The sequence below is a fragment of the Barbus barbus genome (assembly GCF_936440315.1).
Source record: "Barbus barbus genome assembly, chromosome: 20".
Classification (NCBI taxonomy): Eukaryota; Metazoa; Chordata; class Actinopteri; order Cypriniformes; family Cyprinidae; genus Barbus; species Barbus barbus.
The window spans coordinates 16005843-16066790 of record NC_136748.1 but is presented as its reverse complement, the minus strand read 5'-3'; the positions used below and the strand labels follow the sequence as shown (position 1 = coordinate 16066790).

Sequence of the window (60948 nt, the reverse complement as noted above, 5' to 3'; positions counted from 1 at the left end):
TGTCTGTATCACCCCAGTCTGTAAAGTTTTATGGAGTGGATTTTCTTTATGTTAATGGGTTTTTAAAGGCAGACTTGAGTTAATTCATTTGCAGTGGTATAACTTTCTCTCATTTGTTCAGTTCACTTATTTGATAGTAATGACTGAAATTAAAATATTTGATAATAGAATAAACAATTAAAAAATTGATAATAAGAAGAACCATTATTAATAACTGAGCACCAATAACAACTGAGCAGCAAATCAGCATAATTTAGAATTTCTGAAGAATCTATTTTGGGGGGGGTCTGGACTAAAACGTCCCATAAACTGACTGAGGGACTCAAGGTGAACGTGGGCAGGTAAAAACCAGCAACCCCCCAGCAAACAAACAGCAGCACTCTTTAAAAAAAAGAAAAGTAAATCGTACAAATCTATTAGTTTTAAGCCACAATCGAAACGTGGCATTAGCCACATCTGTTAAGCAAATCAAAAACGAAATATTCTAAAAGCTTCTTACAATGTTATGGTTTTGGCGGAAACTATGGTTACCATGGTGATTTTTTGTCACCGACTCCATTCCACATAACCTGTAAACAAAAACTGTGTTTATCTATGTTTCAGAGTGTCAAGAATGAATCCACAGCACAGAAACTTTGACATTCACATCCCCGTTCGCCATTGCAGCAGCATCTGAGCCTCCGTGATGAAGGAACCAGCCAGGAGGCGGTGTCTGATCAGAGCCCAACATTAAACATATCTGACGTCTATATCTCCATCATCATCATCGCCTCTCAATGTCCAAATAACTCTTTGCATTTCCGTGCCAGCCGGCGTTTTTGCTTGAAATTTGCCTTTTTCGTCTGTTTACCCTCTGAACGTCTTTAGGGATCTGAAGTTTGCGCAACCGGTGTGTGAACTCGATCAAACAGCCCGATCTGATCGCTGTCCAGACCCCAGGCGTGATTGTGTGTTGACACCAGGGGATTCATATGAGCGTGCCTCCGGTGATCCGACCGCCGAGCCCCCTCCCGGGGTCGCAAGGCATTTCCTTCCAAATCCAGATCGGCTTGAGCCGGGAACCCGTTCTGCTGGACTCCGCCGAGTTCAGTTTGGCGCAGGTCCGAGAGATGGCATGCTCCATCGTGGACCAGAAGGTAACACTTTCCATATGCCTCATGATTCATTCATTGCCGTTCACGTAAAAATACCCTAGATGTAATCATCCTAAATAATCAAAGAGTCCGGAGTTTGGAAATAACTTTGACTTTTTAGACTGCTTACACGTTTGGTGCTTATTTTCTTTCCAAACTCTGTATTTATATATTGATTGGGTTTTAAGGCAGCATCTGTTCAAATATCTGTCCGTGAATTTATTTAGGAGTGTGTCAAGCAGAACATACAGGCTTTAAACTTTCAAAAGATGAAAGAAAGATAAAGAAAATGTTGGTTAAAATGAATTCTTGTCGTACTGTGAGTTTTCTCCATAAACTAGCAACAGAAAGGCACTGGATGTGTAGCATCGTGAAGTGTTCTGTATTGCATTTTCCATTGACAGCGATAGAGTAGCCTGCTGCAGGCCTGTCTCTCCTAACTGCATTCTTGCAAAACTATTCCGTGGATTATGTCCAGAGGTTTTATGCTTGGTTTGATGATGTTTGGGATATCCTACAGTGCAAGTTTATGTTACAATGAATTAACATCAAGCCAAGATTTATTTTGGTTTAGGATGAAACCGCTGTATAAAGTGGCCTTGAACTTATTCAAACTGTGCACTTTCAAGAACAATATGAGAACTGTTAAATAATCAGACTAAATGGATTAAAATGACTAAACAAAAACATCATATCTGCATTGCTGTTATGGAGTTTTACCATGAGATGTTCTGTTTTGGCAAACTTACACTATTAAATTTATGAAAATGAGAAGTGACAGTGGCATTAAATTTAGCTATAGATTAAAACATATTCAGATATTTTAGAATATATCCTTAGAAATAAAAAAATAAACATTTGTTTAAATATTTATATGTAAGAAAATAATATTTATAGTTGTGTGCTCTTAATATTTTACAATTTTCTACTGGAAGAATCTAGTTGTGATCTACTGAAGCAAATTGAATTTTAACCTAAAATGATTACCTGCCCTCATATTTCTCCAAATACAGATGGAAATGGTTCTTTAGCAAACACTCTTTTCCATCTTTGCTATTTTCCATACTTTTCTTCACCCCTATAATTCAGAAATATTGGTCCAACATCATGATACACAAGAACTTAAAAGAAGTTTCTGTGCAGTTTATTGCCCTCCTCCTTCTTAAACGGTGTCTAGTTTGTTTCGCTGAAGTTAGTATTGGTTTGGAACGAAGGTTTTCAGTGAATAACATTATATATTTCAGTTTTTTCTCACACAAAACTACTGTGGTGGTTTAGAAGACTTGGAATATTGCAAACAAGTCAAATGGACTTTTTGAGGCTTAAAAGTCACTGCTTGTTGTACTACTCTTGTTGTATGGAAATGAGCGTTCAGATAAATAACTTTAATATTTTTAAATATAGTTAATGGCTATGGTTTTAACTTTTTTTGCGTAACTTTATTGTGTTTGGAATGACATAAAACTGAAAGCCACATCTGACAACCTTTATGCAGTAAAAGAGCATGTGAACTCACAAACACTTGTAATAATACCAGTGCTCGAATTGAATCAAGTCTTATGGGGGGTCCCCACCATCAGACTTTTTTTTTTTTTTTGGTGGGGGTGGGGGTTAGTCTCGCAATATACAATTTATACAAAATAAACAATATATTTGATCATAATATGCATAACTATATACTATTTAATGTTGCATAACAAAGAGAGATAAGCTACTATTCTTCTTTTAAATGGCTTACTCCAAGTAAAAATGTCTGAGGGACCCCCCTAAGTCTATTTTTTACTTCTTATGGGGGGTCCCTAATGCCTTATGGGGGGTCCCGGATCCCCCCAGCCCCCCTTCAATTCGAGCAGTGAATAATACTTCTGTGTAGATTCATAATCACAGAAATCGCATAACACAGCAGTCAAGAGTGTCAGCACCCCTTAAAAGGCGCATACATCTGCACAGTTATTAATATCTTTTAGCAAAATGCGTATTCTGTTTTGTAAGCACCTGTGCTGTGACATATAACCAAAATGATAGCTCCATAAATATTACTCATTGCGTGCGTCTTACAAAGTTTTTGACGAGACGCGAGGTGTTGACAACAACATAATTTCCCACTATTATCAAACATTGTTTTCTTCCCAAAATCTCATTCCCTCCCTTGAGGCTTCCTAGTTTATTCTGCGACACAAAGTGCAGAGGTTGCAGTCTGTAGTGTTTTAAGACATACAGGTGTTAAAATGCAGAGCAGTATTTTGATAAGCATAACAACAACAAGCGTCATGTGACACTTAACAAGAAACACCTTTTTTTTAGGCCTGACATTGTCAGTTTGTGTTTTGGAAAATAGAAGTACTTATTTAAATATATTTAGAAGAAGAAAATGCGAATGAGAACAACAGATCTGCAACCTGAGCTCCTTCAACGCCTTGTATACACGTTCTCAGATGGGGAGGCTCTCTTGGGCATAAGCACTCAGAGCATTTAACACTTTAAATAGTTCGATGTGAGATGTTGAATAAGTGTGTATGAGGTGAAGGTGGCATTGTTGTGCAGACAGTCTCAAACAATTCTGTGTATATATTGTTTAGTTGTACTGTATGTGTTGGAATGTGTTCGCAGGATGGAGGGAGTAAGTTTAGTTTCGTATGTCTACCCACAGTACTGTGTTGTCGTACAGGTATTCATATCGTAAATGTAATCAGGCAACCCAGAGCTGTCACTTTGAGTCACACTTCATTTCCTTCTCTTCTCTTTTATTGTTACATATAGGCCAAGTCTGATGTGTGACAACATATGTGTGACAACAGATGAATGTAATCCTAACAATAGAACTGTTCAATTTCTTCCTATGTTTAATTACCTGTCGTATACAGGCAGAATTTTTCTTTAAAGGAATAGTGAAAATAAAAACGCCATCATTTACTCATCTTCATGTTGTTTCAAACCTGCATGATTTTCTGTCCTCCATCGAACACAAACGGAGACATGTTAATAATGTACTCAAAGGCATTTTCCATGCAATTATAATTAATGAGGATTGGAGCTTTCAAATGTTTTAAAATGTTTAAAATATTCTAAAAGTAGTCAATGCAACTTGTGTGTTATATTCCATAGCTTCAGATGGCTTCAATGAAAACTTGATAAACAAATAGGTTAGATTTGTTTTGTGAACTGGATCAAACGATTCATCAAAAAGATTTGACTCAAAAGAACGATTCATTCACGCTCTCTGCTCTCTTTACAGTTATTGGCATCATTGGTTCCATGAAGAACCTCTAACATCAAAGGAAGCTTTCCACTGCACAAAAGGTTCTTTATAGTGGAAAAAGGTTCTGGAGATTATTTAATTTGCACACAAGCCGCGATTGTGTGACCGTTTATCGCTCTCTCACACACGCAAGCACACACACACACACACATTTATACAAATGTAAATGTGTATATGTGGCAGAGTCTTAACCTTGATAAAGAATATCTCTTTGGTTTTGAGACTTTAGTCTTTGCAACTTCAGGGATCTTATCTATGCACAATCAGCTTGTAACACTCCAAAGAGAAAGGAAAACTTGAAATCGCATCATATGACCCCTTTAAATAGTTCAGGCGAATATTAATATTTTCAGTGAATAGTGACTTAAATTCTGTCACTTTTAAGGTGTATGGCCCTTTTTGGTAACTTTCATAATACTTAATAGGGCAACAGGATATTTTTCAAAAATTCACCTTTTGTGTTCCACAGAAAAAAGCAATAATAACAGAAGCTTCATTTAGGTGAACTCTCCCTTTAAGGACAAGATGCTCTACACATAAGCCAGCCTTGGCAATCAACTTCAACTAGTTACAACTTCATTTGGCCTCTTTGCTTTGCTGCTTTGTTATGATACAACTTAAGGTCTGAGCAAGAGAGCAGTTTAAGTACAGCAGAGGATAACAAATGTCTCTTGAGGTGTAAGGATCAAGGACCACCCTCAGTCAAATCTCAACAAGTCATGAAAGGTGGAGCAAGACTGCTTGACCAAGAACCAACTTAAAGAGTGTGATAGAATTTCTGTCATAATAATACAGTGCAAAACTTTCCAAGCTAACATGATGGTTATAAGTTTGTCAGTGCTGAGATTTATATAAATACAAGTAGATTTATAGCTGAAGATGTGTTTATATTTTCATTTTAGAAACAGAACATGAAGATGTTTGCTGCAATGAAAACTTATTCACAGAAACTACAAGATTAAAGGTCAGATTGAGGAAAAAACTGTGAAAATGTGTTGCAGATTTGATTGAATTAAAGGAATAGTTCATCTCAAAAATGAAAATTCTGTCATCATTTACTCACCCTCATGCCATTCCAAACCTGTATGAGTTGCTTTCTTATTTCGAACATAAAAGATGTTTTGAAGAATGATGGTAGAACTACCAAATGTTTCTTAATCGCAATGTTTAATCGCAATATATAATCATTGCAGTTAGTGTTCACCGTTTGTTTGATTACGTGTAATTTGTAACTAACTGCATGATTCTTGGTGTACATTTCTGCCATAGTCACCACTAATAACCTACTCCTAAATGTAATGTAGTTTTCTGTAAAGCTGCTTGGTATCGTGAAAAGGGCTAAACAAATAAACTTGAATTGAACTGAATTTAATTAATCAAACAGTTGATGGTTCCCATTGACTTCCATAGTATTTCTTTCCCCACAATGGAAGTCAATGGGCACCAACAACTGCTTGGTTCTTCAAAATTCTTAGTAAATGATGAGTAAATGATGACAATTTTCATTTTTGAGGTGAATTATTCCTTTAAGGCATGTTGACACCAAGAATGACAACTAGGCCTATAAAGGTTACTATGATAGCGTTTTCACGTCCACACCAAAACACAATCGCATTCTTTTTATCAAGCACATGCTGCAGTTTTGTTGTATGCTGCTTTAAATGCACATGCTCTTGAAAGAATAATGGATTCTGATTGGCTGTCACTGTTCTTATTGTTCTTCACCTGGAAAAAAATTGGTTTGAAAGGGATTCCAACGATTTTGTTGCTCTGTGCTGTTTTTGTTACAGTTGTGGTGTGGACTTCACTAAAACTTTATTGTGATTGTTGTAGTTATCAGCCTTGGTGTGAATGGCCTTTACACGATGATTCAGTTGATTCAGAATCGCGTTCTGGGAGATTTTCTATGATTACTTAGAATCTTCTTTGTTGAAATGACCAAGCCATTCCAACTTAGAAGACAAGCACATGAAATTTCTAAAAGCGATTTGAAAGTAGACTTTATATGAAATATAGGTTTAAAAAAAACTATATTTCAACAGAATCACTCCATACATTTACCATAAGGAGCACATAAAACTAGCAACAAAGGGCAGCATTATGACCTGCGGTGAAAGAAATGAGAACTCTCTTTACCATTTCTCTTCTTTCTCACATTGACAAAAGTCCTTAGTGCTATCAAGGGGCTGCCTAATAGACTGTGAATCCATTAGTGCTCTAGATTATCAGGCTTAATTAAAGTGATAGCGCCTTTGTTTGAAGTTTGCACCTTTTTGCATTACCACTCCTCAAAGTGTTCTTATTAATCAGCGGGGCTGCCGCACTCTTCATGCTAAGCGCTAACCGATCCATTGCTCAGTCCATAGCATAGACACGGCTGGCAGATGAGCATAGCTGATGACGGCTGTGCGGAAGAGCTACTTGTGTTTGATGAGTGATTTCATGTCAGCCTAATGCATCCATCATGGGTCTAAAACAAGTAAAAAAATATCCTTGTTGTCGTGTAGCTAGGTTTATTGACGCACTTGGAGTCTCTCTGAACATGCGCATAAAAGACCAGTGTATTTTGCTATTCATAGTGTTGTGACGAAATAGGCTTTGAAAGCTGTAGATGTTAACGCAATTATACATTTACATTGCCTAAGACATTATATTTGAATTATCGATATTAGCTTATATGGTCATCTTCCCAGCACTGGTCTTTCTATGTGAATCTTTCTAGTTGCTTGGCAACTGATTATGATTGCCTGTGAAGTACTTATCTGAGTGCCATTATGATGACGAGAGCCATGTGTGGTGGGGTCACGCACTCACAGACACACACACACACTCCCACACTGGGGTGAGAGATGAGAGCTGCACATAGCCCATTGTTGAGCAGCTGTTCTGGAGAGTATTCAAAGAGCTTTCATTACCATGAGATACACAACGGTGTGTACGCGTGCGCTTACGTCTGTTTTTGAGAACCGTGGCTTCATAGCATCCCATTCATCTTGATTTTTCAACAATGTGTAGCGGCACTGCAAACGCTTTGGTCTGTCAGCCAATCAGGTGGCTGAATGGATTCTTGTTGTTGTATATAATACTGTGGCTCAGGCAAAATAGTCTTCAAATGTGTTTCTGAGGACCCATATGGAGCTCAGGGCTTCAGTTTTGCTTTTTCATTTAATAGCATTATTGAGATATGGATTCTCATGCGTGCCAACATGGAAATACGACAGAGAGTTAACAAAGAAACTTGTTAATTGCTTTCAGTAATGAAGTAAACACTGCATATTGCAGTAATTGAAATGATTAAAAATATGTAGTGTTTGTTTCAGTGTCACTGCAGTTTACTGGGAGGTTACATCATTTTCATGGGTGTTCAAGCAGAGTTTGGAAAACACAATTATCTTTTCAGGAGAGCCAAGCACAAACACAGTCATGTAGTGGTTTTATTTTAGTCTCTACATCCAGTTACTGAAAAAAAGCCCTATAACTAGGTACTTGAGTCACTTCGAGTTGAACCTTAAAGCATCACTATGAACTTTACAGATCAAGTGTCTGATTTATTTAAGCATTTAGCACTTTTTGTTTGTTTTACTGATATATGTATGTAAGGGGTTAAATATCCTTTGACATTTTTTGGGTCAGCGATGTGAAAAATTGATCAAAAATGGCAGTAAAGAGAAGTCACGTGACGTGCTCATGAACCTAGTCGCACTTGAGTAGAGCTCCGTACGTTTGGCCTCTTTTTGATGATTTTTTTTCGTTTTGTTTTAAGTTTTATTCATTGGTGGTGCTTTACCTGATGGCATGCAGTAAACAGTAGGAGTTGTCTCCGTGGCTTCTCTGATTAAGAAGAAATCCAAGTCACCGAACTCAAGCGATATGATGGACAAGATGGCGAACACTGTTACACACTTTGAGGACATTCTAAGAACCGAGTTGACGGCGATGCGGAACGAGTTCGCTTCTCACGTCAGTTGTTCAGTCGCTATGCTCTAAACTGGAGCTAGATGAGAGAACAAAAGAAAGCCGTCGCAGATCACGATAGGTGCGTTGCCGCGCTCGAGCAACAGGTTGTGGACTTACAGGATCTCAATAGGCGCAGCAATCTGCGTCTGGTTGGATTGCCTGAAGGTTCCGAAAAGGACGACCCTATGGGCTTTTTGAAAAGATCGCTACCAATGTGGCTCCCGTCTCTGGCGGGCAAAGAGTTTGAAGTGGAGCGAGCGCATCGTGTGTACACAAGGCTCTCCTCAGATCGCGCTAAACCACAGGTTTTCATCTTTAAACTGCTGCAGTACACGGACAGGGAGCTCATTCTGCAGGCCACCAGACTTCATGCCCCGGTGAAAACGTCCGACGGAGCAACGCTGTCTTTCTTTCCAGATTTTTCTCTGGTCACCGCAAAAAGAAGAAGTGCATTTATGCCAATTAGGAAGGAGAGGAGAGACGCTGGCATCCAGAATTTTCTCCTTTATCCTTCAACTCTGAAGTTAATTCCCAATCAAGGTGAACCTAAAATGCAACACTCCCCAGAAGAAGCAAGAGTTTTTCTCAGATCCCTTTCATCCACCAACTCAGTGAACTCCAGCTGGACATTTGCTGTCTAATCGGAGTCGAGATGCTCTAAATCATTGGTCTCAAACTCAAGTCCTGGAGGGCCACAGCTCTGCACAGTTTAGCTCCAACCAGCTCCAAATCACACCTGCTTGGAAGTTTCTAGTGATCCTGAAGAGCTTGATTAGCTAGATCAGGTGTGTTTGATTAGGGTTGGCGCTAAACTGTGCAGAGCTTTGGCCCTCCAGGAATTGAGTTTGAGACCAATGCTCTAAATGGTTAGGTGACTGTGTCTTTCACTGTATTTTGTCTTATTATGCAGTAATTCTGTTTGACACCGATGACTGACCTTAATATTCTGAGTTGTAATATTAATGGCCTAAATGGCCCTCACAAATGTACAGGTTTTCTGAGTTTTTTGCGAAGAAGAAAGATTAATATAGTGTTAGTTCAAGAATCCCATTTGAAAGAGGAGGATATACACAGGTGTAATAATAAGTTTTATGAAGTGGTATCTCACTCATCTTCGGATACTAAAACCAAGGGTGTTCTAATATTGGTCCGGAGGATTTTAAATATTACTATTTTTGAGAAAGGTTGTGATACAGACGGTAGAATAACACATATAAAAACAACAGTGGAGAATAGGAATATTGTATTTCTCTCAGTTTATGTCCTTTGTACTCCTGACCCTACTTTTTTCTCTGTTTTGTCAACCTACCTCTTGAAGTTTTCAGATTTTGAAATTGTATTGGTGCAGATACAAATTCAATAATGTCGCATTTCCTAGATCAGGTCCTCGAGGGCCACTGTCCTGCAAATTTTAGCTCCAACCCTAATCAAACACACCTGAACCAGCTAATTTAGCTGCTCAGGATTACTAGTAAGCTACAGGCAGGTGAGTTTTATCAAGGTTGGAGCAAAACTCTGCAGGACAGTGGCCCTCCAGGACCATGGTTGAGAACCCCTGTTCTAGATAGATCTGGACCAAAGGAATCACACTCTCAAGCTTTGTGTTCTGACAAACTTCAGCAATGTGTAACCTCATCCTCGTTGGTGGATAGTTGGCGTTTATTAAATCCTTCTGCTAAGTCTTTCACTTTATTTTCTGCTACTCATAAATCCTATTCGCGAATTGACTATATTTTTATTTCTACTTCTTTATCTTCAGCTGTTCATGATGCCGATATCTGTTCTTTATCTTTGTCGGATCATGATGGAAATTTGTGCAGATTATCTTTGATCCCTCGGCCATCTCGTGCCACTAGATTTTTGCAGTCAATAAATTTGCTGAGTTTATTGAAATTAACCAAGGTTCAGTGGATGATCCTCGAACACTTTGGAATGCAGTTAAAGGATTTATAAGGAATAACTCAATTTCAGTAGACCAAGCCACCTTTTTAGCCCTAAGATTACGCAACAGTGAAAAGTTTGCTAATATTTCAGCAGTGAAATCCCAATCTGGGCTCATTATGACAGACCCAAAAGACATTAATATTGTCTTTCACTCTTTTTACTCTAACCTCTATACTACTTCTGCTGATGGTGACCATGACTCTTTTGCATCTTTTCTGTCCAACCTTGATTTACCTAGGCTGTCAGATTCAGATTCGGAATACCTGGCTGAATGGAGCTGGAGTCACCAATTCGATCTATGAACAAGGGGAAATCCGCAGGCATAGATGGCATTCCAATCGAATTGTATACTACTTTTTGGTCGGATTTAGGCCCCCTCATGTTAGATATGAAATATTTTGCAGTTACTCAAGGCTCATTTCACCCATCCATTAATATAGCTGTTATTTCTCTCTTGTTAAAAAAATATAAAGATCCGACTTCCTGTTCTAGTTACCGGCCACTTTCTTTGATAGGGACTGATGTTAAATTATAAGCTAAAGTACTATCTCGTCATCTAGAGAAATGTATGAATAGACTAGTTCATCATGACCAAACAGGATTCATTAAATCTCGCTCAGCTTCGGATAACTTACGCAGGTTATATCATATTATTAATTCAAAGAATAGTTTGTCCTCCCCTTGCGCAGTTTTATCTCTAGATGCGATGAAAGTTTTCGACCAGCTAGAATGGAACTATTTATGGTCGGTTCTACAGCATCTGGGTCTGGGATCGAGTTTCATAAATATGATAAAAGTTCTGTATGCCAATCCAGCAGCCACTGTTCTCACAGGTGCTGTTCACTCTAACCCAATCTTTATACATTGAGGTACTCATCAGGGTTGCCCGCTTTCTCCTCTGATATTTGCCCTATCCTTGGAACCCTTAGCTCAAGCGGTCCGACAATCTGAAACTATTTCTCCCATAAATATACGGAATACTCATCATCATATTTCTTTGTTTGCTGATGATATCTTATTGTTTTTGGAGAAGCCGGCACATTCCTCATGTGTTGAATTTATTTGACATTTTGGATCTCTCTCTGGGTTTAAAATTAATTGGAGTCATGTTTACTTCCCCTCAATTCTAAAATTGATTCCATGTCCCTTTCTATATCTATTCCATTGGTTCAAAACTTTAAGTACTTGGGGATAGATGTTTCTCCTTCCCTGCAGGAAATCGTCTCAAAAAACTATAATGGTACTCTAGCCAAAGTATCCTCAGATTTGGAAAATTGATCTCGTCTTACTACTTCTTTTCAGGCCCGTATATCGGTGATTAAAATGAATGAAATGAATGGTATTAATTTATATTCTTCCATGATTCCTCTCGCTCCACCGATTGGGTACCGGAACAAACTAGATGCATGTGTTTCACGTTTTATATATGAAATGAGAAATGTCCTTGTATTAAACTGACTACCTTACAACGATGTAGATTACATGGAGGTCTTTCGTTCCCTAATTTTAGACTGTATGCTCAAGCCTTTTCCCTCCACCCTTTAGCAGTTTGTTTTGATCCTGACGCTTCTGTGTCTTGGAGAGCAATTGAGGAATCTATTGTTTATCCGTATAAATTGAAGCATCTTGTTTTTTTCGGGAGTTCCGCTTAGGCAGTGTAAATCTCAGTTTGGTCCCATTGTAACCCATCTCCTCTCCACATGGAGGGATGTTGAAAGACGTTCACAACTAGTTACAAAATGGCACAGGCTTTCGCCTATTTTCCACAATAATTACCTTTTGTCAGGCAGTACTCCATTTCATTGTCCACAATGGACTCATAATAAAGTAAACACTCTGGGAGATATCTATGATGATAGTGGTTTAAAATCCTTCCAGAATCCTTCCAGAAAACTCAATCTGCCAGGCACCTCCTTTTTTATGTATTTGTGTATTAGATCGGCCCTACGGGCATATGGGGTGCCTTGAACTCGCAACTGCCTGTTCACCTTTTGCACAAACTAATCCTTCCTTCTGAGGAATCTCCCTCCTCTGCTTCAGTCATCTATCTCTTTCTTCTTTAGCATTCATACAAACCTTTATCTATTTCTACTGTTTGGGCTAAGGATCTTAATGAGGATATGTTTTATTTTCCGATCAGATATGGAGTATGTTTAAATTGTCTTCTAAAAACCCTAATCACCAAATGATTCATTGGAAATTGCTGCATAGGGTTTACTTGACACCAATGAAACGTTTTTATATGAATCTGTCATCTTCTCCTAAGTGTAATCTCTGTTCCCAAGGAATTTTAGGCACGTTTTTGCATTTTTTTGGGGAGTGCCCCTCTCTCTCACCTTTTTGGACTCAGCTCTCATAGGACCTATCATATTTGTTGGGTACTGAGATATGTTTGACTTTGATCTGATTTTTTCAATTAACTTTTGGGACTTCACCTTGTCCGTCCTACAAAGATCTTTACTGTTAGCTGCTCTCACAGCAGCAAAAAAAATTGCTAGTCAACCGTTGGAATCCTCCTCACACAATGGACAGACGAACCTGGACGGTGTATTTGTTGGACATTATCTCGATGGAACTCTCTGCTTCTCGTATACATGGATCTAACGTGAAAACTGTAAATTTATGGCATTCAGCTTTTAATGTTGTGTCTTCTTTTCTAAAATCTTTGTAAAAATTATTTTATTGTTATTTATTTATCTATTAATATTAATTAATGTGTTTATTATCATTATTATTTATTTTATTTTATTTATTTATTTATTTTTTGAGTCTACCAAGGGGTGGGTTTTAAATTTGTGCAGCAGCTTTTTGTTTTGTACTACTGTTCCACACAATAAAACTTAATAAACAGTTGTTAACAAAAAAGTGGCAGCAAAGACATTTAGAATGTTGCAAAATAAACGCTGTTCTTTTTAACTTTCTATTCATTGTTGAACCCTGGAAAACTTGTATTAAAGTTTCGACAAAAATATTGAGCAGTTATTTTAAATTGTAATAATATTTCACAATATTACTGCTTTTACTGTATTTTTGATCACATAAATGAATACTTTTAATATACTTACCTTTTTTTGAACCTATATTTACCTGTACACTCATTCAGAATGTAAAATATGTTATTATTTGTAATTGATGGTTACACCACATTTTCTTTATTGTGTGGACATCCTTATTGACCCTTTTAATGAAACATGCTTTTGCAACAAGGCAAAAAAGTCACTCTTAATCTAATCGAGACTTTAAATGTTGTTAATTTCATATGAAAGCAGTAGAGTGATTGGAGAAGCACACAAAAGCTTGGCCTACATATATTGTTTCATGATTGTTGCACCTCATGCTGTGTGAGGTAGTCCAGTTCACCCTATCATAGGCAAAATATCGAAATTATGAAGTCAATTTAGAGGTGCACCACCCGCTAAGCCTGTCATGTTATTTTAATGATCTGCTGTAGCACCTCAAAGCCCAACAGAACTTGCGCTGTCTCCAGCCGAGTGCACTTTGCCAAGGGTTAGTTAGTGGGCATGTCGGCACTGAGGAAGAGAGCTGTAAAATACTCACTAATAAAGTGTGAACATACAGCTATTAAGGTGACAATGAGAATCTTAGCAGTCCTAAAAGAGAGCTGTAATTAGATACAGTGTGCAGTCTCATCTTATAGTGTCGCTCATCCAGATGATTCTCCACAGGATTAAGCACATGTAAATGTACAGTATGTAAGTGAGAACTTAATGTTGAGCTTTGAATTGAGACATAAAGCTCTTTACCATCTCAAGATTAGCTTGATTACATTTGTTTTAATTGGTGCTCCGCTCCTTTTTGGCCCATGCAAATTCTAGTCGTTAGAAATCATCAGTATAGATTTGATTAAAGAGCATGTTCACCCCAAAAAAGGAAGTTCTGTCATCATTTACTCATCCTCATGTTGTTCCAAACCTATATGATGTTCTTTCTTCCTTCTGTGGAACATAAGATATTTTGAAGGACATTTTGTCCATACAGTGAAGTCATGAGACTCTAAAAATGTAACTTTTATTGTGTGGACAAATGATGACAGAAATTTCAACTTTGGGTGAACTACCTCAAACTTGCGTTTATAGATATTGATATGAGGTGATAAGACATGAACCTTGTCCATAACATCTTGATGCAGGAGCAGTGTCTTCTGCAGAACACCCAGATGGTTGTTTCCTTGTGTGTGTGTATAGGGTGTATAAATAGAGGAGCAGTGTGCTCCAATAGTATTGATCAGTGGTTGTTACAGCACAGCCAGTAGCTACTAACCTGCAGACTACACATGGCTCGGGCAGACTGATTGACTGATGGTGGTTAGGGTTCATGCTGTCTAGGCTCATTGATTGGCTCTCTCTGAAGTCTAGTGTGTTTGGTTTTCTGGTAGATGTACAAAGCCATGTACTTTACAGCTCTCTATCTAATATGATAAATTTCCACTCTCAGATGTTTTGAAATGTGAAATGTTTTATACAGGAACTGCTCTTATGTTGAGTACATGGATTATTGGATTGATTCTGTTTGTGTATGTTAAATGCTTATTTTCCATGAGTCAATGGGAAACAAAGCCACTATTCATCCACTCTTTGGTGCTCAAGAAACATTTCTTTTTATTATAAATGCTGAAAACAGTTGGGCTGCTTAATATTTTGTGAAAACCACAATATTTTTTCCAAGATTCGCTGATGTTCAAAAGAACAGCATTCATTTGAAATAGTTTTTGGTTACAATTTATTTTAAGGTGTCCTTGTTACAGTGTAATTATACATTTAAATACTGAGTAATATTAATTAACTACATGTACTTACTGTATGGGTTAGGATTAGGGTTTGGTTTAGGGTTACCTGCATGTAATTATGCATAATTTACTGTTATTATAATAGTAAGTAAACGTAACAAGTGTGACAAGGACACCTTAAAATAAAGCGTTACCAACATTTTTTTTACCAAAAATAATTTTGTTACAATGTAGTAGTCTTTACTGTCACTGTTGATCAATTTAATGCATTACTTTATTGTCAATTTCATTATTAACTGATTTAACTGAAATGCGTGTTTCATGTAAAATATTCGTAATAATTTTTATTGCATGTTCACCTATTTACAGTGTACTGTATAGTGGCTAATGAAATGGAAGAAAGTAGCTTACTTTCTTTAGAATAGAATATTTGTCTTAGTATTTTTTAGTGATCACCAAAACTGGTTACCAGCATTTTTCAAAATATCTTCTTCTGTGTTGCACAGAACAAAGAAAGTCATACAGAGGAATGCCATGAGGGTGAGACAATTATGACAGAATTTTCATATTTGGGTGAACTATCTCTTTAAATTTAGCATGTATGATATGAGGAAGTATGACAGCAACTATAAGAGCTAACTGTGTCATTAAAGAATCTGTAGAATTTTGCATTTTTATTTTAAGAGAACGCAGTCATTCCCTTAAACAACACAAATGTTTGCACTGTCCTCTATTGGTGCTTCAGTGACAGCATTCTTAAATATTAAATACAAGACGTGAGCCACATTTTTAAAGCATGTTTTGGAAAGCATAATATTGCAAATTATATTTCTCAGTACAAAGCGTTCTCCCTTCTGGCACGTTCATACAGTTTCTCACAGCAAACTTCACTGCCAAAGTTACAACAGTGTTAAGTTCATTACACTTCACCCAACCACTCTCAATTTACTTATGGTGAAACTAATGAAATAAATCAAGTTGAAACTCCGAGAACTCCTCTGGAAGTGCCAGAAATTACTGTGACGAGTGGAATGGATGAAAACAATAATTATTAAATCATTTTTACAGTGAATAAGAAAATGTTTCATAGTATTGCATCTGCTTAACATGTATATATTTATGCCAAATTTGAGAGCATTTGAGCCAAAACAATGTGGTGCAACATTTGACTCACTCATGCTTTGCGCGCAATGGCTCATAGCACTCCAAGGAAACAAACCACACTGCTCTACTGACTTTGGTACAGTGTGAACAGCTATTTCTCCTCTGCTCATATCCTCTTGCTTATTTATCATCCTCAAAACTGATTACAAGACGATGGTCTGTGCATCACTGGTGTCTGTTCTTCTACTGGCATGGATTTCATAGCCTAATAAATTTAGACATCACTGCATATGCGCCGCTGTTGTCATTGTCATCTTTGTTGCTGATAGCTCACATCTTTAGTCTGCAATCCTCATGCGATTTAAACTTGTTTTGAAGTGAAGTGTCACATAAACCACCCTGATTTTACATCAAGTTGATATTTTTATGTTGTTTTCCATTCACTTCCTATATGAATGCCATGATGGAACATGTGTGACACACATGTCACAGGGCCGCCCTTATACAGTACATGACATTATTTGGTTTAGACTTACATATACACTGCATCCAAATATGCCTACATCTCTACTATATCCACCTTATTTTTAATGTAAGTGTGCAGCCATTTGTAACTTCGGGTGTCTTCCGTTTCTGGTTATTTTTAGCGGTACAAAACAGGTTGTAATACTGCTTGATATTGCACACTGGTATTTCTTATCATTTTATTGTAATGTATTGTTGTAATTCTAAACACACTGTTTGTAGTGCAAATAGTTTTACTCTTTAGTGCACTTTATTATTCTTCTAGTTATTTATTATACAGAGGTATAAAGCATATTTCAATTATGTATAATTTTTTCCCCCCTGAAATTACACAATATTAAATATGATAATATAAAATGTGACTGGCATTTAAAAATCCATTCGCGTAGCCGTCATGTTCTAGCTAGAGCGGGGAAAATAACTAACTAACGCACTCATAGAGAGGGATTTTCCGAGGGAATCAGTGTGCACCTAATCAAAGCTATTTAAATACAGCTACACCTACCAGAACTTCATTTAGACACGTATAAGAACATTCTGATCAAACCTACCAGATCCAAAAAAACATTCAAGGTTCAAGATGCACTGAATCTGGTAAAATTGCATTTAATATTTGCATGGTCTAATAAAGGAAAATAAAGTATTCGCTACTTAAGGAAATGTATTTTAGTATAAAATTATCTTTACTCTCTTCAGTGTCTTCTTTAGCAGGTAAAATGCATACTCTACAGGGTTTAAGTGTGGAGATTGGCTTGGCCAGTCTAAAACCTTCCACTTCTTGCCCCCGATGAACTCCTTTGTTGTTTTGGCACTATGTTTTGGGTCATTATCTTGCTGCATGATGAAGGATCTCCCAATCAGTTTGGTTGCATCTTTCTGTAAATTGTCAGACAAAATATTTCTGTAGACTTCTGAGTTCATTTTACTGCTGCCATCATGTGTTACATCATTAATGAATGATGTATGAGCCTGTCCCAGAAGAAGCGATGAAAGCCCAAGCCATTACATTACTTGTGTAATGTGTACTATAATGTACACCTGTGTACACTGTGTTTCAGATGAGCTTGTATGTTTGGGATCATGAGCAGATCCTTTCTTTCTCCAAACTTTAGCCTTTCCATCACTTTGGTCCATAAAATCAGTCCATAAAACCTTGTCCCAGAATTTTTGAGGCTCGTCTCCTATTCTTCTTGCTAATGAGTGGTTTGCATCTTCTGGTGTAGCCTCTGTACTTTTGTTCATGAAGTCTTGTGCGAACAGTAGATTGCGATACCTTCACTCCTGCCCTCTGGAGATTGTTGCTGATGTCACTAACAGTTGTTTTAGGGTCTTTCTTTACAGCTGTCACAATGTTTCTGTCATCAACTGCAGATGTTTTCCTTGATCTACCCGTTTGAGGTGTGTTAGTACACCAGTGGTTTCTTTCTTCCTCAGGAGATTCCAAATGGTTGTACTTGCTATTGCCAGTGTTTGTGCAATGGTTTGATTGATTTTTCATCTTCTCTCAGCTTCACAATTGCTCGTTTTATACCCATAGACACCTTTCTGGTTTTCATGTTGGTTACACGTCTAACTAACTATAAATGCAGTCTGCACGGATCTGAAACTGTGCGCAGACATTCAGTGCTATTTATTGTTTGAATAATCAATTAATAGGACACACCAAGGTAGGGCTGCACGATTAATCGAAAAAAATCTATGTTTTTTTTTTTTTTTGTACTTGAGTGCAATACATTTTGGTTGAAAAAATGAGAATCGTGTAAGGGAATTGTGATCTCAATTCCCATGGAGAAAAATCGTGATTCACATTTTAGCAAGAATAATGCAGCCCTACACCAGGGCCACAAAACACACCGGTCACATGTTCCAATACTTTTGCTAACATGAAAAATGGGTGGGTTCAAACAAAAGGTGCTATCTTCTAAGTTGTGTATCGGATCCAAATGATAATACCTGTAAATTTAAACTGAAATGTTAATCTCTCATCTCATATTCATCTTTTGATGTCAAACCCAAATGTTTACAGTCTACAGCAAAAATAAAGGAATTGGCCTTACTATTCCAATACTTTTGGAGGGCACTGTATACATGTAAATACATGTAAATATTTTCAAAATATATGCTGTATGTGTGTGTCTTTATATATACATAATAAATATACACAGTACACATGCATATATTATGCAAACAAAAACTTTTATTTTGGATGCGATTAATCGCGATTAATCGTTTGACAGCACTAGTTATTATCCATGTAAAAATACACTTCAGGAAAATAGGCTTCAAAATTTAAATAGTATAATATGTCGTACTGTACATAGTAGTAAATGTCCTGCATTCTGCAGTTGTACTCAAAATTGTTCAAAGAAGGCTGTGAAAATAAGTCTGGATTGTTTATCCATTTGATCTTTCATTCAAAAGTTTCCAAAAAATCTAACCTTTAACTAAGTAAAAACAAAAGTGAAAGTGGGGGGAAATCACATTATGAAATAAATATTTTTCTCTAATACACAAGTATGTCCATATTTCAATCATATAAAACATACTTTTGAGAGGTATTTAAATATAGTAGGCTACCTATGATTTCAAACGTAGCAATAATGTTTTTGCATGCATGCATGGCTAAAAGTATTTAATATCAATGCAAAGTTTAATTGATTGCAAACCATTCAACATATATGCGCACATCCACCTAGATGTATTTATACACGCTAAAGCTTAATTGTAATAGCAGTAATCCAAAATGTATTTTATATGTAATATAATGCATGTCTCCCAATATGGCAACAGGTTGATATCATTAGTTTGAGTAATTAAAGGGCTAAGGTTCTTTAGGATGTCAAAGCGGTGCTGGGAGGAAGGAACGGCGGTTTAGCGTTAAGAGCAGGGCATTGAGCCTGGTGCGGCGTAGGCGAGAGGGGGTTGACAGTTAGAACGGATGATTCACTCCTTACAAGCTTTCAGAGCGCTTGCTGGCTCGCTCTTTCTCTCTGCCCGTCCATCTTTTTTCTCTCTCTCAACATACCTGCCTTTTTCCACACACACAAGTGCTCGCTCCACCCTGACAACCAGCTTCAGAAACCAGTTGTTTAAAAGGAAGACAACATCCAAATTGATGTTCTTCTCGCCGCGCTAGCCTGTCATCTATAAAACACATACAGAGAGATGGCAGAAAATGACAGTCATGAAAGACCATCAAGCAAGGGGGTCTGGGTAGCTCTCTCAGAGGCAATAACATAGAGTTATTGTCAGAGGATTCCACCGATCAGAGCCAGACATCTCCCAAGGGGTTAATGACAAGGATCGGTGTGTCTTCGGCTTTGATGGCTCAGACATGCAGCAGATATATGTGCATCCATTTGTGCCAAACAAATGAATAGTGCTCAATCAGGAAAGAGCCTTGGGTGTCCGCTGCCATGACAACCCACACTGTTACAGTGAGGCTGCTGTCATGGTGACCTCAAAAGCACACTTGCCTCTGTGTATCTTCATTGTGTAGCACTCATTAGAGCTAGACAAGAGGGGAAGGAGTCTGCACAATTAAACCACCAAATGAAAATGCGAAAAACAGATACTTCGTCCTGCAAGTGGTGTCAAATTGAATCTAATACATGCCGTAATGTCGTGAGAATACTGGAGGAGAGTTTGTGTGTGAGGCTCGAATTGAATTTCCACGATTGGTTTGGAATGCGTGCTTGCGGTGGTATGCTTTTAAAAGGCGAGTCTACCGCCTCAGTGAATGATACGCTAACAACGCGTTTTGGTGCAGTGTACATCGTGTGTGGGCGTTCGGAGGTGAGCTCCTCTGCCGGGTTGCTAAACAATGATAGAGTCATCGCTGTTTTCTCCAAACCAGTGCTCTGGTTAGAAGCAAGCTTGAAACATTTGCACTGATCAGATGCTCTTTAGAGGCTCTGACTGTAAAATGGCACACTTGGAATTGTGAATAAATGTGACACAGCTATTCGCCTGGATTGGGAACAAGGCGAATGATTAGTGTTCAATCTGTTAACCTGTAACCTAATAATCATCATATGCTTTCACGGTCTGTTAGCATCCAGATATCTTGGTTGGATGGAGCCATTTTGTAATCCCGCAGTTTCTTTCTCAACGTTAGTCACTGTTGTTTGGTGTCTTTATTTAGAAATTGGATTTTCTCCACGTTCGTTCACTTCCTTTTAAGCTCCACGCCATACTTTGCGCTCTGTAGATGCCTCCTCAGAAATCTAATTCGAAGCGACTTCCTGAATCTTTGTAGGTTTATATGCATACAGGAATATCAAGCACATACGTGCTCTCAGCTGCATTTTTACAAAACCAGAAAAGTGTTTATGAAGTGTGAAGAGAATTTAATCAGGAAAAGGCTGAACAAAATTGAGCATTTGAGAGCTAGCTGACTTTAAATTCATGGAATTTGATTTGAATTGGACACACACAACACACAGGAAGTTGAATTGCAATGACAAGAATAAGAATGGATCAAAATTAAATAAAAAAATTATATTATATTATATTATGACATTTATATATATTTATAATATTATATTTAAGAAAATATTTTATTATTATATTATAAAAATAAAAAAGTTGAATTTTAATTCTACTTCCTTAAATTAATTTCATTTTAAGGAATTTTCAGTTTTAATAGCAATAATATATTTTACCCCAACTTAAAATCAAATATAAATATTATATATAACACATACAATATATTTGAAAAATATTCACATGTATTTACATGTATATATTTGTACTCATATAATTTATATTATATAATATATTTAATATATAAACATATCATTTTTCTTAAATATATGCATGTGTGTATTTATATATACTATTTATATATACATAATAAATATACACAGTACACACACACACACATATTATGTACCCAAAAACGTTTATTTTTGATGAATCGTTGCCCAGCACTATATTATATATATATATATATATATATATATATATATAGCACTTTACACTATTATATATCTACAATATATATATATATATATGCTATTTCAGTAACTGATACTCAACATTCTTACACACTCCTGTATGATCTTACAGATTGATGTCAATATAAATGCAAAGTCCAAATACAAGTTCATTGTGACAGCCAGAGTAGTTTTTATTTGTGATCTTTTTGTTTGTGATGTAATAAAAGCCAAATAGCTTAGATGTGAGTACCCATTGTGAATTGTGTAGGTTTGAATTGCCATTACATGCAGGCCTTCTCTGCAGTGTTGCTGCAACTCAACCCAGCAGGAATCAATAGGGAATGAGGCTAGTGAGCCATTTCCCCAGCGGTCTACACGGGTCAGTCAATATGTTGCTCGCTTCTTTTGGCATTGAATTGATTGTGAGGCTGCTGTTCATAAAACTGTTTAGGAGCAGTCAAAAAGAGAGAAAAATAAAAAAAGGAAAAGCATTTAATGCTATAAATCAGTTTTTGTCAGTCAGGTATGTTCCATGAGCATCATAATGTGGTTTCTGAGTACTTTTAGTAGCTGAATGAAAAGCTTCAGGTATGAGAAATGTTGTCTGTAATTGGAATATGTGGGCAGGGCTGTTAGACGCATTATATGTCTGGCAATTCATGTAAGCTAACCATCATAAACTACACACCACCCACTCAATATAGCCTTTACTCTGTAAAAACACCTGACAGACATCATTTTTCTTCCATCAGTTCCCAGAATGTGGCTTCTATGGGATGTATGACAAGATTCTTCTTTTCCGTCATGATCCAAACTCGGAGAACATCCTGCAGTTGGTGAGGTGCGCGGCTGAAATTATGGAAGGGGACCTGGTGGAAGTCATCCTGTCAGGTAAGTGGTGTGTTTAATAGTTCTTGCTCAGCATGTAGTCATGCCCCAGGCGCAGATGTACATCCATCGTCTTCTGATTTGTGGCATAACACATTGTTTTATAGATCAGTTAGACAAGAAACTGTGACTTTGCTGCAATACCCGCCAAAGTTTCTGCAGTCTGCAACACACCAGAGTGCGATTCCTGTGTCATTTCTGACTGTTTTTTGTCCCTCCATTTCCCACTCTGGAAAAGTTGATGCGCATCCAAGTTTTGATGCTGCACCCGGTGTGAAAACTGGAGTTGCTTTGCTGAGGAAGCGATGGAGGTATCGCATTTGACACTGCTAAAGTGTTTCTACAAACACTTGGCAGGCCTTCCCCTCCCTTCCTCCCCCTCTCCTCCCTGTGCTATGTCAGGTAATTGAGTGAAGTCTATTCTGACGAGATAAAGTGGGGACTGACACCTCCTCAACCCCCCAGCCTCTCTACCAGGTCTGGTGTGTTTCTTTGTACATGTGCGTGTCTGTGACAGGATGAATCAGGTGATTAACACACCCAGATGCACACATTCTCATAGACGAGCCTTTGGGAGCCTGGAGTAACACTTCTCAATGACACACTTGACAGCTGCTTTCACTGTAAAGTAACACAGAAGAGTTTTACAACTGTCACCAAAGTAAGGTCAACGGTTATTAATTATGACACCCCCTGAGGTCCCCCTGAGATTGTCACATCACTTTTCTCAAAGGGTATAATTTCACTGGCAACTGACGCAAAAGTAAATCAAAGGTCCAGCTAATAGTTTTCCTTTACTAATTAAGTAAACTTATTATTTTACAGCACTTTTAAAGCCTAAATTAATTCTTTGATAGCAATAAATCTGGTTTTGCTCACCATATGGTTTTCAAAGCAAAAGTTGTATGCTTTGTAATTGGCCTGAATCTGAAAAAAGGCCCAACGAGCGGGCCAATAAATACTGATCTCTCAGATTATCACTTTGACAGTATCTCCTGCAGCAATTAAAAAGAGCAGCATTTCATGAAAATATGACCTACGCTTTCTCTGCTGGGTCTCTACCCAGTCTGTTGCGGTCCTTAAAGTCAGCTTGAAGTCTATTTTCTGCTGGATAAATTTAGAGTAACCACGGGTTGGCTTCACTGAAGCGCGCTGACAGGATGTTTGGCTGTGCCTAGATCAACATAATTGCAACCGAGAAAATGCATGGAGATACAAGCGCCATACAGAACGTGTGGGATTAATAACCGTACGTGAATATTGATTCAGAAGTATGCAGAAAATTAAGTGATTTGCCTTTACTGTCTCAGAGAGGAATCGCAGGCCAGAATGTGTCGGGCCAGAAGATTTCCAATTTTCACCGGCAGCAAAGAAAAAAAATTACTGGAGAAACAAGTATCTGCATTAAGTCAACTCAGGATGCCTTTTCAGCATCATACTCATTTCCCTGAAGCATTTAATGACAGTTTACAGGTAGTTCAACTTGCAAACATATCTTGGCCTTTAAACAAAAGGCAAAACAATAATTTGAATGAATTGAGGTAATTTAGCTGCAGAATGGCTAATCAGAATGTATTCTACTTGAGCGTACTAGGGGAAGCCATGTTGGAGAGGAGGCAACATGCACGCGTTGAGGCAGACAGTTCTCCCGCTGCGCTCGCCACTCAGCCGCTATTGGTCCTGTCAACATGCAGCCAACAAGAGCCAATCAAAACACTCCAACCACCCCAAAAGCTTCCCTTTCATAGTACAATTTGCAAATATAAATAAAGCTGGGTTTGTTTGGAAGAGTTTGGATGGCAATTAAAATTCCTCATATCTCTGGATTTCGCTCTGTTCTGTAAGATTATGCTGTGCTGCATTGAGCATTATTTTTAGAAGTCGTGCTTCCAAGTGAAATATATGGTACAGAGATGTCATGCAGCTCTTAATCGGCTTCTTTGTTGTATTTTAAAGCTCTCAAGCACTCACAATGAGTTAATTAATTAGTGCTTGACCACAGGCCCCTCTAAAGGGACCACCATCTCTAGCCCATTAACCCTGACAGACACACGGTCTGCCCATCTGATTAGAATTAGGCAAGGCCAGAGAGCCTGCTGCCCAGGCCTTGCGGCAGTTCTGTGGAGACTGGAAAAGCGTGCCAGACTGCCCATTGATAGATTGGATTTGGCCCACCCTCTCATCCATCTGTACCCCAAAGATACACATGCCTTGTGGGAGCTCGAAAGAGGACGGTTCATAAAATAAAGATATAACTCCCTCTGCAACATTTGTTTGCCTTTTTAATCATGACATGTTTACTCCGTGCTGCTGGGATTAAGAGCGAAACAAATTCCCTCATGAAGTCGAAAGTCCAAATAATGCAAACAAAAAGTGTGGTTATTTATGTGAGTTGTTATGGGAAAACAACTTTAATTATGATTTTAAGTTGTAAATTGGAAATGAAGTGCTTGGGATGATCTATGACTTCACTTGAACAACCACAATTACGCACAAATAACAGATGTTTCAGAGTTTAATGTTGTCAAAACTTGACGTCTCTCATCAGGTACTGCATATCCTTTAATGAATTACCAAGGATTTACATTGATGTGTTTAGCAGATGCGGTTTTACCAAAGGGCCTTCAAATAAAAAGCACAGCTCATGTTAATTGCAAGTATAAGACAGTTAGCTGAGAATAAATGAAAAAGATCAAATCTGAGGTAATTTGATCAATTTTAATGTTGTCATTGTGAGGTATAATTGTGGTTGTTATAAAGTGAAGTGAGTCATGGATCATCAAATGTTGCAGATTTGCGCAGCTAATGAAAAACCCTGAAACGATCACATATTAAGAGACAAAAGACTCACGATTTTTAGTTTGGTTGAATGTCAAACAGTTATTCAGTAACTGTTAAAATAAGTGAAAAGATAGTATTTGGAGTAAAAGCCCACATGCTGTTGGGGGTAAAGTGACATGGTTATTTTGAACAAGTGTTACGTAAATGTGTCTCATACCTCTCTTTCAAGCTTCTTTAAGCATTTTTGTTTTTGCACAAATTATGTTTCTCTCCAAAAATAATTATAATACATTTTTTAATATAATATTTACACTACTATTATCGTGCTCTAGAGCACGACACAGGGGTCATTCCTTTTATTCAGTAAAAAGAATTCTAATGCTAGTTTTGTAATTTAAGGACATATTTCTATGAAAGTGTACAGCACAGAAATATGCTGTGGTCAAGCTCAGGCACTTTATTAATTATAGCGTGATTATTTGCTTATTAGCTGGGTGCCATACAGGGTGGAAATGGAGAGCCAAAATTAGAATTGAGAGTTAGCTTATATGAGGGTTCAAGTTCAAGTTCAAGTTCAAGTTATTGTCATTCCGCTACATGTGGGGACATGCAGTGGAACGAAATGTCGTGTCTCGCAGGACCACGGTGCTACATAAATACAGACATACAACAATGAAGTAAGAAAAAACACTATAAACCTATACACTACTAACAGATTTAACTATAAGTATACTATATATAAGTATTTACCCTATACAAACTAAAAGAATAAAGGATAAAAAATACAACTATACGAATGCTTCACATAAATATTATCCTATACAAACTAAAAAATAGAAGACGAAAAATACAAACTGTACATGTGCAAAGAGAGACATTTGAGTCAGCAGCTGGTTGGGGAACAGTGCAGGATGATTTGTAGTGCAAGAGCATGTAAACATAACATACATATATTGCTGAGTTTTTTGTGAGATTGTGCACACGCAGCAGTGTGTGTAAGTGTCCATAGTGCACCTAGTGTAGAGTGTGAGTGTCCATAGTGCACATAGTGTAAAGTGTGAGTGTCCATAGTGTAAAGTGTCCATAGTGCACATAGTGTAAAGTGTGAGTGTCCATAGTGTAAAGTGTCCATAGTGCACATAGAGGAGAGTGTCCATAGTGTAAAGAAAAATAAGAATAAAATAAATAAAAAAATATATATATATGTCAGGGTGTCAACCTAATTTAATCTTTGGTTAATTTTATACAGTTTATTTAACTATCTTTTGATTTTGTGTAAGTTTATTTAAAAAAGGATGGAATGTTTTAAAGTTCAGCAAACCAGCTAATACCACAAAACATCACACATTTCATCAAGCCCATTGTTACACTCTCAGAAAAAAGCTACAGAATTGTCACTGGGGCGTTAGACTATCAAAAGGTAAGAAATAAAGAACCAAGGGGTAAATAAGATGTACATAGATGTACTTTTTAGCTTTGTATTTGTAAACAACAGTATAATGTGCTGAAGTGCTGATTTCACTTTCTGGATGTCATTAAGGAACTGTATTTTTAAAGGTATATTAGAAAATGCTAACAGGGGGTGAGAGAAGTCAAATTGGGGACACAGGAAAACATGCAAAAAATGAATGCCAATGAAAACAAATTTCCCATAAATCATGAGTTGTTATAAACATTTTTAATATCTCTAAATAAATCATGGTTTTTCATGCTAAAACATGAAAAATAACAAAATCCATTACAAAAGCAGTGAATTATTTACAGTTACATAATTGTGATATATGAAAACTAGCTAATATGATTGTGTTGCTCTGAGGAGAAAGGCACTGGATTTGGTCTGCTGGAAGTTTCCTTATAAATTGACATTTCTCTTGTTTCAAACTTTCAGCCTCAGCTACCGTGGAGGATTTTCAGATCAGACCTCACGCCCTGTTCGTTCACTCATATCGAGCTCCAGCGTTCTGTGATCACTGTGGAGAGATGCTGTGGGGTTTAGTGAGGCAGGGGCTTAAGTGTGAAGGTAAATGTCTAAACATTCCACTTCTGTCAGCAGTAAAAACAAACCACCATGTGATGGTCTTTTGTCAATATCTTTGCGCTAGGCTGCGGGCTGAACTACCACAAACGGTGTGCCTTTAAAATCCCAAACAACTGCAGTGGCATCCGTAAACGACGACTATCTAACGTGTCCCTCACCGGCCTGACCAACACTCGCTCTGTGTCTGCTGAACCGTCTCCAAACACCTCTGATGAAGCTTTACTGGTGAGTTTGATGACAAAATTAGATCCACACCATACTGCATCACATGCTCCCTTCTTCTTCAGTTACAACATAGAATAAATGTTCAAATATAAAATACAAATCATATGAATCTTACAAATACAACAGTTACATTGCTATAACAATCTCTGATGTTATGACAGATCATAGATTTGGTCCCCGTTTGTTCATCCTATGCTAGTGCTGCATGCTTGTCCTGTTTATTAACACTACTCATTCTCTGTCTGTCTTTCTCTACCTCTCCCCACACATTCTTTCATTCCTGCCCAGTCTCCTGTCAGTCCAAGCATGGAGGTAGGCACTAACTACAGTAATTCAACTTTAACTAACTGCCTTGTGATATTTGATCTGTCATACACCCCCTGTTGTTTGCAATATTAAAAAATGTAAAATTAAATGTGTTTGATCTTTTGTTTTGAAGCTTAATTTCGTTAAGCCAGATATAGAGTTCTATTCTTCAAGAGGTTAAGACATTTTAACCTGACACTAGAAATGTTGTGGTACACATGTAGAGTTTGTTTGAAGAAAACTGTTAATCGGCTGTTGACGGCAGAATCAAACATCTGTTAACTGCTCTCTAATCTGTTCCCTACACCTAGACAGGTTACAGTAAATGAACTGCATCTGTACTTTAGCTGAACTGAGCTGTACGATGCCTTACTTTCCACGTGAATCTACTTAAGGCCTTTGGTGAAGTGTACAACATGGCAACAGGAAGCTATTGATTTTCTTTCTTTAGAGCACATTGAATAGTTGATTATGCACACCTGCGTGATGTCAGATCTATTCACAACAGGTGGTAAGACATCTGCATCTTTGCCAATCAGCAGCACATTAAAGATCAGCTTGATGAGAAAGTTGTTGTTCTGAGTTGATGCAGATTCATCAAAGCTCAGCATATACAACAATCTCCCTCAGCATGAACCTCATAGAGCCCTTGTGTTTTTTGTTCACCTAATCGAGGGCTGACTTGGCTCGGGTTAGTACCTGTGAGCTTGTGTGACAAATTAATACTTTTGATTTGCTTTTAATAATAGTTATTTAACAAAATTTTGCAAAATTTAATGACTGACAAAAAAGCTTTGGTTTCATCCAAAAACGATTCTAAAATTTGAATAGCTTAGTTGTCACACACTTTACTCCATTGAATAGTTCATTTCTGTATAAATACATAATCTAGTCTTGGCTAAAATCTATTGATCATTCAAACTTCTAAAAACTTAATCAAAAACTTAAAAAAAAAAAAAAAAAAAGTTGTTTTGTGACAACATGCCCCAGTTGTCACTCTATATAGGGGTAAGTTGTCACAATGGAACCTGCCATTAAACAACCAATTGTATATTAAGCTTTTCAGCAAAAAATACACACAATTATGAAACCTAAAACAATTCTTGAAACAGCAAATGTGTAAAAGGAAGTGCACAAAAATATAGAACAATTGTAATGAATTACATTATCTAAATTCATCACAGTGTGACAACTTGCCCCAATATAATACAACAGTTTACCCTAACCTGATGATTATTAAAAATACCAATGTACTTAGAACACAGTCATAGCCCTTGTATTGTTTGGATGTTCTTTGCGTCACGATACTCTACATTATTTGTTCACAGCAAAAAACACCATCAGACATCTTTCCTGGAAGAGGCCGCTCCAACTCTCAGTCCTATATAGGTCGGCCAATAGAGTTAGACAAGATCCTGCTGTCTAAAGTGAAGGTGCCACACACATTTGTCATTCATTCCTACACACGCCCCACCGTTTGCCAGCACTGCAAGAAACTCCTCAAGGGCCTGTTCCGTCAGGGATTACAGTGCAAAGGTACGAGCTTATCCTCAATATTTCAAGCTATGGTTATAGAATGATCCTCTTGAAAATATTACACTTTATTGTCATACAGTAATTGTTTTAGTATCTTATTGCTTCACATAATAATGTGCCTAATCTAAATCCCCTCTGATCCTGATGTTTCTGTGTAATTATGATTCTTGGTAATAAAACTGTATTAACTCATATGAGCCACCATTAGAGAATGATTACTAATTGCTGTGAATCATTACTTTGTCCAGAAACCATTGCAGTTTATTCACAATATCCATTTAAACTAATTACACAAATTACGATAAGTACACAAATGTGTTTAATATAATATTCACTATAATTTCTCCAGCAGATATGATGTTTTGTTATTATAAGAATGATGGACTGTGTTAGACAGATAATGAGGCTCAGTAGGGCTGTGTTCAAAATGGAATACTAGCGTACTGCATGCTGCACAGAATATTTTGTGTACTACTATATTGTTTTTACATATAAAAACATATATGAAATAGTTTGACTGTGCAAATATCGGCACACGTTCAGTGTTTAATTTAACACATGCTGGAAATAAATAGGTTACTTTCCATTAATTTTTAATCCAGCTTTGTGTAAAAAATTTCTTTGGCAATATGGCAAAATAATCAATTGCACTGGATATGTTAAAAATCTTGGTAGAAATAGACCCTTTTCACAGACTGATGACGCATTTCCACAGTTATTAACATTGTAAAGAGTTTTTTATATTTTAAAATATATTACCTTAGCATTAAATTACAGAAAACTAGTTAACGCTGCTGCACGAGTGTTTCTAATACAATCAATCTCTTTATATTTTTTCCTTTTTTGTAAGGTTATAAAAAGTTATAAGGGTTTTTTTCTTTTGCTATTGGAGCAAATGGGAATGCAAAACTGATATTTATTGTAGTTTCCATTAAACCCAACTATGATAATTTCTGTTTCTGAGAACCCTGGAAATTTGAAAAGGGTCCATAAATGCATAGCATTGTGGTAGAAATCACTCAGCACAGTGTGCTATGGTTTTGTAGCTCAAATGTAGTATTCCATGCATAAATGAAATCTACTGCACAGTAGTGCATAGTACATGCTATAAAAATAGTATGCATAGTATACTATTTTTTAAAAACGTTGTCTATTCTTAGTCCATAAGGTGTCAATATGTAATGTATTGATGCTTGCTTTACAGATCCTACATTCTGATAACACCACAACTATCAGTGTAACAGATCACAGAATTTGTTGATCCTTTTGTGCCATCTAGAACAGAGCACAAATATAAAGTGACGCAACAGCTGCTTTTTATATACGATGTGTTTGTGTAAGAGGAATATATGCCATGTGCCAAGCAGTAAAGAGTGCAGTTGGCTGGGCTGTTACAAACAGCTTTAATGTTCATGTGTTCAATGTGCGAGGTCTCAGCCTGTCAGCCACCAGCACAACAGGAACTCATATGTTTATGTGCCAGATTGGTAGTAAACTCTCTCCCTCATTCCCCCCTTTAACTCTTTCTCTCTCTCTCTGTCGCGCTGTCATTCTTCTCTGCTCTCTTTTCCCTCACACTGTCTCAGATTGCAAATTCAACTGCCATAAACGATGTGCACCCAAAGTGCCAAACAACTGCCTCGGAGAGGTGTCAAGAAACGGAGGCAAGTCTAACTTTAGCGTCTCCATGCGATTCAGTGATCAACACTGTAATTTGATGACAAAAACAACAATATTTATTCGACTGAACATTAAACGCCATGTGAACATCATCCTTCATTTGTAGCCGAATGTGCTCAGATGAAAAAACTGGGGTAATGTCGTACAACTAAATCAGTTTGTTTATATCACTTCTAATAGTTAAGCTAAAATTGATATTCTCAATCATTTATTATAAGACAAATAGCAATAAAAATTTAATTTCTTTCTGTACATTAACAGTAAGCATAAAATCTGATGCAAAGGCTTAAGAGCATAATAATATAACTGCAATGGGGACTCTGTTATAATATTCCCTATTTATATTATAATATGATATTATTAACAGTACTTTTCCGAATGGAAATTTGAAACTGCTCATTTTCATGTTCTGCTTTCTATGGCTGGTGGTGTTTAACTGACAGCTTTTTTTTACACATATTATACGTCAATTGACTTTGTCTTGGTTTGCTTTCCTGTTTGCTCCAATCCTTTTCTTATCATGGGTCTTAGATCTGTTGAGTCCCGGTGCTGAATCAGATGTGGTCATGGAGGAGGGTTGTGATGACCATGACGGGGACAGACATAGTCCACTTATCGATGACATGGAAGAGTCTCTGGCGGTAGACTCCGCTGCTCTTTTGGAAGCTGGACATGGTGAGCTTGGAGATTTCCAAGACCAAGATCCAGATGAATCCAACAGAATCATCAGGTAGCTCCTCATAACTTCTAGAAGCACTATAAACAAACCAACATCACAAATGGTTGACATTCATCCAAAAATACATCACCCACTTGTCTCAGTCAGGGATTGCATAGAAAAACTATTGAATGCAAAATAAAGAAATAAATCACTGCAAATAGTACTGTTTTACTACTAGTGTGCAAAAGTTTGGGGATTTTTAAAAAATATATATTTTTAAAAGTCTCTTATTCTCACCAAGGCCGCATTTATTTGATGAAAATACAGTAAAAACTGTAATATTGTAAAATATTATTACAATTTAAAATGTATGAAAATATGTGCTGGTTAATATTTCTGTGGAAACCTTTTTTTCCACGATTGTTTGATGAATGTAAATGTCAAAAGTATTTATTTGAAATAAAAAAATTTAAAATGTCTTTACTGTCAATTTTGATCAGTTTAATCAAATATCAACTTTTTATCAGTTTGATGCTTCCTTGCTAAGTAAAACTATTAATTTAAATAAAAACTATTTTCCGGATCCCAAACTTTAGAAAGAGAGTGTTACAATAGTATAGTGGACATTATATAAAGACAGGACAAATATAATAACAATAATTCAAAACTGAATTTACTATTAGTCTTGCTGTGTGCTAGGTAACAATTTGAGTTAAAACATGTTGTTGATGTTTGTCTGTTTGAGGTCAAGTACAAAATAAAAAAGGAACTAAACAGTATGAGTATTCTAATGCTATGAAATAGTATTTGACCTGCAATTGACATGCTCTAGAAGGTTTTGACATGTCACCATGTTTGTAAGCCCTTCCACCAGCAACAACATCCCACTTATGCGGGTGGTTCAGTCTGTCAGACACACCAAGAGGAAAAGCAGCAATGTTATGAAAGAAGGCTGGCTTGTGCATTTCACCAGCAAAGACACGTTGGTAAGTGCTCTGGGTTTCCATTATAAACCTTATGAATTAATAGGTGAATTACAAATTGATATTTTCTTAGTATACATGATCATTTCTCTTTTTTTCACACTAGCGTAAGAGACATTATTGGCGACTTGACAGCAAGTGTATTACCCTGTTCCAGAATGACACTGGGAGCAAATACTATAAGGTAACCTCAAGTCAAAAAATAAAAGTCTGACACTCGAAGAAATGCACATTAATAAATTAATCTTGGAAGTATATAGAGGGCTTTCATCATTTCCTTTGATAATGTTGATAGTTTGTCTTGATAGGTTTCATGGATCACCGCACACATCAGATCCACACGCATGTCTCTGCATTGAGGTTTCAGCTTTCAGATAAGACCTCTTAACCTTCTCCAACAGGAAATTCCTCTATCTGAGGTGCTGTTTCTGGAACCAGCGAAAACATTCAACCTTCTGCCTGAGGGTGCCAACCCACATTGCTTTGAGATTGCCACAGCATCTCTGGTGTACTATGTGGGAGAGAACCTGGCTCGAGCCGACGGGGGAACACCGGGCTACGGAAGCAGCGTGCTTGTTAGCGGTGTGGGACAGGACGTGGCCCGCATGTGGGAGATGGCCATCCAGCATGCACTTATGCCTGTCATCGCCAAGGGCATATCTCATGGCGGCCATCACAGCCACCACAGTATGAACTTCATGGTGAAACATTTAGAGGCTCATGCGAAGACCCTTAGAATGTTTCTGGGGGGGAACACAATAAATACAGAAATGCAGTGTGATTATAATATTACATTGTGTGCAAATATTTACTGCATTTGATTAATACATTGTTGATCATCATTCAAGCACATGCAATTTATGCATACTATTTCCAGCATGTTGCCATTGAGACATGCAGTTGAGCCATCAACTGCACCGCAATTATTAGAAAATATCTACTTTACTTTGGCCATTATACACCTACTGTTTCATGTTGCTTATTGAGATATACTATTTTTATGTACTGCTATAAAATCTATAAAATAGCTATTAAATCTCATCCAGACAATTTGGAGAATACAATATTAATGGCCGTTTATTATACTCAATAAGAAAAATTATGATCAACTTGAAAAAATAAAATAATTTATAGGTATTTGCAATGATGTATAGTATTCTAACAGTAAAAAGAGGTACTTGACAACCCCAGTGTTATTTATAAACTATTATTGTATTTAATCATATTTTGAATGAGATTTTATTTGAATATTTTCAGTTTTTTATTTTATTATTTTTTCTATATACTTTTGGCATTTTTATTAAATTAGTTATATATAATTTTAGTTAATTAACTTAAACATATTTGCAAAGGCAGCATTTTAAATTTTCTATATTCATATTTAAATTTGTTTGATGATCTGAAACATTAAAGTGTGACAAACATGCAAAAAAATTAAAAATCAGGAAGGGGGCCAACACTTTTTCACACCACTGTATATATATATATATTTATTTATTTTTTTCTAATTTATATATATATATATATATATTTATATATATATATATACAGTGGTGTGAAAAAGTGTTGGCCCCCTTCCTGATTTTTAATTTTTTTGCATGTTTGTCACACTTTAATGTTTCAGATCATCAAACAAATTTAAATATGAATCAAAGATAACACAAGTAAACACAACATGCAGTTTTTAAATGAAGGGAAAACAAAATCCAAACCCACATGGCCCTGTGTGAAAAGTTTTTGCCCTTTTAACATTAAAGTGTGACAATCATGCAAAAAAAGAAAAAATCAGGAAGGGGGCCAACACTTTTTCACACCACTGTATATATATATATATATATAAATAATGTAAAATGAGTTCATTTTTAATTCAATTTTGAATTTTCTTTGAGATGATTTTGAGAAATTCTTGTAATGTTATATGTATTATCATGTATTTCTTGTTCAGGTAGATTAAATTAGTAAAGGTGTAAATCTGAGGATATGATATTCAATACAAGAGAGACATAAAGAGCTTGTTTGTTTGTTTTTTTATATCAACAGAAGAGGTCTCTATTAGCATCTCTGTATCCAACTGCCAGATCCAGGAGAATGTGGTAAGCTTTCTCTTATATTTGAGGCACACATATATCTCATGTTCTTTCTGCATCGTGCTTTGTTTCCATGTGCAAGAGCTCAATGTTCCCGTTGGCTTGCCTATACCTGCAACCTTGAGTTCCAGTGTGATATAAATACACAATGCCTCTATTGGAGATTATTTTGATTACCTGCTCGGCCATGGGGTTGCCATGGTTACTCGAGTCTTTCTGACACAGTCCTAGTGAGATGTGGAAATAGCTCTTTAGGCTACTGGTCTGAATTCAGCCATTGTTACAGTACAAAATAAAAAAGAAATCTGATGTATAAAGCAGTGCTTCTGAGCTTTGGGAACAGCTCATTTTGGCACATACGCTTACATTTTGTTTCTGTTTTTCTTACAGGATATTAGCACAGTGTATCAGATTTTCCCTGATGAAGTACTTGGCTCTGGACAATTTGGCATTGTCTATGGAGGTAATGTACCAGTCTATTTACAGGGAGTTCTCTAACATGAGGACCCGGTGAGGAAATGTTCTGTAATCTGTATTAAAAGAAAATATGTGTCTTTTACTATATTTAAATATTTAAATTTACTATACGTAATATACTCAATAAAAAATTTATATATTTAATATTTAAATACAGCACAGAGATTTTTTTTCTTTTTTTTTTTTTTTTACAAATTGTATGTAGTAAAATGAGTATGTAATGAGGGTAAACATTGTAATATTTACAGTAAATACACATTTACATATAACCATTCTTTACATCCATTAAATGAATGAAAAAACACACACCACAATATAGATATAGATAATCCTTTCTGATATAATGCAGGAAAACACAGAAAAACAGGCAGAGATGTTGCCATTAAGATCATAGATAAGCTGCGATTTCCCACCAAGCAGGAAAGTCAACTGCGTAATGAAGTTGCCATTCTCCAGGTAAATACACAAATAACACACAATACAAATGTATATATATATATATATATATATATATATATATATATATATATATATATATATATATATATATATATATATGAATACAAATAGAACATTATATATATATTATTATTTGTATTTGTCCATATTTTTAAAAAAATTGAATGTCAATATTACAGTAATGACAATTAAATAGATGTTAATACAGATACCACATATGTCTTTTGTAGAACCTCCACCATCCCGGCATTGTAAACCTCGAGTGCATGTTTGAGACACCAGAGCGTGTCTTTGTTGTCATGGAAAAGCTCCATGGCGACATGTTGGAGATGATACTGTCAAGTGAGAAGGGAAGGCTGCCAGAACGCATCACTAAGTTTCTCGTTACGCAGGTACGTCTCACAGGCAGTGTTTCGCACACTCTTGATTCCAGCACAACAATGGCAGAATCAGTACACACAATCCTATATAAATATTTAAAGTGAAAATAAATGTTAAAGCTGGACCTTTGCTTTTGCATTTTTATTTATGATGTTTTATGCTTTATACCGCATTATAATAATAACAACGTTCCGCTCTTTTCCTAGATTCTCATCGCTCTCCGCCACCTTCACTTCAAAAACATTGTTCACTGTGACCTCAAACCTGAGAATGTTTTGTTAGCCTCCGCTGACTCTTTTCCACAAGTGAGTAAAATCCGAACAGAACAAGAAGCGACAACAAAAGAAAGGAAATATCTGAATGAAGTGAGGCCACACCGAAATTAACATAAATGGATCTGTTTTTGTAAATGTGCAAGAATGGTAATTATTGGTAAGAAAAATTAACAAGAAAAAGATGGTAATTATAGCGTTCTCATGGTGTGTTCAAGGCACAGGGTTGTGTGTGTCTCTACATTCTAATGAAAGATTTCTAAATTATCCTCCCATTGTTTCTTCTGTCTACTGCACGAGCTTGTCTCTGGAAGCTCTCAAGCAGAAAGATGACTCACTGTTTGAGCGCAGGCAAACATTTTGGAAGAGTACTAAACAAATCACTGCGTGTCATTTACAAATATTTGGCAAAGGTGGAAGCAGAACTAGAGCTGTCAACGTCTGAGTTCGGTTCTCGTGTCCTCAGGTGCTTGTTGCTGTGCACAAATGTTTCAAAGGTGGAAAGTGTAGATCAGCAGGAGATACATTGTAACCACATCCAACTGGGTAATAATTTCACTTGATTTTCGTTCAGACTGTGACAACTGATCATTACGGCGTCTGTGGTGTTAAAAGCTAGTGCGAGAACAAAAGGATGTTATTTTTTTGGTCTTTTGTGCATCTCAGTACTAGTCGAGTAAAATAGCCAATTCCTCCCAGTGTCTGCTTATTGTAAAGCTCATTATTCATTGGTTTGTCTTGCAGGTGAAGCTGTGCGATTTCGGTTTTGCACGTATTATTGGTGAGAAGTCTTTTAGGCGTTCGGTGGTAGGCACCCCGGCGTACCTCGCCCCGGAGGTGCTTCGCAACAAGGGCTACAACCGCTCGCTGGACATGTGGTCAGTGGGTGTCATCGTCTATGTCAGTCTCAGTGGAACCTTCCCCTTTAATGAGGATGAAGACATTCATGACCAAATCCAGAACGCTGCTTTCATGTACCCGCCAAACCCCTGGAAAACAGTCACCCCAGAGGGTAAGTTTTGGGGAGAATGGATAGTATGTGGTACAACCTTCAATAAAAGTGGAATGAAGAAGGTAAAGTTGTGTTTAAAGGGGTTATTCACTCAGAAATTAAAATTCCTTCATCATTTAATCACCCTGTGTAAGTTTGGTTTTTCTGTGGAAACCAATAATATATTGTGAAAAGCTTTTTTGTCCAAACAGTGAAAGTCATTAGGGTAAAAAATTAGGGGTCGACCGATATGTGTTTTTCAGGGCCGATACCGATTATTACAGATCAAGTAGACTGATAACCAATATTTTGATATATTTCATATATATATATATATATATGTGTGTGTGTGTCTGGTGTAAAAATTAAAATTAATATAAAAATTAAGAATAACAAGGGTGACAAAAACGTTTTTTAAAAAAAACTGTAAAATTATTTTATTGGCAAATCGGTTTTGAAAATGACCTATACCGATAATCATAAAAATGCTTAGTATCGGTGCCGATAATCGGCCAGGCCGAAAATCAGTCGACCCATAGTCCATTGTTGTTCCCCTTAATTCTATAAACAATATTTTTTGAAACATTTTCAAAAATATCAATTTCCACAGAAGAAAGTAAGTCATCCCTTTAACAACAAAACATTTAGTCTCCAATCAGATTTTGTAGAAAATAGATTGAAAAGGTAGTGAAATACTGAGATAACTATTTAAACCAAGTCAGAAGCTGTATTAACCTGTCTACACTGGAAACAATTTAGAATCCAATATGCGTGTTAATCCTCAATATTTCAGTGTTAATTCAGGTACAGAGCTATTTTGCGAATCTAACCATCTCATGAATTAACTTCCATTAGGTAATGTATAAATATAACGTCATTGCACAAGAAATGCTATTTCTAGCCAGCCTGCTACTGATATCCACCTAGTTATGTGATGTTAAACTCTATTTTGAAGTCATACTTCAGCTTGATGTCCCTACTGAAGCTCTAATTATCGCTGCCCTGTGACTGTACACATACAGTAGATGACCTCAACTCACCCAAATCATTTCTCCTTGGCTCATGGTTCATGATCTAGGAAGATATGGTCAGTATTAATTCAAAGTAAAGGCTTGAATTGAGGTCTAGGATAGGTAATATTTACATTTAAGTCATATGTAATCTGAAAGAATAGAATTGACCCTCATTACCTCATTACCTTAACTAGATTTTTGATGCCCTCACCTTTGACCCTGTTTATTCGCTAATGCCCTCCTCCTTCCTCATTAAAATAGCAAGATAAGCAGAGACCACACTTTACTTATGAATACAGGCAATTGGAACAAATTATTCACATAGACTTTCATTTATTTATATAGTTTGGTTGGTATCAAATATGGCCATTTTAACAATTACTTTGTTTTTAAAATTGTTTAACTGAATTAGTTCCTGTTTACTGTGAAGTGAAAATATTCAAGTGCCATAACAAAGAGTATCTGCTTCATAAAACAAGTTGCAAAACATATGAAGAAATTTAAGAACAAATTAGGTTAGATTACTTTTTTACTTCAATGTGCTGTGATTAATACACAAAATTTGTTTGTTTTTTTTCCTCTGTAAAAATATTTTTAATTGTAATATAATAATAAATACGTGAAATAATTTTGACAAAATATAAAATTAATTTTTATTTTTCAAAATGTAAAAAAATGTAGTAACATTAAATAACTTCCCGTCTACTGAGCTAATGGTAAACTGTGTAGATGTGGGAGAGAGAGAGAGAGAGAGAGGTGAAAGAGAAAGAAAGGGAAAAGAAAAGATGAAGAGAAGAGAGGGCAAAGGTTAAGAAAAGAGATTGGTGAGAGCGTGCTCAATTTTTGTTACAACCCATTCATGTGAATAATGCCAAACGATCCCTTAGACTAAAGCGCGGAGGCTTCAAGGTTAAGAAACTTTGGAGTTTCGCTGAAATTTGTGACCCCTGAAATAATGTTAACATGATGTTGGTTTTGCTCATTATCCCTCTGGACACAAAATCCTTCAGGTTTTCCACTACAGTCTGGTCACTGACAACCTGTTTTGTTGTTACAGCAATTGACCTCATTAATAATCTGCTGCAAGTCAAAATGAGGAAGCGCTACAGCGTGGACAAGTCTCTCAGCCATCCCTGGTTACAGGTTAGAAGATAATGACTTTTATATGCCCTGCGTAAAAAAAAAGCTATGATATGCACACAAAAAAACTTTCTGTTTCCCCCTCACATTAGGCAACAGGGGCACAATTACCCCCCCGTGTCTGTGTATTAGAAAATATTAACGTCTTAACAAGGCAAGAATAACTGTACAATGCCAGTGACTGGTCATCTTATCATTTCTTACATGCATAGAAACTTGCAAAAGAGGTTTATAAATTTTGATGGAATTTAGAATAATTAGAAAAATATTTTACTGTTGTTCAAGTGCTGTAATTATTTTCATCATGTTGCATCTTTGCTTTTCCCCATTTAACTTGTCACAATAATTTCTTCCGTTTCTACTCTATTTTTAAATGAACCTTTGAAAAACAAACAAAGAAACAAACAACAGGGAACGGAATGTAATGTTTTCTGACACTTAACTGTATGTTAATTGCAAATCAAAGTGTATTCTATTTTAAATTGATATTAAATGCAATTAGCTGAACTTTAGAGTGCTTTTGTGACTCAGTTTAGTAGGACTTAAGTACATCTTTATGAGCAATATCATAATTCTACTGTCTTTGAAATATGATTAAAGTGTACTGTTGTATGTACTGACTAGCATTTATGGTAAAATGAAATATACTAATAATGTAATTTATGTTTAAACTTGTATGTCATGTATTTAAATATACAGTGCCCTCCAAAAGTATTGGAACAGTAAAGACAAAATTGCTCTGTTGGCTGTGGAGTCGAGACATATACAAATATGATTAAAAGATGAATATGAGACAAAACTACAGAATGTTACATTTTATTATTGGGTGATTTAACACCTAGATGTTTTACCAGCTAAGAAGTTCAGCACTTTTAGAGTTTCATCCCTCTATCTGATGTGAGAATAAGTATTGGAACAGTTGCCTCACAGGTCTTTCTAAGGGATCAGCTGTGTCCTGTTGCATTAATTCTTCAGATATTAAATGCAGGGAATGTGTCGCATCAGTTATATCCATTACTTCTGCATTCTGAATCTTGCATTTGATGATGACACACACAAACCAGGATGAAGACGAGGGAGCTGACTTTCAGAGAAAATCAAGCAATTTGGATGCTAAAAGAGGAAGTCCGTTAGAGCTCTAGAAAAAACAAAGGGCATGGAGAAATCAAGAGTTTGGAAACCACCAGCGACACCAGCAATCAACAACGACCTGATCGGCTGAGAAAACAACAGTAGTTGATGACAGACAAATCATAAAAGCTGTGAAAATGAATCCTAAAAGATGTGTCTGTAAAATCACCAACAACTTCCAGAAAGCTGGGGTGATGCTCTGACAATCTCCTGTCCTCAGGAGACTTTGACACAGAATTACAGATGCTACACAGCAAGATATAAACCTCTGACCGGCACCAAAAATAGAAAGGCAAGATTAGAGTTTGCAAAAAAGCACAAAGTTGAGCCAGAAGAGTTTTGGAACTGTGTTTATGGACCGATGAGACAAAGATGAACCTTTATCTAAGTGATGGGAAAGCAAAAATGTGGAGAAAAAAAAGGGAACTGCAAATGATCCCAAGCATACAGCCTCATCTGTAAAGCATGGTGGAGGTGGTGTCATGGCATGGGCATGCATGGCTGCCTCTGGAACAGGCCCTCTCATCTTTACTGATGACTTAATGTATGATGACAGTAGCAGAATGAATTTGGACGAGTACAAACCATCTTGCCTACCAATATTCAAGAAAATGTCACCAGATTAATTGGGAATTGCTTCATACTGCATCAGGACAATGACCCAAAACACCCTGCCAGTTCAGTCAAGGAATTTATAAGGGCAAAGAAATGGAAAGTCTTAGATTGCCCAAGTCAATCTCCAGATTTAAATCCGATTGAACATGAATTTCACCAGCTGAAGAGGAGAGTAAAGGCAGAAACTCCCCAAAACGAGCAGCAATTGGAATTGGCTGCATTAAAGCATTTCAAAGGATGAGACCAAGAGTCTGGTGATGTCTATGGGTCACAGACTCATGGCTGTGATTGTGTGCAAGGGATCTGCAACTAAATAATAGCTTTTAATCTTTTATATCTGCCTTATGTTCAACTGTCCCAATACTTATGCTCACATCAATAAGTGGGATGAACTCTAAAAGTGCTGTTCTTTTTATTTGGTAAAACATGTATGTGTTGAAACGGCTAATAATAAAATGTGACATTCTGTAGTTTTGTCTCATATTCATCTTTTAATCATATTTGCAAATGTCTTGACTCCACAGCCAACAGAGCAATTTTGTCTTTACTGTTCCAACACTTATGGAGGGCACTGTATTTGTAAATACAAATTTGAAATTTAAGTTGCAATTTAAAATATATTTTTATTATATTAGAAAGTGTTTTATTTATTTATTTATTTTAACAGTGTGGAATGTTCTGGTCCCTAAAGATATATCTTTATGACAGGACTACCAGATGTGGCTGGACCTGCGGACTCTGGAGTGCAAAATGCAGGAGAGATATATCACCCACGAAAGCGATGATATGCGCTGGGAGCATTTTGCTGAACAAAATGGCCTTCAGTACCCAGCCCACTTAATCAACCCTCATGCCGATGTCCGTGAAGAGGCGGAGTCTGACGAGCTTGTGATGGGCATGCTCAGCGACAGAGTCAGTGTTCTGTAAATTGCTGCCTGCCCCTTTAAGGGCACCACAACAAGGGAACTCAAGCCAACTCTATACTGCAAAATCACTACTTTAGCCAACTGTAAATGCCTTGGCAAATCCTAAGAAATGTACTGCACAATTACATTTAACAGTCCACTACAGATCAAGCACAATTTTCATTATACACACAGTGCCTAAGCCAATCTAGCCATAAATGGAAATACAATCATACCTAAATATACTGTATAAAAAAAACAAAAAATCTAAAAAAAAAACAACTGCACTTAAACTATTTTGAACAAACATAATTTACAGGCTCCTTTTGTTCTTAAGGACTGGAGCTTAATCTGAGAATAAAATTATGTATTAGTATTATGATTTTTGCATTACACAGTCAAAAACACTGTATCGACAGTATTTGTATAACTCACAAAAGAAGTCATAATATATAAGAAATGCATTATAAAATTAACTTAAGTCTTTTATTAACTAAATTATTCTGCTAAGAAGACCACCACAAAGATTTTGTGGTGACCTGTTGCATCAACGATAACTTGACAAATGTATAGCGGAGAGCATTTATAGCTTTTGTGGTTTTGTGTTTATGTGCTTATGAATGTAGTGTGTGTGCGCACGTGTGTGTGTGTGTGTGTGTGTGTGTGAGAGGTACTTTGGGGGTTGGTTATGTTGGTGTTCTGTGCAAGTGTAAGACAACAAAACAACACTGCCTGTGGACTGGAAACGTTTTTTTTTTTTTGCGTTTGCTTTCTTCAGAGATAATAAAGTGCAGCTGGTTGTGTACGCATAAAGTATTATGTGCTCTTGACAGATTTCCAGTGTGTTTCTTTCAATATTCCCTTTAAGTGAGGATAAGAAGTGCAACACTGATATCAGCAATTCCGTCCAAATGGCTGATTAAATGTTAACAAAATATTTCTTTAGTTATATAATTATGGGCTGGAATGAGTGCAAGTCACAGAATGGCAGTTTGGAAGATAAGAGCCCAAAGGTCAGTGATAAAGCCATAGGGCTTGAAAAAGATCATATACTGTGGGCTAGTGTTTTTGGCACGCTACTGCTTTGCTTCATCGCCAAATCAAGAAGGTGTTATCTGCTGTCTGCCCTCAGGAAGAGTGGTTCCTTATCGACAGATGGCGCTGTACGCTTATGCAGCATTAAAGCCTGGAAGTTGGTACGTTGGGACACTACAAATGTATCTCGAAACAACATTTTACAGACGGCTACAGAAATAGATGGGCAGGCAGTTGAAAACAAAATTAATACAACCAAAATCAAGTAATGTAGCTTAATGGATTTGGCCTATTTACCAAATGTGAGTATTAGTATGGGAAGCTGTAACCAGTATGGAGACTTTAAAACATTTTTAAAAAGACTTTAGTTGTGTTAGACGCCATATTTAGTTTTTCGTGATTGAAAACGAGGCTGTGAGGGAAATATAGCCCTAGCCTACACCGTAGGGTACAGTGTGTTCGGTATGTAGACCTTTTTTAATAGGCTACCATGATTTTCCACAGCAAATTACTGAGTCTTTTGTCAACAAGCTTCTCGTAGTATGCGTCACTTAATAATTGACAGCAAAGCTAAACATATTTGCTACAATCTTTAAAAACAAACAAACAAAAAAACTATGGCCTATATTTTTCATTTATTATCACTTAAATCTTTTACGAAGTGTACAAAAACTGTATTTTATTCATTCATTCACTAATTTTTTTTTTTAACACCGTCTGTTTTAAACAGATTTTTTTTTTACTTATTACGTATAATGTAAACATAATGTCTTATTTTTGCGCGACATGATTGTAACCTAGGCTATATGTCTCGAAACATTTTTCTCATTTCTATTTTTGCACATTTATACAGGCTGCATTGGCTATAGTCTACAGGCTATCCAGCTCATCTCTAAACGTATTTTGTCAAGAAAACGCAAAATGCGCTTTTCTTTCATTTCCACAACTTTTGCCTGTTTAATTAACAAAAGTCCCATTCTCAAACAGCAGTCGGTCTTTATGAATCATTCACACAACGCCATCAGTCTATTCCTGAACAAGAGATGACGAGCTCAGACTGAAAGAAAGGGAAGAATCTTACAGATGGGCTGTCTATCGAGTTACGCATGATTTGAGTCTGTTTTTTCTCTCTCTCATCCAAACTCCTCCCCACAATAGATGGAGAAAAGAGCCAATAGTGCAGGTGTTACATGACCAAAAGGAAAATGTACTGTATATGATTAATATCTGATTTAAAAACAAGAAATTCGATTACAAAACGTTAAATAAAATGTTATGAACAAAACCAGCTAAAGGCTATGATTAAATAAAGACAACATTTAACATAAAAACCTATATATAATGTAAAATAAAAATAGGTTAGGAAATTATATGGGTGAGATTCCTCAAAATTAGAAGCTATTTTATAAAATATAATAAATTAATCTGATCAAACAGTTGATATCTAAATCATTTTTCATAATACTGAAAATAAATTATATTATTCATTTCAAATAGGTCTTACTTTATATCTACAATTCTACATCAAACGAAAAAGTCTTAAAATGTTTCAGAAACACAATGTCCAAACTCGGAAGAGATTTAATTAGTCTTCTAAAATAAACAAACTAGTGAAGAACTTTGAATTTCTCAACAATAAAAACAGTTAAGAAACAAATACATTAACAGCGTTAAAATATGTAATATCCGCGTTTCCGGCAAGAAGGGGCAATGATCAATATAAAAGCAATAAATGTATTAAATTATGCCTTAGTAGACTTCTTATTAACACATTTGTCTTTTTCCCCTCTTATATATGATGTATCTGCTGGAGTTGCACATGTTTTCTAGGGAATGTGTATTCGGAAAATAGTTAGTATGCAAATGAAGAATCACAGCTTTGACAGTGAGTAACCATATGTTCTGCAATTGCATATTAAAAAAAAAAAAAAAAAAGGGAGAGAAACAGAGATATATCCTGAAAGGATTGTTGCCGTAGTAACTCCGTTTTTCTTCATCCTGGCTGCGTTGGCACAGACAATTTCACCAAAAGGAAAACAAATATAATAGTTTCGCACGTCTGAATTATTTGGTTCTGTCAGACAAAACACGCAAATATTTTCCCCGATTCCGTGTTGAGCAGCAAACATGAAACCAGACGGTGCAAAAAAAAAAGCCGAATAAATGACTTTTCAGTTCACGAGTCAAACAGTTAGGTTGATTCATCTCTTTGTGTGATATTAATTTCAAACGATAAAGCATACTTTCAGAAGTCTAAATATAAAAAGCAGCCATTCTGTTATAATCTATGACGAAACAGTAACCTATTTAGACTTTTTGTTGTAAATTGACATAATCAGCAATGTTTTAGTTGTCTATGACTGCACTATGCATAATATCTTTTACCTTGAACCAGAAATGTCTCGCTATAATGGACTAACTTAAGCGACCCATCAAATTAAATCTTGATGATGTGAAAACAGGTCAGTGTTGCGCGTGGCAGGTATCTGTGTGCAAAACGTGCACGTGCAGTTAGTTGTGAGCTACGCGTGAGACAGCTTCTTCAGCCCCCAGTTATCCTTTGCTCCTGCAACAGAGGAAATTAAAACGTTAGATTTTTTTTTGCTTTTATATTCAATTTGATATCAGATTCTGCCAGAACATAATGCTGACCTGAGATGTATAGTCTATATAGCCTATCTGATAATAGCCTAAATAACGACTATGTCGGTCTTATCAGAATGAATCGAAGGATAGCTTTAAACTCAATCAAAACGTTGCTAACTTGAATACTAAAATACAATTTACATAATCAAAAATAAGGATTAAATATACATTTTATAAAATAAAATGCAGAGGAAAGTTAAGACCATACTCAAAACAATAGCCTACAATAATTAACTAATGTTATGCTTGGTTTTATCCTCATTTATATAAAAGGAATATCTGATAATGATATTTAAAGAAATATTGTACAAATATTATATATATATATATATATATATATATATATATATATATATATATATATATATATATATATATATATATATATATATATATATATATCTCTTTTAAAAACATGAAAGGGGTTCAAGACATTTTAAATGCAGGTTTTTGTCTTGTTATAATAATGATTACAGTGTTAAGGTATAACGCTAGGGGACGCCAAAATAGAAACTGATACAGATCAGATATTGACAAACGAGTCATAAATATATAAAGAACAGGTAAAGTAAGTGTGAAAACAAATATATATTTTTGAAAAAATAAAGTAAAGAAAAACGGTTCAATAAAATGAAATTATTATTATTTTATTATAGCCTACATATTAATAATAAAAGCATATTAATTATACATGTAATCAATCATTCATATATTTATGCATACTGTGGCAAAAAGTGGTTAAAAAAGTGCAACAAACTCATAATTGCAGGTTGTCACTTTGACACCACATTAATTTTTCTTAAAAATGTAAGGTAGCAATTAAACTTAAGATTTTAAACTACAGTTAGTTCAGTTCTAATTATCAAACTGAGCAATATGTGAACTGGGTATTTGAGTATTTAGATGAATCCTGAGAAACAAGTTTTACAAACTTTCGTCAGAGAGCTTTCATGGCCTGCTTGTTACTTCACAGTGAGTATTCACCCAAAAACGTCCATTTTCACTTAAAACATATCCTGTTCTGAATTTCTCCATTGGGAAGTTGTTCAGCTGATAAATTAGACTAGCTAAATATTATGATAACCTTTTCCATTCTAATTTGTAGTGCAGCCTGCACACATGCTAGGATCAACATCAATTACAGTGCAACATTTCAAGTGCATGGCTCAGAGAAATGTCAGGGAGTCACTGAAGGGGAACGTGGGGTGTTCGGGGTGGGAGTCTAGGGGCCGATATTCATTTCCACAAACCCCAACTCTTAATTCCTTACATCATCACCCATTACTATTTACAGTGGCCGAAATACTGTACGATCAACGTCTGGTTCAGAATGTAGCAAAGATTTCATTTAAACCCTGCTTCTGCTTTTATGTTTATGTTCATCAGTTCAGAGTTGTTTGGGTAACCGTGCGGATAAGAGGCTCATGCAAATTTCTGCACAGATCGGTCATCCGGCTGTGTAAACTGTTTTCTCTAGCGAAGCAAGGAAACAAAAATAGCCCTGTTATTCCACCACACCCAATATGTTGCTAAATGAGGTTATTCTGGGTTGACAGAGCCCACTGCCTGGACCACTGAGAAGTCCCTCTGTGGTGGGAATTCAATAGTTGGCACCGGCGCACATACTCCAGCCTTGCACGCAATGGGCTCATAGCGAAAGTGAAGCGATGGTCGGATCCATTTCCGCCCACTGAAACCCATCCCCCAAACAAATTACCACCCCTTCGTACTAACGGAGGCGAATGCTGTCGGATAGGGCATGCTCTGCTGGGATTGGGCAGAATGGATGCACAGGGATTCTCTGCGTGTTTGCGTGCTATGTGGTAGAGATTAGTGGGATTACAGACTTGGCAGAGGGTGGTGGTGGGAGATTAAAGGCCTTCCTCTGCACAGCAGGGCAATTTTAGTGCGGCTTCAGCAGACGAGGCTGGACATTCTTAACAGCAACATGAAATAAATGTGGTGCAGATGATTGCTCTGCTCCTGTAGAACTGACAGTACAGAAACCTCAAGCCAGGTTTACTTTTGGCATTAAACAACAAACAGATTAGAAGTTATATCAGCCTACATGTCAATGTAGGTCATGCACTGATGATTACAATGTGCGTTTTTTTTCCTCACATGTAGCCCGTAAGTTCATTCACTCTAAACCCGACCCTAACAAGGCAATCCTGCAGCTGAGCACTTTTAAAGAGAACTTTAAATGCATTCCTTTACTTAAACATTTGCACCTGACCCCTTTCCTTATTAGCGGCAATCTTCTTAGACTAGCTGAAAGCATGTCATTATGTAATGTTGTCAGGTCTCAACGTTAGGCGGAACGATGGTATGGCACCAGCATATGCACATGACTTTAAAATGTTATCAATCATATGTATAATGTATTTGAACATTTTATATGTACATTCTGAACAATAAAATAGAGAACTGAACATAGTTTTACATTTTAATAAATGTAGAGTAAAAGCTCATTTAAAAATTAAACTTTAAATTGCCTGTGCTCAGTTTTTAAGCTAATTACATTTCATGTCCCAGTGAAGCTAGGCGTTGATAAAATAATAATACTATTTTAATAAAGCCATCAGATGAGTATTTGAATATTTTATCTGCAAAATTCTTATCAATAAACTAGACAATTGTTTTAAAAATGCAAAGGGCTACGATAACGAACAAAAATTCACAATATAATAGGCACATTTTGAAATCTTAGGTAGGAAAATATGGACACATTTCCTACAAAGTTTGGAGATATAACACCCCCCCAAAAAAGTTTTGCATCAACAACAGACTTTTAATGGTTTATGATAGAATTGACTGGCATGAAACTTGTACGACTATACAATTTATTGTCACCAACTATTTAAATAAAAAAAATATTCTTATTAAAAGGTACAGTGAAAGAAATCTGATTTATAAACTTTAATGCCGCTAATATGTAAGCTAATTATATTTAATGTAGGTTGCAGTGAAGTTGGGCTTTATACAATAATAATGAAAAATCAACTAAATTGCTGAAACTTGTATTTTGACACTAATTATTACACTTCAAAACACTCAGCAGTTGGGTAATTTTCATTTAAACAATGCAAACTAAATTTGCAAATAAAACAGAAGGAACAAGTTCTAAGGCAACAGGAAATCTTTCATATAAAAATACAAAATATTGATTCTGAGAGAACTGAGGCATCTCCAGCAAAGCCGGCAACTATGTAAAAACTCTCTAGTGATGTAACTGCTTGCATACAACAACTTGTTCTTATTTTGCACACACTGACAAAAAAAGCAAAAAGACACAAAGATTAAATACTGGGTGTATTAAGCAAACGAACCAAGGCAACTTTTCATGTTTTTTTATGCATCTGAAATAAAAGCAGAAGGGTTACAATCAGTGAATATTTTTCAGAAATGAAATTGTGATGATGTGACAGATGCTCCGTTTTGAAAGAATTAATCTATTATTTTTGCAAGTATCATGTGACAGGATGCCATTTGCCATTTTACATGTTGCTAGCATATGTGCAGGAGTTTTTCTTTCTTTTCTTTTTTTGGTGATGACTGGCAGCTCGTCTTTTTTTTTTTTTCTCTTCGTTCTGTCAGTTTTGTCAACGGTTTAAAAGTTCTAAAACCTCTATTTGATAATTCGACATATAAAGGAGTTGGTTTTTGGAGGCAGTATTTCGTTTCCTTTCTACACTCTGTACAATTTTCTCTCAGTGCCCTATTGTTTTGTCATTCACTGTCCACAGTTAAAATAACGCACCTGACACGCAATCCGACTGCTCGGACCAAATTAGACATCATTTCTCACAGAGACAAAAAAAGCCTGTCTTTCTAGGCTCGAAATGTCCTCTTCATTTTAAGTTTCTGATTATTTGGTCAGTGTGTTTTTAATTGCTAAATTGTTTATTACTAAATTGCTAAAGTGTTTCCACACCTAAAAAGCACAAAAGTCTTTGCTTGAAGACCGTCTGACAAAGGAAAACATTGTATATATAAAACAGCTTTCTGTGTAAAATGCTTTCTACATTAACCTCCTGTCATTGTAAACAAACAAAGTTCTTTTATTTATTACTTTCCACAACAATCTGAATGTTGTGGCAGCATTTAAACAGTAAGCAGCTATCAAATCCGCCTCCTAATACTATAAGTGTAAATATATGCAACACATAAGACTTGTTTCGTTTCTACGACAAACAACATGACTGCATTCAGTTTCATGTAGCGTATCGTCCCAAAAGGACAAAGAACTTGGAGGTCATAATGAAGGGTATGTGCAGTGGTTGATTTGAAAAATTAGTAATTGTGCAAGCATCTCTCCAGCCACTGGCTGTTTTAATGAGTAAATATTAACAGTAATGGCATGCAATTTCCCGTGGTGGTGCTCACCTTGCTCTTGGTTATTCACTTTAGTGACACTGGCTTTGTTTAGCTGAGGCTGTGCCTTACATCACCTTGGTAACCATAATCATAAAAGCCCCCCTAAGTGCGAAGGAGAAAATTAGAGTCCAAGCTTTAATAAGGGGTCTTATGATAAACCAATGTTCTAAGGAATAAAATGAGAGGACATTTTTTCCTCTCTCTCTCTGCAGATATGAACATCATTTCAATGGTATTGCGAGAACTTCAATAACTGTCCATTAGTGAGATCCAAGAATAGCTCAAATTTGAAAATAATGAAGTCTGTTGATTGTTTTCTCTCCCTCACGTTCGCTCTCTCTGGTTTTAGCCTTTGCAGTATAAAATATACTCTGTTCCTCTTGTAAACAGTTTTATGCCGAATTTTAATTCAAATGAAGATGATTTCCTTTATCAGTACACCTGCAGAGAAGAAGAGAATAATTTTGCAGAACCGGGGGGAAGTGCTGGTAGTGGTGGATAATATCGGTGTTCACTGTCATATTCAATAAGGTGAGAAAATTAGAGATTTTTTTTTTTTTTGCATTGTTCCTCTTAGTATGCTGACGTTCTCTGGTGGAGATCTATACACCAACGCAACAACTAAATTTCAGTGGAAAATGGCATTGGCTCTATTATGTATTTAAAGGTGTTTTAAGGATTTTCCCTCCCCACAAGCCACCTCTTTAATGCTGAATGAGTGTCTTGTTTTGATATTTTCCAAAGGTCAACAGCCTACAGATACAGAGCCGTGCAATGACATCAAAGGTTAATTGAAATGAAGAAATTATTTTTGGTTACTAAATACCATTGCTGTCAGTGCCCATACATTCTTACTTTAATTGTCTTTCCAACTAGTCTCTAGCTGATGAGACTCTCATTTGGTGGTGCAGGTGTATGTCCATGTGTGCTGTGCTCCTCTGAAAACCATCACTGTCACTCGTGTGATGTATTCACAAACTTTATCCTCTCTGTGGCATTAAGAACGAGCCACACAGTGTGAGGCCAACTGCTTGCCAAGAAAGGAGAGAGAGGAGTGAAAGGAAGGAGAGGAGAGCAAAGTTTACCTTCCACTTCAGTAGCTCTGTAAAGAGCTGAAGATGAAAGGTGCTATTTGGTTAGTGGGACAAACTGAACTCTGATTCTACAATGAATAGAGCTGTTCATGGCCCAGCATACAGCTCTACACTCGCCTTAATGGGACAATTGTATTTCTCCAATCACATAAAATGTGCAGGTATTAGATACAACTTGCACAGAATAAATAGATTTAACCATAAACCATATAATGTAAAGTTCAGAGGAATTCTGATCCGTCTATCTATAAGTAGGTAGAGATGTGCTAAATCTGTAGCCACGCTTTAAATCAGGATTTCTCAATGGGCGGCACGCGGGCCGAAGAGAAAAATGTTTGGCCCATGCTAATTTCAAATAATGTGGCATGTTATTCAAACACAGCACCAGAAAGCGACATTAACTTGCATCGTGTCCACACCAGACGCGAGCAGAACGGTGCGACGCAACAAAATACAATATAACAAATAGTGATGCTGTCTACACTGGATGTGGTATTCGACAGTAAACTGCTGACTTGATCTATTTATAACGAACTGACACAAAGTTCAAATGATTTGCAATGCTTTGGTGCGTCCAGTGTAAATACTATGCGTAGCCTATGTGACAGCAAAAAACATGGCAAGTGCAAAGAAAAGTGGAGCTTTGAGTGAGTGAGACCATCTTTGTTATGGATGTTGGTTCGCAGTGAGTTCACAGTTTTAACGTAAGTTTACTTTAATTTATTTTCAAGATCTGAGGTAAAATATCTATTGTTGCTTTCACTATGGCTATAAATCTCACACAAAATACTATTTAAACTCACATTAGACACTTTTAACATTGAATAAAGCACATAATCATTATCTGAGATTATCACTGTCATATTTTGTATGTTGTTCCTGCTGCGACGTCGCAGAAAAAAAAAAAAAAAAAAATTCTAAAATAGAATTCAGTGTCGCTTATTGTCACGTGTCGCTGTCGCGGGTGGTTAGGACAAAAATTACATGGAAAATATACTTTTTATCGCATCACGTCTGGTTGGGACACACGGTGTTACAGTTTATAGTGTATATATATATATATATATATATATATATATATATATATATATATATATATATATATATATATATAGGTCAGTGGCCCTTGGCTTGCTATTGTTGGCAGAATCCGGCCCTCTGTGAAAACTAATTGAGGAACCCTGCTCTAAATTAACTACAGTATATATAGATGTTTTTTATTCTTATATCAGAAACAAACTTCTTTAACCATTGAGCAGCAGTGTAGCATGACCATACAGTACTAAAGTTATGTTTGTTTTTTTAAAGTAGTTCACCTCAAAAATGAACATTTGCTGAAAACTGACTCATCCTCAGGCCATCCAAAGTGTAGATGAGTTTGTTTCTTCATCAGAACAAATTTGAAAAAAATGACTAAATCTGTCATTAAGATGTTTTAACTTGAAACCATTGCTTCCAGCTAAAATTTGAGTCCTCGTTACACTCTTAAAAATAAAGGTTCCATGAGGGAGTTTTCACAGCAATGCCAGTTCCCCAAAGAACCTTTCAGTGATCAGTTCCCCAAAGAACCTTTCAGTGATCAGTTCCCCAAAGAACCTTTCAGTGATCAGTTCCCCAAAGAACCTTTCAGTGATCAGTTCTTAAAAGAACCATTTTTCTTAGTGTGAAGAACGTTTTCATAATCTAAAGAACCCTTTTCACTGTAAAGAACCTTTTGTGGAATGAAAAGGCTCCATCGATGGTAAATGCTCTTTGTGGAACCATTGATGCCAATAAAGAACCTTTATTTTTAAGAGTGTACATATTGCTTTCTCAAGTGAAAAAAAATCATCTCGTCTGAATCGGGGAGAAATATTTAGAGATCAAACACCGTTCACAAGTGAAAACAGTGCAGACAGGTCTTAACAAATATGTCTGTGGATTTTGATGTTAGAGGACATCAGGGTATGGCTTTTTCAGTGTTATTATTGATTATGGACTTGTATTTTGGCCAGAAGTGATGGTTTTAAGTTAAAACGTCTTGATGGATTTGTTTCTTACAAATATGCAGGTTTTCAAGTCACAAGATGTTAATTGATGGACTGGAGTCGTGTGGATTATTTGTGGATTATTGTGTTTTTATCAGCTGTGTGGACTCTCATTCTGACGGCACCCATTCACTACAAAGGAAACATTGTTAAGAAAGTGATGTGACGCTAAATTTCTCCAGATCAGTTCAGATACAAAACACAAACTCATCTACATCTTGGATCAGCAAATCTTCATTTTTGAGTCAACTATTCCTTTAATGTCCAAACTGAAGTAATGGTCAAACCTACTAAATGGTTTTTGGGTTCGTTCTGACAGTTCAAGTAATCAAATTTGTGAAAATTATTCATTGATTTGACTCCCTGTACTATGTACTATATTTCTGGCTTGGTTATGTAAATTAGAATGTTTTTCTTTTTTGCTGCCTTTAGTGTAAATCCATCTATCCGTCTATGCAAGTATATCGAGAGTTTTGTTTTCTATTTACATTAAACATTTTTTTCACCACGCATCACAAATACTTTGCCTTCCTGACATCAGTCTTAGCATAAAGACTCTAATTAGAAAGTCACATGAAGTGAGCCACTGTGTTTCCAGCTTTAAGCACTGTCACATGGCTCAAAAATAGCTGCTGTTTGCTCAGTGTGACTGGGGGGATGTTACCTGTATTTCAGCACATCAAACACTTTTTCAAACAAGTTCCTTGACTGTCGCCCTGGCTGAAGTGACTGTGGCAGTAGCTGTGTATACAAACAGGATTCTTCAGTTAGTAAATATGTCTCACTGCACATTTAAATTTGAGACTCAGATTCTAGAAGACTTCACAAAAAAGTTTTTTGTAGGTAAGAATACCAGTTGCTGCTAGGATACTAAGAATATGTACATGAATGTGAACACACACTTAACTGTATGACATGCTTATGTACTCTACAAGCATCGCTATATGTCCTTACCTGGGTCTGTAACACCCTTAAACCTTAAGCAAATCCTACCTGACAATTCATATAATATCTGGCATCAAACAACATGTGACATGTCATGCTTTTACTGCCTGTTTACAAATATACCAATGGCTAAGGTTGCCTTGCTCAGTGTTGTTTACACCAGAGATCCAACAGTATTAATCTCTGCTCACTGAAAAGGAATCTGAACAGACAGCTTGCATGGAAGAAAGCATAAACAAACCTACAGTGGCCTCATGCTTTTACAATAAGTCCCGAGGACAAATGCTGTCAGACACTACCTGCTGACTCAGTCCTAACATTCTTTGAGACCTATATGCCAAAATCACAAGGTGTTTGAATGTTTTATGGCCCAAAACTGTTAGGTTTACAGTACATACATACTTGTATTTAAAGCTGATTTTTTAAAGTGTCACATGATCCTTCAGAAATCATTTTAATATGCTGATTTGGTGCTTAAGAAACATTTCTTATTATCCATGTTGAAAACAGCTGTACTGCTTAATATTTGTGTGTAAACCATATTTTTTTCAGTAGTCTTTGATGAATAGCAAGTAAAACAAAAAAAAAAAAATATTTCATTGAAATCTTTTGCAACGTTATGAATGTGTTTGCTGTCACTTTTAATCAATGCAAAATGTTAATTTCTTTCCAAAAAAAAGGAAATAATTCTACAATTTAACTCAAATCATTCGCTAAAGTACTATTTAAATGATCGTAAAAAAATTCTACTTTGTGAACCCTGGTAGCGCTTTAGTTGCTTTTCCTCAATTTTAACAGCACAAAAGAAACAAACAGCATGAAATTTCAGGACTCTCATAAACTATGTAGACATTTGAAATGATTGCGACTGGTTAGCTGCCATTTTCAATATTTCACTGTCTCTTTGTCTTTGAGATTTTAGCCAATCAGGAACAATCATAGCTCATCAATGTAGTGCTTCAGAGAGACTGACCAGTGATTACACTCTTACAAGACAAGTGCGTGTGTGTGTGTGTGTGTGTGTGTGTGTGTGTGTGTGTGTGTGTGTAAGAATTGATGCTTGTGTGTCTATGAGAGGTTGGGGCCCACATGGGGGCTCAACTAACTTTTAAAATTCTTGTCAACCACTTTTTTGGAAATGTCTATATCATTTCATATATATGGAGGACCAAACCTGCATAAATTAAATATGAATAAATGAATAAATAAATATATTAATGAATAAATAGATAAATAAACGTGATAATAGGAAAATAAATAAATGAACGACTTGATAAAATAAATGTGATTAATTTGTAATAAAATTAATTTTCCCCCCTTTAATTTATTCAAAAATAAAAAGTGACGTGTGGCCAAATATGGTGACCCATACTCGGAATTTGTGCTCTGCATTTAACCCATCCAAGTGCGCACACAGTAGTGAGCACACACCCGGAGCAGTGGGCAGCCAATGCTGCAGCGCCCGGGGAGCAGTTGGGAGTTCGGTGCCTTGCTCAAGGGTCTCACCTCAGTCGTGGTATTGAGGTGGAGAGAGCGCTGGTTATTCACCCCCCCCCTGCAATCCCTGCCGGACCTGAGACTCGAACCCGAGACCTTTGGGTTACCACGACTGCCCCACAGAATGACAATATAGAACGACCGACCGACCGACCGACAGACAGACAGACAGACAGTTCTTCAGCTGTCCATTTTGCAGATGCCTGGCTCAGACACATTTACTGGTTATCAATTTATTAGTATTGCTTATTAGTAAACAACACAAACATGAACAACACTGAGGTGTCAAAGCGGTACTCGTCATTTCTCTTTTAACCGTTTGACCGACTGCTACATGGCCTTTTGCAGTTATTTGTGTTCCACACCTTTCTGCAACTGCATTTTGGAACAAACAGGTATTAACGGTTCATATTAACCCGACGTGCACCACAGTGTTTGTACCCTGGGAAAGGCCCATCTCCCCGAGGGCTTGCTGGGCCAATCTGGTGGGGTTGTTCCTAACCCTGGGAATCCTTGTCCACATTGTGCACACAGTGAGAAAGGTAATCCGGACGGATGGTCTCCATGAATCACCGCCACATTAAGAGTTTCAGCCCTCTCATTATCCTGCACCACATTTCCCCCAGGGGGCCGGTACTGTGCCTGAGCCTCACCACATACAGCAACTCATTACCAATCTGCCAACCGAGGCCCGGCTCGGCCAGAGTCCCTGGTCTTGCACAGGTAAGGGGCCTGGTTCCTTTCTCCACCTCCATACAACATCCACAGACTCAAGGGTGAACAGAAACAGCATGCTTTTCAAAGGCGCTGCAGGTGTCACCATCCCAGAATCCACCAGCAGAACCCCTCCCCACACATTTGCTGTCAAGAAACACAGAGGCTGATGGGAGAGCCTGGAATAATGGTGCGGTAAGTGTTTGACTCTCTCGTACGTATTCCCTCATGAGAATTTATATTCCCATAATTTTGAGATACTGATATTGGTGGGAGAGTTTGGGTTAAACGGCACTCTACCAATTAGGCTTTTTTTCCCAAGGATGTTTCCCAAGGCAAAGATGACTGTCATAGCATAGCCAAATGTAATGTCTTTTATAAAAGCCTCTTCCTGCAAAAAAGGAAGCAGATTTGCTTTTTAATTTGTACCTAACGTTCCAAAGTGTTTTTCTGGGTTTGTATTCAAATGTAGTGACAAAGTTGAAAACTAGCCTCAGCTGTAATTAAGGAGCAGAAACTAAACATTTTATTTATTTATTTTAGGAATTAGCAAATGGTTCACTTGGTAATTTTGCTAAAAATCAGTGGCAGATGGCAGGAGGGCTGCAGAACCTGCTTGCTTTTGCTTTTTATTAGCTTTACTTGGAATGTACACTTCCTCTTATTACAGACAAAAATACAGATGTGTTTTTATCAAACTATACTAAGATTTCTGCCTTTTTTATATAAAGTAGACATATATTAAAAGGAAGCTGGCAATAACGATTATGTGTGATTGTGTTATAAACACATCTAGTTATAGTATGTATGTGTTCATTATAAACAATGCAAACAGAATATCAAGAATCAGATTAGGTGATCAGTTCACACCACAAATCCCAAATAAACAGTGGATGGTGTACAATTTAAAAATATTTAAAGTAAAGACATAAATTCAACCTCCACTTGTAAAACGAGTACTTATAGGCTTTATATTCTGTGTTCCCCACAGATTCAGCAGAGATGCATTTGAGATGCTTGGGAGTCATGTTTGTTTCCAAACACATGGCATTGTTCGGGTGAAACTCGATATCGGCGTGCCAGCTGAGTAAATGCGTGGGTTTTGCAGCTGCCGCTAATCCAATGTCTTCTGTTCCAAAGCCGAGTTTACCTGCACGGTCACCACTCATTGTCTTCAGCAGCCTCTACCCCATACTTTGTCACTTCACCTGACACGAAGGCATGCTTGACTTTCCCAGGCCCTCACTGATCCAATCCAACATTCCCTTGAGTGCAGTTTATAAAGTTAATTTAAGCTCCCTAATTTATGTCAGCTCTGCACTGGACAGAAGACATCATTTAAGACAAATTAAATATTCAGGACTAAAGCTACAGGAATAGGCAGGGGGGAAAAAACAACAACTTTTGAATGGTAGTGTATCTCAGTTTCCACAACAATGAAAAAATTTGGTAAATATTTATTGAGCACCAAATCAGCATATTAGCATAATTAAGGATAATGTGACACTGAAAACTGGAGTAACGGCTTTTGAAAAATCTGCTTTGCCATCACAGGAATAATAAAGCACTTTTTAAAAATATATTAAAACAGAAAACATTTGAAATTTGATTACTTGACAAGTTCTCTTTTTACTACATTTTTGATCAAATAAATGCAGCCTCGGTGAGCATATTTTTTTAAAACAAACAAAAAAAGAATTATTCCAAACTTTTGGACTGTAAATGCATTACACACTGCATATTACTACAGAACACAAGAAAAAAAACATGGCATTTATTTCTCTCATGCCATTCTAAATCCTTTTAAATTTGTGACGAGCACTACACGTTTGGATTGAGGATATTGCTCACATCAGCCAAACCTCTCTAAGAGAAGGATAACTCGGAGTTAGCTCATGACAATCTCTCATCAGGTTATTATCCCATTAATTTCCGTGAATAAGCCATCTGATGAAGAAGTCATGCTACTGTTAAACACTCACTACTCAGGGTCTAGTGGTCTCAGGGGATCTGACCTCCACAGAGTGGACTGTTGATGTGTTTGAGCCAGCTGCTTACATGTTACATGAATTTCACACTTTCTTAAGCTTATATATAACAAGTAATTTTGATGTTGTAGAGTTAATGAACAGCTTTAAATCCAATTACCTAAAAATATACAACATGAATTTTCATAGAGAATGTGAAACTACATTCTTACAAATTTACCTTTAATGTGCACAATTAAGCAGTATGCATGAAATTTCTCTTTCTAAATTTAGCCTAATATAAAATTCTCTCTACATTGTTATATTTCATGCTATCTTTAAAATCTATTAAATAAGCAAATATTAACATAAAATACTGCTGAAGGCATGCTTTTTCCCCATCCATTTACTATGAGAGCAATGCACAGAGTGGCAAGAGTTAATTCTGCCAAATAGCATCACGTTAACAGCGATAAACATGGATTGGGGCAAAACAAGTATCTTAATGCCATGACTGACAGATGGCTGTCAAATCAGATGAGAGTGATAAGTGCCTTGCCGTTTTGAAAAAAACAACTTCCTCTTCGTGACCCTCTGACCCTTGACCTCTAACCTGACTCTTGTTCTATTTTCTTAGCTCACAGAGGGGATTCTCCACAGGTGCAGGACCAAGAGGTCACAGAGTGTGTAGCAAGTGACCACCAATTGATGCCCCTCCCAAACAAGCAGAGAGCAATGGGGATCTGACCCATGGGCTTTGTCCCTGCTCCGTGTCATTGTGAGAAAGATGATGATATTGAATGATTACAAGGAGGAAACGGCATATTTCGAGCCCAAGCAAACAAGCATCGCACTAAAGCCAAAGGTGAAAGCGTAAGAACCTATTTAAAGAAATAAACAAACACAATTCTACTGCGATTCAGTGTAGGAGATAATTACTGCCCATAATGTGCAGAATGATTTAATTTCAAATGTTAGCTTCTCAGTTAATGTCCTTTTAATTTTACTGCACTCGTTACTCTCTTCCATTATCTGTGCAGCCTATATACTAATTCATACATTTTCTTACTCTCTTGCTCACTCATCAAGCATGCATGTCCACACAGTCAAGTCAAGGCATTTAGACACGTGTTCAGATTCCTCGTGTAAAAACTGCCAACGCTTAGCTGATATGCGTTCCTATATTAAATGGATCTATTTTATACCACAACATGCATCTAAAAAGATAAAAACGTAAGTGTTTCCCTCTGCATTTCAAGCAAAAATAAGCCATTAATCCAAAGTCCCTCCCTGTGGCTCGACAGGTACACAAACATGAATGTCACGTATATATACAGCAAAATCACCACTAAAAGGTAGCTTGCATGGCAACTTGGAGGTCGATAGTAATAGTGCAGCTCCTTGTTCTGAAAAGTCAGTAATTAGTTCTCAGGTTTAGGTGATTTCTTCAGGACTTTGGATTGATAACACATGCGTAATGCCAAATTGGATTTATTTAAAGCGATTTGTTGATCGAGTTTGACCAGATCGGTAGGAGAGTTTTCAGAAAACTTGGTTTTGTACATTATTTGTCAGTGCCCAATCAAGGCGTCGCTTACCTGCTCAAGTGGTGATTTCAAAGGCTCCGTCCTCCTTCGGTGAGACAAATGAATGAGTGCATGTTAAAACAGGCATGTTCCAGCCATTTAAGAAGTGTGAGCCACACTTCAACCATATCAAAGCAAATAACAACAATTATTTCTCTCTTTCAAACCCTGGCGATTATTTGTACTTATAGAGGTGTAATGAATAATAGCAGTTTACTAGAGGAGGGGAGGGCTCTTTCTCCCACTGGAGAGAGGAAGAATGAATTAATAGGCATCACACCACTCAGAACAGTGTGTGGTAGAGGAACAGCATGATTACAGTATGCTATCAAGAAAATTAGTTGTTTCATTTGAGTATATCCCCAGCATGCCGAAGCAACATAACAACTTGCTTTTGTTTACAGAATGCTTCATTATGTAAAGACAAGCTCAAGATTCCAAACACCTGCTACCACCACATCACATATTCAATTATTGTGCTTGCTTAAGATCATCCAAATATTTTGTCCACTTACCAAGAGCAAAAACAGTACTAAAGTGATTATGGCTGTGGAGTCAAATTTCTGCTCTGAAGCAGCAGGGCTAGGGAATAGCGTGGCAGCAAACCTTTGTGAAATTGACTCGCGTGTATCTCTAGAGGTCGTCTAGCGGGGTCGGAGGTCGCAACCTGTGGTCATTATTCACCCATAAAGTACTTTGATGAGTAATGTGACACTTTTTCGACAAGGTTTTCAGATAATTGTCCCAACAAAATACAGTGATTGAGTTACTCCCGGAAGGCACGACATTATGATAGAGATGTGTTCTTATGATCTGAATTTTAATTTTGCGCGTGTCCATTTCACTGCAGTGCAGCAATGCATTTATGGGTAACTGAGGGAG

General features: G+C 36.7%; 1 protein-coding gene across 1 annotated transcript; it reads left to right on the top strand.

Moving 5' to 3' along the window:
* Positions 1–971: 971 nt before the first annotated feature.
* Positions 972–42200, top strand: LOC306886730 (serine/threonine-protein kinase D1-like; the record flags this gene model as incomplete). Its single annotated transcript, XM_079444053.1, has 19 exons — positions 972–1136; positions 22362–22500; positions 27167–27298; positions 27381–27541; positions 27830–27853; positions 29176–29383; positions 30970–31047; positions 31595–31793; positions 32587–32710; positions 32814–32891; positions 33109–33394; positions 34748–34800; positions 35185–35257; positions 35621–35727; positions 35961–36122; positions 36318–36416; positions 37128–37395; positions 39445–39530; positions 41982–42200. 19 exons carry the CDS (start codon positions 972–974, stop codon positions 42198–42200), a joined length of 2661 nt encoding a protein of 886 aa, XP_079300179.1.
* Between the last annotated feature and the right edge of the window lie 18748 nt (positions 42201–60948).